This window comes from Lepisosteus oculatus, chromosome 14, assembly GCF_040954835.1.
Source record: "Lepisosteus oculatus isolate fLepOcu1 chromosome 14, fLepOcu1.hap2, whole genome shotgun sequence".
NCBI lineage: Eukaryota > Metazoa > Chordata > Actinopteri > Semionotiformes > Lepisosteidae > Lepisosteus > Lepisosteus oculatus.
This window is the reverse complement of record NC_090709.1, coordinates 27,491,472-27,562,105: the sequence shown is the minus strand read 5'-3', so window position 1 is coordinate 27,562,105 and position 70,634 is coordinate 27,491,472. Positions and strand designations below refer to the sequence as shown.

At 44.8% G+C, this 70,634-nt stretch overlaps 15 non-coding genes and 3 pseudogenes across 15 annotated transcripts; 5 read left to right on the top strand and 13 right to left on the bottom strand.

The window, feature by feature from the left end:
- Positions 1-9,787: 9,787 nt before the first annotated feature.
- trnae-uuc (transfer RNA glutamic acid (anticodon UUC)) lies at positions 9,788-9,859 on the bottom strand. The gene has a single exon. It is a non-coding gene; the product is annotated as a tRNA-Glu (tRNA).
- A 10,054-nt stretch (positions 9,860-19,913) lies between these two features.
- Positions 19,914-20,032, bottom strand: LOC138218802 (5S ribosomal RNA; annotated as a pseudogene).
- A 536-nt stretch (positions 20,033-20,568) lies between these two features.
- On the bottom strand, positions 20,569-20,687 carry LOC138218582 (5S ribosomal RNA; annotated as a pseudogene).
- Positions 20,688-21,223: 536 nt separating this feature from the next.
- On the bottom strand, positions 21,224-21,342 carry LOC138218876 (5S ribosomal RNA; annotated as a pseudogene).
- A 535-nt stretch (positions 21,343-21,877) lies between these two features.
- LOC138244303 (5S ribosomal RNA) lies at positions 21,878-21,996 on the bottom strand. The gene has a single exon (XR_011192916.1). It is a non-coding gene; the product is annotated as a 5S ribosomal RNA (ribosomal RNA).
- A 537-nt stretch (positions 21,997-22,533) lies between these two features.
- Positions 22,534-22,652, bottom strand: LOC138245240 (5S ribosomal RNA). The gene has a single exon (XR_011193852.1). It is a non-coding gene; the product is annotated as a 5S ribosomal RNA (ribosomal RNA).
- A 539-nt stretch (positions 22,653-23,191) lies between these two features.
- LOC138244828 (5S ribosomal RNA) lies at positions 23,192-23,310 on the bottom strand. Its single transcript, XR_011193443.1, has one exon. It is a non-coding gene; the product is annotated as a 5S ribosomal RNA (ribosomal RNA).
- A 536-nt stretch (positions 23,311-23,846) lies between these two features.
- LOC138216998 (5S ribosomal RNA) lies at positions 23,847-23,965 on the bottom strand. Its single transcript, XR_011180711.1, has one exon. It is a non-coding gene; the product is annotated as a 5S ribosomal RNA (ribosomal RNA).
- A 537-nt stretch (positions 23,966-24,502) lies between these two features.
- Positions 24,503-24,621, bottom strand: LOC138244974 (5S ribosomal RNA). The gene has a single exon (XR_011193591.1). It is a non-coding gene; the product is annotated as a 5S ribosomal RNA (ribosomal RNA).
- A 539-nt stretch (positions 24,622-25,160) lies between these two features.
- On the bottom strand, positions 25,161-25,279 carry LOC138244302 (5S ribosomal RNA). Its single transcript, XR_011192915.1, has one exon. It is a non-coding gene; the product is annotated as a 5S ribosomal RNA (ribosomal RNA).
- A 539-nt stretch (positions 25,280-25,818) lies between these two features.
- LOC138244301 (5S ribosomal RNA) lies at positions 25,819-25,937 on the bottom strand. Its single transcript, XR_011192914.1, has one exon. It is a non-coding gene; the product is annotated as a 5S ribosomal RNA (ribosomal RNA).
- Positions 25,938-27,443: 1,506 nt separating this feature from the next.
- LOC138243675 (U1 spliceosomal RNA) lies at positions 27,444-27,608 on the top strand. Its single transcript, XR_011192320.1, has one exon. It is a non-coding gene; the product is annotated as a U1 spliceosomal RNA (small nuclear RNA).
- A 624-nt stretch (positions 27,609-28,232) lies between these two features.
- On the bottom strand, positions 28,233-28,351 carry LOC138217906 (5S ribosomal RNA). The gene has a single exon (XR_011181452.1). It is a non-coding gene; the product is annotated as a 5S ribosomal RNA (ribosomal RNA).
- Positions 28,352-30,684: 2,333 nt separating this feature from the next.
- Positions 30,685-30,855, bottom strand: LOC138243550 (U1 spliceosomal RNA). Its single transcript, XR_011192205.1, has one exon. It is a non-coding gene; the product is annotated as a U1 spliceosomal RNA (small nuclear RNA).
- A 6,076-nt stretch (positions 30,856-36,931) lies between these two features.
- On the top strand, positions 36,932-37,003 carry trnaa-ugc (transfer RNA alanine (anticodon UGC)). Its single transcript has one exon. It is a non-coding gene; the product is annotated as a tRNA-Ala (tRNA).
- A 2,966-nt stretch (positions 37,004-39,969) lies between these two features.
- On the top strand, positions 39,970-40,041 carry trnat-cgu (transfer RNA threonine (anticodon CGU)). Its single transcript has one exon. It is a non-coding gene; the product is annotated as a tRNA-Thr (tRNA).
- A 17,248-nt stretch (positions 40,042-57,289) lies between these two features.
- trnat-cgu (transfer RNA threonine (anticodon CGU)) lies at positions 57,290-57,361 on the top strand. Its single transcript has one exon. It is a non-coding gene; the product is annotated as a tRNA-Thr (tRNA).
- Positions 57,362-61,509: 4,148 nt separating this feature from the next.
- Positions 61,510-61,603, top strand: trnai-uau (transfer RNA isoleucine (anticodon UAU)). The gene is made up of 2 exons: positions 61,510-61,547; positions 61,568-61,603. It is a non-coding gene; the product is annotated as a tRNA-Ile (tRNA).
- Positions 61,604-70,634: the final 9,031 nt, after the last annotated feature.

Here is a 70,634-nt window from a genome sequence, read left to right as displayed (position 1 = left end):
CGAAAGGCCAACCAATACTGAGCGAGGAGGTAGGGAAAGACTAGTGCTTAAATACATGATGAGACGGAGTTGTTACCAGGTGATTATTTCTTCACATAACCTTTGCAGAAAAAGAAAAATAAGGACCTCATCCTCCCAGTGAGTCTCTGCTGCTGCTACTCGAACGTCTATGGCATAATCCTGTGCAGACCCTGGCGGATAGATGAGAGGCGGTAGGCGGAGTCTTGTCCAGCTGAGGAACGACAAAAAAAACCCTTAAATTTCTCTAAAAAGAGATCATAGTCCTGTACCTCAGGAGCCCTGCGATCTAGTAGGGCAGTTGTCCAATCCAGAGCACGGCCAGTTAACAGAGAAACTACGAAGGCAATCTTGTCTTGAGGAGAAAAAAAAGTTTCCGGATGGAGCCTGAAAACCAGCGCACACTGTGCTAATAAGCCCCGACATCTCGTAGGGTTGCCGTCAAACCTGTCAGGTGGTGTAAGTGGAAGAGGTCGAGGAGCGGGTGTAGAAGCTGGCGGGGGCGGAGCCAAAGCGGCAGCTCCAGCGTTACTTTCACTATTACTGGTAGGCGGCATTGCCGACAGGTGCTGAAGTCTGTTGGACGGAAGCCTGTAACTGGAGTAAAGCTTGCCAGTGCTGATCCAAAACCGAGCAAAATTCCTCTTGCTCCGCTGGGTCCATGTTAAGTGGCTCAGTATTCTGTTAAGGATTCGGCCAGTGAAACCGAAACCAACTAATGAACCCACTTGCAGGAGCCGATAGAGACAAGTCGTGATCCAAATACCGTAGTCGAAGGAGAGAGCTGAGAGTCCAGGGGAAGCCAGTGATCCAAACAGGGAGAGAGAAGCGAAAGCCAGACTGTAATCCAAAAAACGTAGTAAAAGGGGAGAAAACAAAGTCGGAACCTGAACAGTACGAAGAGGTAGCGCAACTAAGTAGCTCGAAAGGAAAACCAATACTGAGCGAGGAGGTAGGGAAAGACTAGTGCTTAAATACAAGATGAGACATAGGTGTGGTGGTGAAAGCGTACAATGATAGGTAGACTAATGAACTAAGACTACGCCTTCGTTGCTGGGAGGCAGGGATCATAAGACAGGGCTGCACAGCTGTGACGCTGGCTGTGATCTGCTCCTGCTGCACCTACTGCCTCTCCCACCGACCAGGTCAGAGCACCTCTCGATCAGACCGGAGTACTGTGCCCACGTTCTGAAATAGATATTGTTCTTCATTCTTAAGGGAAAGAACTATACAGTACTGCCAGGCTGGAGGAACTGAGTCTCTTTAGTCTGAAGGGAGTGTCCTACACTGCCAGGCCGGAGGAACTGAGTCTCTTTAGTCTGAAGGGAGTGTCCCATACTGCCAGGCTGGAGGAACTGAGTCTCTTCAGTCCAAAGGGACTGTCCCACACTGACAGGCTGGAGGAACTGAGTCTCTTCAGTCTGAAGGGAGTGTCCTACACTGACAGGCTGGAGGAACTGAGTCTCTTTAGTCTGAAGGAACTGAACCTCTTTAGTCTGAATGCGATCCACCGATCGGGACAGGAGACCCTTCCCTTCCTCCACCTCCTGTCCCTGTAGGACACTCCCCAGAGCTCAGTCAGTGCACTGAAAGCAGGCTTCTCATCATGATGCTTCTTCATTTCTGTCCCTCCATCTGTCCTTGTGGCCGCCACCGAAGAGCCGCGGGAAACAGGCGGAGCAAAAGGGACAGGAACAGTCTCAACGATGACCCGGTAACCACACGCAAATAAAACAACCGCCGATATTTGGCCTGGCCAGGCCAGCAGTGAAATCCGAGACATACTGTAGGAGTCTGTAAGACAGTTTCACTCAAGATACACTTCCTTATGTAGAGTAAACTCACAGTATACAGACACACTAAAGACCACACACACACACAGACACACACACTGAGACTCAGCTGGAGTCAGATGAGCTGTTGACAAACATACTTTCACTCAGATACCCCTCCAGCTTCCTGTATACCAGCACCCACAGTCGTCTTGCAGTTTACAGACAGAGCCAAGCAAAATGAGATTCCACACAGACACAGAAAGACTCAGCTTGAGTGAGGCTGGAGTCAGATGAGCTGTTAATAAACTTGCTTTCATTTCAAAACACCTTCTTATGGACCAGCACACATACTTAACTCACATTATGCACACCTGGTAATCTAACAGTTTGCACACGGAACTAAGACCCGAGATTACACACAGACACACACACACACATACAGAGGATAGCACACTGTTATTCTACGCAGAGCTTGTCTTCTTTGTCAGTATGCAGACAGAACAAGACAGCAGATTCCACACACACACGCTGACCCACAACTTCAGCTCCGACCAGAACACAAGCTCAGACACGTGGGAGGAAACCGCGACTCATTCTGGCTCAGCAAAGACAAGCTCTGCGTAGAATAAGCCTGGGCGTGTTATCCTCTGTGAGTGTGTGAGTGTGTGTGTAATCTTGTGTCCTTGCTCCGCGTGCAAACTGTTAGATTACTATGTGTGCTGGTCCATAAGTAAGTGTATCTGCTGCGTCTGTACACAGTGAGATTCCTGTGGGTGCTGGTATACAGGAAGGTGGAGGGGTATCTGAGAAAAAGTATGTTTCTCAACAGCTCATCTGACTCCAGCCTCACAAAAGCTGAGTCTCAGTGTGTGTGTGTGTTGAATCTCTGGTCTTTAGTGTGTCTTTACACTGAGAGTTTACTCTATGTGCTGCTACATCAGAAGGTGTTTTTTAATTAAAGCAAGTTTATTAACAGCTCGTCTGACTCCAGCCTCACTCAAGCTGAGTCTCGCTGTGTCTGTGTGGAGTCTCATTTTGCTTGCCTCTGTCTGTACACTGCAAGACGACTGTGGGTGCTGGTATACAGGAAGCTGGAGGGGTATCTGAGTGAAAATGAGTTTGTTGACAGCTCATCTGACTCCAGCGTCACTCAAGCTGAGTCTCAGTGTGTGTGTGTGTAATCTCGGGTATTTGCTCCGCGTGCAAACTGTTAGATTATAAGTGTGCTGGTCCATAAGTAAGTGTATCTGAGAGAAAATGAGTTTGTCAACAGCTCATCTGACTCCAGCCTCACTCAAGCTGAAGTGTGTTGAATCTCTGGTCTTTAGTGTGTCTGTACACTGAAAGTTTACTCTATGTGCTGCTTCATAAGAAGGTGTTTTTAAATGAAAGTTGATTAACAGCTCATCTGACTCCAGCTGAGTCTCAGTGTGTCTGTGTGTGGAACCTCAGCTGTCCTTGCTCTGTGTGCGTACTGTGAGTTTCCTGGAGGCATGTACAAGAATAGACAAGATCAAGAGCTCTTGAGCTGAGCTCAGCACACCTCTGTGTGTGTGTGTCTGTCTCTCTGCGAGCAGGAAGAAGAGACCACAGTGCTCTACTCCTCCATTTACCTCAGCTCCCACCCCCAGCAGAGACTGCCCAGCAGCAGAGCAGAGGCCACCACCTATCCCCCGACAGCGCACCTTTGCTGACGGCGACAGACCCAGGGATCTGCGCTTGGCTTGCCTGCCCCGGGGGTAAGAGGTGAGCCGCAGACCGGGTGACCCACAACCCCTCAAAATAAAAAAAAATACAGCAGCAGCAGCTGCACGAAAACAAATAAAGTTATTTATTTGTTTTCGAATAAAGGGGAGTTTTGCATGTCAGATTATGCTCTTAATTTTATTTCCCATTTCTGGAGCAAAATAATCCTGCAGGCACCTACAGTGCCTTGCGAAAGTATTCGGCCCCCTTGAACTTTTCAACCTTTTGCCACATTTCAGGCTTCAAACATAAAGATATAAATTTTTTATTTTATGTGAAGAATCACCAACAAGTGGGACACAATTGTGAAGTTGAACGAAATCTATTGGATTTTTGAAACTTTTTTAACTAATAAAAAAATGAAAAGTGGGGCGTGCAAAATTATTCGGCCCCTTTACTTTCAGTGCAGCAAACTCACTCCAGAAGTTCAGCGAGGATCTCTGAATGATCCAATGTTGTCCTAAATGACTGATGGTGATAAATAGAATCCACCTGTGTGTAATCAAGTCTCTGTATAAATGCACCTGCTCTGTGATAGTCTCAAGGTTCTGTTGAAAGCGCAGAGAGCATCATGAAGACCAAGGAACACACCAGGCAGGTCCGTAATACTGTTGTGGAGAAGTTTAAAGCCGGATTTGGATACAAAAAGATTTCCCAAGCTTCAAACATCCCAAGGAGCACTGTGCAAGCGATCATCTTGAAATGGAAGGAGTATCAGACCACTGCAAATCTACCAAGACCTGGCCGTCCCTCTAAACTTTCAGCTCAGACAAGGAGAAGACTGATCAGAGATGCAGCCAAGAGGCCCATGATCACTCTGGATGAACTGCAGAGAACTACAGCTGAGGTGGGAGAGTCTGTCCATAGGACAACAATCAGTCTTACACTGCACAAATCTGGCCTTTATGGAAGAGTGGCAAGAAGAAAGCCATTTCTCAAAGATATCCATAAAAAGTCTCGTCTAAAGTTTGCCACAAGCCACCTGGGAGACACCCCAAACATGTGGAAGAAGGTGCTCTGGTCAGATGAAACCAAAATCGAACTTTTTGGCCACAATGCAAAACGATATGTTTGGCGTAAAAGCAACACAGCTCATCACCCTCAACACACCATCCCCACTGTCAAACATGGTGGTGGCAGCATCATGGTTTGGGCCTGCTTTTCTTCAGCAGGGACAGGGAAGATGGTTAAAATTGAGGGGAAAATGGATGCAGCCAAATACAGGACCATTCTGGATGAAAACCTGTTGGAGTCTGCAAAAGACCTGAAACTGGGACGGAGATTTATCTTCCAACAAGACAATGATCCCAAACATACAGCAAAATCTACAAAGGAATGGTTCACAAATAAACGTATCCAGGTGTTTGAATGGCCAAGTCAAAGTCCAGACCTGAATCCAATCGAGAATCTGTGGAAAGAGCTGAAAACTGCTGTTCACAAACGTTCTCCATCCAACCTCACTGAGCTCGAGCTGTTTTGCAAGGAAGAATGGGCAAGAATTTCAGTCTCTCGATGTGCAAAACTGATAGAGACATACCCCAAGCGACTTGCAGCTGTAATCGCAGCAAAAGGTGGCACTACAAAGTATTAACGCAAGGGGGCCGAATAATTTTGCACGCCCCACTTTTCATTTTTTTATTAGTTAAAAAAGTTTCAAAAATCCAATAGATTTCGTTCCACTTCACAATTGTGTCCCACTTGTTGGTGATTCTTCACATAAAATAAAAAAATTATATCTTTATGTTTGAAGCCTGAAATGTGGCAAAAGGTTGAAAAGTTCAAGGGGGCCGAATACTTTCGCAAGGCACTGTATGTGCCTGGCTTCTGGTGCCTGGAAAAGTAAGCGTGGACATAAGCGTGGGGACGTTTTCCGGGAGTGCGAAGCCACGTGTGGACAGCCAATGTGAAAATGTAGTCCTGTGGGGCGTTTCCCCAATTGGCAGGAACTACAACTCCCATAGTGCACTGCCCCCCACACTGTCCTGATTCAGGGTGTAGTTCCATTGCAAGAGCTGCAGATACACATCGCTCAGCCATTGGAGAGGGTTCAGGCCAGGCACAAGCTACACTCCACGTTTTCCAGCCTCATTCTGTAAAAAGCTCTTGGATACCAGAATTCATTCTCCTCCCACAGTGATGATCACAGTGCTGATAGTGCTTCCCTTAAGGTCCCTCACTGTGTAGCTCCCCTGATCAGCTGGAGTGAGGGAGCGGAGTATCAGAGAGCTGTTCTGCACTGACACTCACTGTTCGTACCTGGGGCCAGGGAGCCCTGCGCTGCTCAGTAAGACTATGTGAGACTGGACAGATCCTGCAGGATCAAACAGCACCTCCACTGGACCAGAGAGGCTGCAGGCTGTGGACTTCTGAGTGAGCTGAAAAGGGACAGGTAGAAACATGTTGAATATTTAGTTTTACAACAATACCTTGAGTTTGGACTGCGATCAGCTTCATTTTGTATTTCAGCTGTGAAAATGCAATTTCAAAAATGCACCACCCAGTCATGTTAGGTTCAAGTTACAGTTGCATCACAACTCAATATATTTGCAATTCACTTCAAATGTTGTTTTCGTTTGATCCAGTCTGTCCTCACCTAAAGGAGATACTTACTTTTAACACCTTTTATTTCTTCTGGGAGGTTAACTGGCTTCTGAGATAATTGTTCCTGGTGTTTGTGTTGTGTATGCCTTGCAATGGAGTGGACAATGGACTTACTACATTATAATTAATAATAATTGCTTACACTTATATAGTGCTTTTCTGGACACTCCACTCAAAGCGCTTTGCAGGACATGGGGACTCCCCTCCACCACCACCAATGTGCAGCCCCCACCTGGATGATGCGACGGCAGCCATAGTGCGCCAGAACGCTCCCAACACACCAGCTATCAGTGGGGAGGAGAGCAGAGTTATGAAGCCAATTCATAAATGGGGGTTACTAGGAGGCCATAATTGGTAAGGGTCAATGGGAAATTTGGCCAGGACACTGGGGTAAAACCCCTACTCTTTTCGAGAAACACCCTGGGATTTTTAATGACCACAGAGAGTCAGGACCTCGGTTTTACGTCTCATCCGAAGGACGGCGCCTGTTTACAGTCCAGTGTCCCCATCACTATACTGGGGCATTAGGACCCACACAGACCGCAGGGTGAGCACCCCCTGCTGGCCCCACTAACACCTCTTCCAGCAGCCACCTTAGTTCTTATGGTCAAGAAGGAAAGAATATTAGGAACATGAAAAGGCTGAATGTCTTAAATGCATTTTTTATACTGAAACAGAGAGGCACACACACCTCATTACAAATGCACACCCGCACAGAGACGTCCTCAAGCGCCTTGTTCACAATTATGGGCTCCAACAGGAACAAAAAATGCCAGCCTGACAACTCGAGCATTCAAACCAAGAACCCAACACGTACTCACGTTGGCAGCCTGTGCAGAAAAGCATAAAGAACCACAAGCCTTCTCTACTGGGAGGAAAAACACACAGTCCCTCTCTCACACTCCTGATTTCCTTAAATAGCTCATTCTTCATCTCTGGCTCCTACATACAGTATAGCAGCACTCAGTCTGCTTTGAATAAGCCATAAATCCAAGATTTGTTTTATCTGTTCCTCTTGTCTAGGCCTAGAGCTGCTTTTCATAAAAGAGCTGTTTGCATAAATAGCTAGGGTTACAGCTGAAGACACCAGCTTCATCCCCCAATGTGTAATACGTCGGGAGCAAGAGAAGAGGGCCAGGCCGTGCCTTTTCATAGATTTTTCTTCTGAAAAGTCGGGTTCTCGGAGGCAGATTTAGCCCCTCATGCATTGTAGAGAGATAGACACGCCCGCGCGCACACAGTTAGAGCTGCACCCTCACACAGAGTCAGACCCGCACAGACACGTCCTCTTGTTTAAACAAATACACAAACCTGACGGCGCTCACAATGATCCAGACACACACACACACACACACACACACACACACACACACACACACGACATCAGCAGTCACTCTCGCACCCTGGACCCCAGCTCAGTCCTCACCTCCAGCTCCTGCAAACCGCTTCGAACAAACTGTATTAAGAAAATTAGGTTGCGTTCCGGTAGCAGGCAATCCTGGGCACCAGTGTGAGTTACACACTCATTTGAAAAAGCCCTTCCGCATCGTCGGGCATGCTTCACAGTGCTGGACCTGGGGTGTGGGTGCTGTCTGTGTGGAGTTTGCATGTTCTCTCCCTTGTCTGTGGGGGTTTCCTCCAGGTGCTCCAGTTTCCACCCACAGTCCAGGGACAGGCTGCCACTTTCACTGGGCAGTGCACCGTCGCCATGGCAGCATGGTGGGTCGGCTCTGATTTCAGTCTTTATTTCCTTTTTTAGAGATCCTGTAACCAGGACCTGTTCACTGCCACGACGGACAGGGAAGCCCGTCATCACTGGACATCCTCTTACCTCCTGTGGCAAAGGGCAGCTGATGAAGCTTTGTGCTCGCCGGATCATGGCAATCGCCACTCCACCCTGATCCTGGCTCAGCACAGGGCACCTGGGTTCACTCCTTTCAGACTAAAGAGACTCAGTTTCTTCAATCTGTCAGTGTGAGACACTCCCTTCAGACTAAAGAGACTCAGTTCCTCCGGCCTGTCAGTGTGAGACACTCCCTTCAGACTAAAGAGACTCAGTTTCTTCAATCTGTCAGTGTGAGACACTCCCTTCAGACTAAAGAGACTCAGTTCCTCCGGCCTGTCAGTGTGAGACACTCCCTTCAGACTAAAGAGACTCAGTTTCTTCATCTGTCAGTGTGGGATGCCTACACCAGCTTCGAACGCCTGTACACAATACCGCGGACTGCCTGCCAGACCAAATTCTGGGCTTACAGCAAACCACCCATTACATACACCGGTGTCTTCCCCGGGCCAGAGGAATTCAGGAACTCACGTTTACTCCGTCATCTCAGGCGATTCTCGCAGGGAGCAGAGATTTCCCAATCGATCAGAGAGAGTCGGGACTTTTTTCCCGCAAGAAACAACAAAACCGAAGTATTCTTCGATGTGCCGGTACAAACTTTCAGGTTATATAGTCCTTCCTTGCTGCTTCAGACATCATTCGGTGTTATGGTAAGGGGGGGGTCATGGTATTTGGCCAGTTAAGAGACCCTGGCCAAATGGTCAGTTTAAGATTATGCCCCCTCGCATCTGGAATCCTTATCAGTTAACCCCCTTTCCTGCCATAAACCCCTGTTGCTTAGAAGTCTAATTTTCAGGCAGAATTGACTTAAGTTAACCCTTTTTACATCTTGTCTCTTACTTCAGCCCTCTTCCATTTGCTAGTTCAAAGTTGTACAACCCATTTGTATCTGCTAGGCGGCGCAGTCATCGTGCACAAAGAACGCTTTGAAAAGCGTCAAAGGCAAGTCATTCCGAGTTGGTCGTTTGTGTTTTCCGTTCAGACGCGAAATGCTGAAATGATCTCTCGGCTCCTCGGTTGTCATTTCTGCTCCGTAAAGGAATCACAGCACGCGTCGGCTTCCAGCACGGTGGGTTGGGACACGATGCTGGGGGTCGGAGAGAGCGATGTCTTCCTCGTTAGTATAGGACCTGTCACCTGTCCCCACCTGTCACGCGGGAGACCGGGGTACATCAGGACGCGCATTGAAGTGAAAGCAGGATGCGCTGCGACCTGCACTGTGCAGATCCCGCCACACTAAGAGGTGAGTGGGTCTGTTCGATCACAGCGTGGTGACAAAAGAAGTCTGTTTCCACCTGGTTTCGAACAGGGGACTTTTCGCGTGGGAGGCGAACATGATAACCACTAACCTACGGAAACGATGGTAAACTGTGCCCAGCGGCCCAGTGCTGAGCTTCGCCAATGCGATTCAGCTGGTTCCAGTGCCTTTATTGGAGTGCGCTGATGGACCGTGCTCTCTCTCCAGAGACCAGCACGCCTGTCATGGACGGAGCAGGAAAGGCGGCGCCACATTCTACAGCCCTCTCCACGCAATCGACGAAATCGGGCTACTGAAGTGGAGAAAATCGCCTCTCCAGAAAGTGCAAATATCATCTTGGAGAGTATAAATCCTATTGCCGAAGGTCAGCCCTGTCTACCAGAGTAACCCTCCCACAGCGATGATCAGCTCGTCTCACACGCGAGAAGTTTCGGTTGGAAACAAGCGCCCCCTCTTCTCGCACGTTTTGCACGTTCGAGTAGTTTTAATGCGGCTCTTTCGTACACGGTGCTGATCTTTTGGAAAGCAGGAGGCAAAATGGACACGTTCCCATACCGGGAGTCGAACCCGGGCCGCCTGGGTGAAAACCAGGAATCCTAACCGCTAGACCATATGGGAGCACACACAACCCACCCTGTTCCGGGCATCATGCAAGCAAACTACATAAATATGAGAAAACACGCAAGAGAGTTGTCACTCAGAGTGTCGAAGGGTCGATGTATACTGGGGCTCAGTTGAAATGCAACGTCAGGACTTTTCCGAATTATGTCACACGAAGAGAGCACAGCCTTTTCCTCCCTGCCACGTGTGTCTCGGTAACTCGCCGTGATCGTATAGTGGTCAGTACTTTGCGTTGTAGCCGCAACCGAGTCACGGCAGAATAGGGGCGTCTGCTTTTACTACTTGTACGAATGAAGGCAAAAAAAAGCCAATCGATGTGAACGAGCGGCGCTTTACAGAGGAGTACTGCCTGACTGGATTGTTGATGAACGACAGAGGCCACTCCGACCTCTTCTCGGTTTTCTTCAATGACTTACTAAGGATCTTCTACACATTCGCCCATGCAGGGGAAGCCAGTTACACCAAAGCAAACGCAGGAAAGTGCAATTCAAGCAGAGACCAGGAGGGACTTGTTTACACCGAGAGTGGTCGGAGAATGGAACAATGCGCCCAGCCCTGTTGCTGGAGCCGATTCTTGATGAGATCTTGGGCTCACTAAGAAGCCCCCGCTGGATGCTAATCTTTCTGTTGTTCTTGCAGGTCCTGCGCTGCTTTTGAGCCGACAGAGCTCGTCCTGGTCTGTCGGCACAGCCCAATTGCAAATGATCGGCTCCGCGTCCAGTGTGTGATCTCCTGTTCAAGCCCAAGCGAAGACACAGTGAGCCTATCTGTCAATAATAGTAATACAGTGTGGGATGTCCTGTCCCAGTCTGAGGAACAAACAGTGAGCATGTCTCTCAATAATAATAATAATAATAATAATAATATAGTGTGGGATCTCCTGTCCCAGCCTGGGGAACAGTGAGCCTGTTTCACAATAATAATAATACAGTGTGTGATCTCTTGTCCCAGCCTGAGGAACAGACAGAGAGCCTGTCTCTCAATACTAATAATACAGTGTGTGATCTCCTGTCCCAGCCTGAGGAACAGACAGTGAGCCTCTCTCTCAGTAATAATAATACAGTGTGTGATCTCCTGTCCCAGCCCAAACGACGACACAGTGTGCCTATCTGTCAATAATAATAATACAGGGTGCAATCTCCTGTCCCAGCCTGAGGAACAGTGTGCCTGTCAATCAATAATAATATTACAGTATGTGATCTCCTGCTCCAGCCTGAGGAACAGACAGTGAGACTGTCTCTCAATAATAATAATACAGTGTATGTCCTCCTGTCCCAGCCTGAGGAAAAGACAGTGAGCCTGTCTCTCAATAATAATAATCCAGTGTGTGATCTCCTGTTCAAGCCCAAGCGAAGACACAGTGAGCCTATCTGTCAATAATAGTAATACAATGTGTGATCTCCTGTCCCATTCTGAGGAACAGACAGTCAGCCTATCTGTCAATAATAATAATACAGTGTGTGATCTCCTGTCCCAGCCTGAAGAACAGAGAGTGAGCCTGTCTCTCAATAATAATACAGTGTGTGATCCTCTGTCCCAGCCTGATGAACAGACAGTGAGCCTGTCTCTCAATAAAAATAATACAGTGTGTGATCCCCTGTCCCAGCCAGAGGAACAGACAGTGAGCCCGTCTCTCAGTAATAATAATACAGTGTGTTATCTCCTGTCCCAGCCTGAGGAACAGTGAGCCTGTCAATCAATAATAATAATACAATATGTGATGTCCTGTCTCAGCCTGTGGAACAGAGAGTAAGCCTGTCTCTCAATAATAATAATACAGTGTGTGATCTCCTGTCCCAGCCAGGGGAACAGTGAGCCAGACTCTCAGTAATAATAATACAGTGTGATCTACTGTCCCAGCATGAGGAACAGTGAGACTGTCTCTCAATAATAATAATACAGTATGTGACCAACTGTCCCAGACTGAGGAAAAGATAGTGAGTCTGTCTCTCAATAATAATAATACAGTGTGAATTCCTGTCTCCCCCTGAGGAACAGAGAGTAAGCCTCTCTCTCAATAATAATAATACAGTGTGTGATCTCCTGTCCCAGCCTGAGGAACAGACAGTGAGCCTGTCTCAATAATAATACAGTGTGTGACCATCTGTCCCAGACCGAGGAAAAGACAGTGAGTCTGTCTCTAAATAATAATAATACAGTGTGGGATCTCCTGTCCCAGCCTGGGGAACAGTGAGCCAGACTCTCAATAATAATAATACATTGTGACCTACTGTCCCAGCCTGAGGAACAGACAGTGAGTTTGTCTCTCAATAATAATACAGTGTTATCTCCTGTCCCAGCCTGGGGAACAGACAGTGAGCCTGTCTCTCAATAATAATAATACAGTGTGTAATCTCCTGTCCCAGACTGAGGAACAGACAGTGAGACTGTCTCTCAATAATTATAATAATACTGTGTGATCTCCTGACCCAGCCTGGGGAACATACAGTGAGCCTGTCTCTCTATAATAATAATACAGTGTGTGATCCTCTGTCCCAGCCTGAGGAACAGACAGTGAGCCTGTCTCTCAATAATAATAATTCAGTGTGGGATCTCCTGTCCAACTCTGAGGAACAGTGAGCCTGTCTCTCTATAATAATAATACAGTGTGTGATCCTCTGTCTCAGCTTGAGGAACAGAGAGTAAGCCTGTCTCTCAATAATAATAATACAGTGTGGGATCCTCTGTCCCAGTGTGAGGAACAGACAGTGAGCCTGTCTCTCAATAATAATACAGTGTGTGATCTCCTGTCCCAGCGTGAGGAACAGTGAGCCTGTCAATCAATAATAATACAGTATGTGATCTCCTGTCCCAGCCTGGGGAACAGTGAGCCAGACTCTCAATAATATTAATAATAATAATACAGTGTGATTTACTGTCCCAGCCTGAGATACAGACAGTGAGCCTGTCTCTAAATAATAAGATAGTGTGTGACCACCTTCTGTGGTCTGTTTCAAATCCGCCCGCAATGAGACACAGAGGAGAAATGAAGAGCCCCAGTCGTGCTAGAAAATCACCCGGGAAAGTGACTTTCAATGTAGGAAAAAAAAGTCGTTAGTAACAGACATAATATGTTTGTTTTGTTTTTTTAATCGCTGCGATGTGTGACTAAGCTCATACGACTAAGAGTTGCTCCCTTTGTCTAGATCTGGTAACCTGCTCGTCGCTGGTGGGCCAGATTGTGTCCCCCGTCTCTACACTGGGGCATTAAGACCCACACAGACCGCAGGGTGAGTGCCCCCTGCTGGCCCCACTGAGAGGTCGTATCCCACCTCCTCCGCTCTCTGAGAAAAGCAGTATCTTCAGGCCCTGACATCCCACCCCTGCCACTCTCTGCGTAAATAAGTATCGTCAGGCCTGACATCCCACCCCTGCCACTCCCTGCGTAAAGAAGTGTCGTATGGCCCTGACATCACACCCCCACCACTCTCTGCCGAAAGCACTGTCATATAGCCCTGACATCCCACCCCTCCACTCTCTGCATAAAGCAGTGTTGTCAAGCCCTGACATCCCACCCCCACCACTCTCTGTGTAAAGCACTGTCATATGGCCCTGACATCCTAGCCCCATCACTCTCTGCGGAAAGCACTGTCGTATAGCCTTGACACCCACCTCTCCACTCTCTGTGTAAAGCAGTGTCATCTAGCCCTGACATCCCACCCCCTCCACTCTCTGAATAAAGAAGTGTCATATGGCCCTGACACCCACTCCTCCATTCTCTGCATAAAGCAGTGTCGTCAGGCCCTGACATCCCACCCCTCCACTCTCTGCGTAATGCGGTATCGTCAGGCCTTGACATCCAACCCCCGCCACTCTCTGCGTAAAGCAGACATGTTACAGACATTTACAACAAAGACGTATTATAAAATATTGACATATACTGTAGGCGGCTGGAGCATTATTGGGAGACAGACTCACTGTTCCTCAGGCTGTGACAGGAGATCACATACTGGGCTGCCAGATCAACTGAGTTCCCTCCTCCCTCTCCCAGTAGGATTGGGACCCGTTGTGATTCTGGCAGGTGTGGGAACTCTGGGATTAGATTTCTGAATTTCGGGAAGAATGTTTCTCTAATCCTAGAGTATCTGTCACAGTGCAGTAGGAAGTGCACCTCTGTCTCTATTTCTCCCCGCTGGCAGTGGGAGCACAGCCTGTCCTCTCTGGGCAGCCAGGTCTGCCTGTGTCGCCCAGTTTCTATGGCCAAGTTGTGGTCACTGAGCCTGTACTTCGTCAGGGTCTGTTTCTGTTTGTTATTTTTTATTTTGGTCAAATATTCAGCTAGTGTGTATTGTCTGTTTAAGGTTCTGTAGCATTCCAGTTTATGTTGTGTTTGTGTGTGTGTGTCCCAATGTGTGAGATATTGCTATTTGATCTGTGCTGTGATGTGGTTGAGTCTGGGTTGTGGTGCTCTAGCAGTGCTGTCCTGAGGCTGGTTAGTGTCGGTGTCACTCACTGCGAGTGTGATCTCAGCAGAGTCTCTGTACTCTTGGGACACTTGACTCACCTGTCTCTCTCTTTCTCTCCCTGTGCTGTCCCTCTCCTGCCCCCTCTCTCCCTCCTCGGACTCCAACTGGAGGAGGTCCAATCACCACCTCCTGTGAGACAGAAGAAAAAGAAGGTGGGTAATGCTCTGATCCTCTCTTTACTCCTGTCCAGTGTCCAGTCAGTGTGTCTGTATGAACCCCTCTCTCTCTCAGTGCAGTGTTCATGTACTGGAGTGTCCAGTCAGTGTGTGTGTATGAACCCCTCTCTCTCTCAGTGCAGTGTTCATGTCCTGGAGTGTCCAGTCAGTGTGTCTGTATCAACCCCTCTCTCCCAGTGCAGTGTTCATGTACTGGAGTGTCCAGTCCGACTCTTAACGTGACTCTCCTGTCTCTGCTTCAGAAGCGCTGGTGCGTCTTTTTAAACTCCCTGAGCTGCGTGTCGGTGGAGACAGATGATCAGGACGAGCCGATGGAGGCGGCGGAGACCGTGGGTCAGGAGAGGAAGAGCGAGGGAGAGGAGGAGCAGGCTGCCGGGAAGGACAAGAAGAGGAAGAGGAGGTGCAGGTGAGCAGACAGGGGGGCGCCGCCCGGTCGTGTCTGTGATTCAAGGAGAAGTCTCCTCTTGCTGTTTGATGTCATGGTGACGTCTGTGTCTGTGTCCCTCACACCTGCAATAACAATATTCTTTCCAGGTTCCTTTCCTGGTTCTGTGCCTGCTAAGATCTGGACTGGACTGGACTGGACTGAATTGGACTGGACCGAAGCTGAGGGACCCCAGACTGTGCTGGACCGAAGCTGAGGGACCCCAGTCTGGACTGAAGCTGAGGGACCCCAGACTGTGCTGGACCGAAACTGAGGGACCCCAGTCTATGCTGGACCGAAGCTGAGGGACCCCAGACTGTGCTGGACCGAAGCTGAGGGACCCCAGACTGTGCTGGTCTGAAGCTGAGGGACCCCAGACTGGACAGCACTGGAGCTGAGGGACACCAGACTGGACTGGACTGAAGCTTAGGGACCCCAGTCTGGACCGAAGCTGAGGGACCCCAGACTGGACCGAAGCTGAGGGACCCCAGTCTGTGCTGGACCGAAGCTGAGGGACTCCAGACTGGACCGAAGCTGAGGGACCCCAGACTGTGCTGGACCGATGCTGAGGGGCCCCAGACTGGACTGAAGCTGAGGGGCCCCAGACTGGTCTGGACTGAAGCTGAGGGGCCCCAGACTGGACTGATGACCTTTTGTTAAGCATCAATAAACATTTTTTTAAAAAAATCTGTTTAGCTTTTGGTTTTTTCCCTCCCCCCCCCCCAAGGCTGCTGCTGGGAGAGGTGTGAGTAGGGCCAGCAGGGGGCGCTCTCACCCTGCAGACTGTGTGGGTCCTGATGCCCCAGTATAGTGACGGGGGACACTGGACTGTAAACAGGCGCCGTCCTTCGGATGAGACGTAAAACCGAGGTCCTGACTCTCTGTGCTTGTTAACAATCCCGGGGTGTTTCTGGAGAAGAGTAGGGGTGTTATCCCAGTGTCCTGGCCTGATTCCCCCCCTAGTCTTGACCCATCATGGCCTCCGTATCACCCCCCTCTCTGAACTGGCTCCATTCCTCTGCTCTCCTCCCCACTGAGAGCTGCTGTGTGCTGAGCGGACTGGAGCATCATCCAGGTGGAGGCTGCACACTGGGGGGACTGGAGGGGATCTCCCTGACCTGGGAGGAGCTCTGAGTGGAGGGTCCAGACTTATTAATTATTATTATTATTCGTGCTGCACTGGGCTTCAGTCCTGGCAGTGAGAGGGGGACTCTGTGATCAGTACAGATACTTATGACTGTATAATAATACACGATAGAAATGGAAAACAGGGTAGCGCTGTAGTCCCTTCGAAACGTTTTGAACTGCCAGAAGAAGTTTTCACAACCTGGACTCGTGAAGGTACAGGTCTTCTCCCATCGTCCGGAGTAAGGTGAGAGGTCACCCCCTCGGGGCGCAGTATCCCCGATGCACCCCCCCACCACCACCCAAAACGACACACACTTCTGTGACGATTGGGAGACCAGCCCCTGCGGTGGAGGAAACGACCCGCTGGAGAGAACACGCAGACTCCACACAGAAGGGTCACCTCGGCATTTATTCCAACAGCACAACAACACCAGAGAGAAACGGTCTCCGAAAGATAAGCGTACACCGGGAAAAACACGACGGGGTCATTACAAACGGGAATAGGAGTTCTTTTTTTCTTTTTTTTCTGGACGTCAGTTGTATAGTGTCCTGGTGATTTCTCCCGTTTCGAACAGAGTTTAATGTCGCGTTTCTACTTTATTAGAGAGAGGCACTGAACTTTGGGGAACGTGACATCCACCCAGTATTACTAGTAGGTTGATAAATATAAATGTTCTTTTCCCCCCCGTATGATACCTCGCGAAATATAACGATGGCCAACTCCTTAAGTCGAAATTTAAACCCTTCTCACGCTACAAGACAGTCCGTCAACATCGCCGCGGCCCGAAGCGCGACCTTCGGTATGACGTTGGCGGAAAATGGGGTAGGGTAAGTACGTCACAGCCGGGGGAAGCCCCTATCACGTGAGAGGGGTGCGGCGGGCGACGAGCCCCCAGGGGCGAAGAGAAGTTGATTTGCGTGGGGTGTGGAAACACTACACGACCGGGCAAGCGAGCCGTTTTTTTTTGTTTTGTTTTTTCCAGAACATCAGAACAACCGCAGAGATGACCATCGATCCACCTCCAGACGTTTCCTTTTTTGTCGTCTTTGGCCCCCAAAATAAAAAGAAAAACTGGGATCCATCGTGGCATTGCCAAATTAAAACGTCAACCACTTTTCGGGCTTTCGTGCTGTCCATGATGAAACCGTCATGGTTGTGTAAGCATACGTTACGTCACAGACCGGCGGCGCTCGGACGTGAGGAGTGTCGTTACGTTTTTGAAATGGCACGTCAGACAAGATCTCTGACAAGATCTCCGAAAAACCCAAACCTGTAAGATTCAATTTCAATTCAGTTTTTTTTATATAGCGCCTTTCACAACACGAATGCCCCAAGGCCCCGAACAAAGGAGTTGTTCCACACCCCTGCCACCCTCTGTGTACAGTAGAGCCCCCTGTACTGACTGGAGGAGCTCACCCAGGCTTTTGGGCTAATTGGCTTCTGGGAAAACTGGCCCTGGTGTGTGTGTGTCCTGTGATGGAGTGCTGTCCTGTCCAGGGTGTGTGAGTGAGTGTGTGTTTGTCATGTGATGGACTGGTTCCTGTCCAGGGTGTGTGAGTGTGTGTCTGAGTGTCCTGTGAGGGACTGGTGTCCTATCCAGGTTGTGTGTGTGTGTCCTGTGAGGGACTGGTGTCCTGTTCAGGGTGTGTGAGTGTGTGTGTGTGTGTGTGTGTGTGAGTGTGTGTGTGTGTGAGTGTGAGTGTGAGTGTGTGTGTGTGTATGTGTGTGTGTGTGTGTCCTGTGAGTGACTGGTTCCTGTCCAGGGTGTGTGAGTGTGTGTCTGAGTGTCCTGTGAGGGACTGGTGTCCTATCCAGGTTGTGTGTGTGTGTCCTGTGAGGGACTGGTGTCCTGTTCAGGGTGTGTGTGTGTGAGTGTGTGTGAGTGTGAGTGTGTGTGTGTGTCCTGTGAGTGACTGGTGTCCTGTCCAGGGTGTGTGAGTGAGTGTGTGTGTGTCCTGTGATGGACAGATGGTACCAAGCCTGGACACCCATGAGACACTGGCTTCCTCAGAAGACTCTCACGGAGGGCACACTGTCCCTAACCCGGGTCCAGAAGAAACTACAGTGATCTATAATTCCTGCGCCTCGGAAGGGTTTATGACGTCTATGTCCGGCGCCCGCGCCCGTGGACCGGCGGTTTGGCGTCGCGCTCCGCAGCTCGAGCTTCGGTGCGAGGCAGGGCGCGAGGGAGTCGATGTGGCCTCGGTGCCATCTTTGCTGGTGAGTCAATTGTGACCGTTGCGGTACAATAAACCATCAATAAACCTTTTCCCACCCCGTCCAGTATTTCTGTCGCGGCCCACGTCCCTTACAATCGACAAACTATTAAAAAAAAACAGTAGCCCTTCGCAACATTACACGCCATTTTTTTATTTTAAACGTCCGCTAGATACGCAGGTGGCTCGATACCTGTCTTATCCTCGCCGGCGTCTTTATACCGGCAAGTGAATTTTATATGGGGTCCCTCAGAATTGTGACAGAAATGTCAGTGAACCACAATAAAAAACGAAACTTTTTTTTTAAAGGCGGTGAATGGATTTTCTGAGTAACCGTGTAGCGACTAACGTAAGGAAAAAAAAGTTGTCTTTCCCTACGAAGACGTTTTGGTACAGGACTTTCTTTAAATATCAGTTGTGCATAGCGTTTTACAAAAAGTTGATGATGATCTTGGAGATAATTGCAAAGGAAAATTGAGATAACTACCAAAACATTACGTGTGAAACGACAGGACAGAACATTGAACCCACAAAGAAACAAAGGTATGAAATATTGCCTCGTCATGGGGGGTTGATAATTGTAGTAAGTGTTCCTAATTTTCGTAAAGAAATGTATATTATGGGAGTCACACGTGAGATTTAGTGTATATACGTTTCATATTGTGCATATATACGGGGTTAAAAAGTGGAATGAGTATGATTATAAACTCGTGTGTCCTATAATCAGATAATTTTTGAACAAGCTTTGATTAGACAGGTGAAAAACAACATCAGATCCTTTTTTTAATATATTCTCACGTCTGAATATCAGCTTCTCCCCTCTGGCCAACATTTCAGGGCTCCCAGGTGTAGATCCCAAATTGAAACAAATATTAATTTGTTACCCAGTTAAACAGTTAATAGAAGTGAGTGACCAGGGTAAATAAAGGTGGGTCAGTGTAAACTGTTTATTCTGGACCAGACTTCGTCATGTGTGATATGTCATGACTTCTTATATGAAGTTTTATCTTTATATTTAGTTCTACATGTGTAATAGATGCGATGTGTGTCCATAAAAAGGTTTCTCCAGGGGAAAATCAAGTTCATTTTAAAACCGTGTTTCCTTTTTAGGGTACGTTTGCATTCCAAGTGTGGGGTTTTTGCCTTTTTATCATATTTTGGATGTGAATCCGTGGTATTTTTGCTGAGACAAATTGCCTTTCTTATACGCGGAGGGATCTGCTCGTGAGATGTCCGCTTGGTCCATTTCTGAGCTCAGTATAAGGTGTAGAAAGCATGACTGTCATCATAACCCGCATCTCACCCAGGTGTGGAATAATGTTGTGACTATTGCTTCAGCAATAACATGCTGATTGCATGTTTCTAGATGGGTATAACAGAGATCTCAACTACTGAGGGGCCTTATTAATAAAGTCTCCACAGCCGAAGCGCTGTGTCTCTTTTCAGCTGGCGATAAACCTTTCCTCGATCCTTTGCGGACTTGTAAAACTGTTCCTGATCAGAATAAAAAACGCTCACGCTAATACACAAGCACCCGTGTCTCGCCAAAGCTGACAAATAAACAGACGGACAAGCCGCACTGCACGTGTGAACAGGGGAATGAGCGAGCGAGCGGGGATAGGGCGTCTCCTGCGCTTAAAAGCTTACAGCACCTGGTATTCCCAGGCGGTCTCCCATCCAAGTACTAACTAGGCCCATCCCTGTTTAGCTTCCGAGATAAGACAAAATCAGGCGTGCTCAAGGGGGTGTGGCCGTAAGCAAGAGCAGGGCTCGCTGGCACCCTTCTTATTGAGAGGACAGCTCCGTCACCTCTTTTACGACGCTGCTTTTTTTCCCTTGCGTTTTTCTCTTCTTCCCACGTTCTCTCTCTTCACTGCCTTCGTCCCGCTCTATTTCACTTCAGCCTTTCACTCTTGCTTCCTTCCAATGAGGACAGAGCTGCGGGAGAAAGGGCGCTATAGAGGATCGCTGTGGAGAACTGCTGCTGTGCTTTGACATCTGAGCTCTGTGGAAAACGATCTCAATACAATTCTGAAAAACGCGACTCTCCGAACGCCAGCCGAACAAGTCTCCGCAGCCGAAGCGCTGTGTCTCTTTTCAGCTGGCGATAAACCTTTCCTCGATCCTTTGCGGACTTGTAAAACTCTTCCTGATCAGAATAAAAAACGCTCACGCTAATACACAAGCACCCGTGTCTCGCCAAAGCTGACAAATAAACAGACGGACAAGCCGCACTGCACGTGTGAACAGGGGAATGAGCGAGCGAGCGGGGATAGGGCGCCTCCTGCGCTTAAAAGCTTACAGCACCTGGTATTGCCAGGCGGTCTCCCATCCAAGTACTAACCAGGCCCATCCCTGTTTAGCTTCCGAGATCAAACGAGATAAGGCGTGTTCAAGGGGGTGTGGCCGTAAGCGAGAGCAAGGCTCGCTGGCACCCTTCTTATTGAGAGGACAGCTCCGTCACCTCTTTTACGACGCTGCTTTTTTTCCCTTGCGTTTTTCTCTTCTTTCCACGTTCTCTCTCTTCACTGCCTTCGTCCCGCTCTATTTCACTTCAGCCTTTCACTCTTGCTTCCTTCCAATGAGGACGGAGCTGCGGGAGAAAGGGCGCTATAGAGGATCGCTGTGGAGAGCTGCTGCTGTGCTTTGACATCTGAGCTCTGTGGAAAACGATCTCAATACAATTCTGAAAAACGCGACTCTCCGAACGCCAGTCGAACAAGTCTCCACAGCCGAAGCGCTGTGTCTCTTTTCAGCTGGCGATAAACCTTTCCTCGATCCTTTGCGGGCTTGTAAAACTGTTCCTGATCAGAATAAAAAACGCTCACGCTAATACACAAGTACCCGTGTCTCGCCAAAGCTGACAAATAAACAGACGGACAAGCCGCACTGCACGTGTGAACAGGGGAATGAGCGAGCGAGCGGGGATAGGGCGCCTCCTGCGCTTAAAAGCTTACAGCACCTGGTATTCCCAGGCGGTCTCCCATCCAAGTACTAACCACACCCATCCCTGTTTAGCTTCCGAGACCAGACGAGATCAGCCGTGCTCAAGGGGGTGTGGCCGTAAGCGAGAGCAAGGCTCGCTGGCACCCTTCTTATTTAGAGGACAGCTCCGTCACCTCTTTTACGACGCTGCTTTTTTTCCCTTGCGTTTTTCTCTTCTTCCCACATTCTCTCTCTCTTCACTGCCTTCGTCCCCGCTCTATTTCACTTCAGCCTTTCACTCTTGCTTCCTTCCAATGAGGACGGAGCTGCGGGAGAAAGGGCGCTATAGAGGATCGCTGTGGAGAGCTGCTGCTGTGCTTTGACATCTGAGCTCTGTGGAAAACGATCTCAATACAATTCTGAAAAACGCGACTCTCCGAACGCCAGCCGAACAAGTCTCCACAGCCGAAGCGCTGTGTCTCTTTTCAGCTGGCGATAAACCTTTCCTCGATCCTTTGCGGACTTGTAAAACTGTTCCTGGTCAGAATAAAAAACGCTCACGCTAATACACAAGCACCCGTGTCTCGCCAAAGCTGACAAATAGACGGACAAGCCGCACTGCACGTGTGAACAGGGGAATGAGCGAGCGAGCGGGGATAGGGCGCCTCCTGCGCTTAAAAGCTTACAGCACCTGGTATTCCCAGGCGGTCTCCCATCCAAGTACTAACCAGGCCCATCCCTGTTTAGCTTCCGAGATCAGACGAGATCAGGCGTGCTCAAGGGGGTGTGGCCGTAAGCGAGATCAAGGCTCGCTGGCACCCTTCTTATTGAGAGGACAGCTCCGTCACCTCTTTTACGACGCTGCTTTTTTTCCCTTGCGTTTTTCTCTTCTTCCCACGTTCTCTCTCTTCACTGCCTTCGTCCCTGCTCTATTTCACTTCAGCCTTTCACTCTTGCTTCCTTCCAATGAGGACGGAGCTGCGGGAGAAAGGGCGCTATAGAGGATCGCTGTGGAGAGCTGCTGCTGTGCTTTGACATCTGAGCTCTTTGGAAAACGATCTCAATACAATTCTGAAAAACGCGACTCTCCGAATGCCAGCCGAACAAGTCTCCACAGCCGAAGCGCTCTGTCTCCTTTCAGCTGGCGATAAACCTTTCCTCGATCCTTTGCGGACTTGTAAAACTGTTCCTGATCAGAATAAAAAACGCTCACGCTAATACACAAGCACCCGTGTCTCGCCAAAGCTGACAAATAAACAGACGGACAAGCCGAACTGCACGTGTGAACAGGGGAATGAGCGAGCGAGCGGGGATAGGGCGCCTCCTGCGCTTAAAAGCTTACAGCACCTGGTATTCCCAGGCGGTCTCCCATCCAAGTACTAACCAGGCCCATCCCTGTTTAGCTTCCGAGATCAGACGAGATCAGGCGTGCTCAAGGGGGTGTGGCCATAAGCAAGAGCAAGGCTCGCTGGCACCCTTCTTATTGAGAGGACAGCTCCGTCACCTCTTTTACGACGCTGCTTTTTTTCCCTTGCGTTTTTCTCTTCTTCCCACGTTCTCTCTCTCTTCACTGCCTTTGTCCCCGCTCTATTTCACTTCAGCCTTTCACTCTTGCTTCCTTCCAATGAGGACGGAGCTGCGGGAGAAAGGGCGCTATAGAGGATCGCTGTGGAGAGCTGCTGCTGTGCTTTGACATCTGAGCTCTGTGGAAAACGATCTCAATACAATTCTGAAAAACGCGACTCTCCGAACGCCAGCCGAACAAGTCTCCACAGCCGAAGCGCTGTGTCTCTTTTCAGCTGGCGATACACCTTTCCTCGATCCTTTGCGGACTTGTAAAACTGTTCCTGATCAGAATAAAAAACGCTCACGCTAATACACAAGCACCCGCGTCTCGCCAAAGCTGACAAACAAACAGACGGACAAGCCGCACTGCACGTGTGAACAGGGGAATGAGCGAGCGAGCGGGGATAGGGCGCCTCCTGCGCTTAAAAGCTTACAGCACCTGGTATTCCCAGGCGGTCTCCCATCCAAGTACTAAACAGGCCCATCCCTGTTTAGCTTCCGAGATCAGACGAGATCAGGTGTGCTCAAGGGGGTGTGGCCGTAAGCGAGAGCAAGGCTCGCTGGCACCCTTCTTAATGAGAGGACAGCTCCGTCACCTCTTTTACGACGGTGCTTTTTTTCCCTTGCGTTTTTCTCTTCTTTCCACGTTCTCTCTCTTCACTGCCTTTGTCCCGCTCTATTTCACTTCAGCCTTTCACTCTTGCTTCCTTCCAATGAGGACGGAGCTGCGGGAGAAAGGGCGCTATAGAGGATCCCTGTGGAGAGCTGCTGCTGTGCTTTGACATCTGAGCTCTGTGGAAAACGATCTCAATACAATTCTGAAAAACGCGACTCTCCGAACGCCAGCCGAACAAGTCTCCACAGCCGAAGCGCTGTGTCTCCTTTCAGCTGGCGATAAACCTTTCCTCGATCCTTTGCGGACTTGTAAAACTGTTCCTGATCAGAATCAAAAACGCTCACGCTAATACACAAGCACCCGTGTCTCGCCAAAGCTGACAAATAAACAGACGGACAAGCCGAACTGCACGTGTGAACAGGGGAATGAGCGAGCGAGCGGGGATAGGGCGCCTCCTGCGCTTAAAAGCTTACAGCACCTGGTATTCCCAGGCGGTCTCCCATCCAAGTACTAACCAGGCCCATCCCTGTTTAGCTTCCGAGATCAGACGAGATCAGGCGTGCTCAAAGGGGAGTGGCCGTAAGCGAGAGCAGGGTTCGCTGGCACCCTTCTTATTGAGAGGACAGCTCCGTCACCTCTTTTACGACGCTGCTTTTTTTCCCTTGCGTTTTTCTCTTCTTCCCACGTTCTCTCTCTTCACTGCCTTCGTCCCCGCTCTATTTCACTTCAGCCTTTCACTCTTGCTTCCTTCCAATGAGGAAGGAGCTGCGGGAGAAAGGGCGCTATAGAGGATCGCTGTGGAGAGCTGCTGCTGTGCTTTGACATCTGAGCTCTGTGGAAAACGATCTCAATACAATTCTGAAAAACGCGACTCTCCGAACGCCAGCCGAACAAGTCTCCACAGCCGAAGCGCTGTGTCTCTTTTCAGCTGGCGATAAACCTTTCCTCGATCCTTTGCGGACTTGTAAAACTGTTCCTGATCAGAATAAAAAACGCTCACGCTAATACACAAGCACCCGTGTCTCGCCAAAGCTGACAAATAAACAGACGGACAAGCCGCACTGCACGTGTGAACAGGGGAATGAGCGAGCGAGCGGGGATAGGGCGCCTCCTGCGCTTAAAAGCTTACAGCACCTGGTATTCCCAGGCGGTCTCCCATCCCAGTACTAACCAGGCCCATCCCTGTTTAGCTTCCGAGATCAGACGAGATCAGGCGTGCTCAAGGGGGTGTGGCCATAAGCAAGAGCAAGGCTCGCTGGCACCCTTCTTATTGAGAGGACAGCTCCGTCACCTCTTTTACGATGCTGCTTTTTTTCCCTTGCGTTTTTCTCTTCTTCCCACGTTCTCTCTCTCTTCACTGCCTTTGTCCCCGCTCTATTTCACTTCAGCCTTTCACTCTTGCTTCCTTCCAATGAGGACGGAGCTGCGGGAGAAAGGGCGCTATAGAGGATCGCTGTGGAGAGCTGCTGCTCTGCTTTGACATCTGAGCTCTGTGGAAAACGATCTCAATACAATTCTGAAAAACGCGACTCTCCGAACGCCAGCCGAACAAGTCTCCGCAGCCGAAGCGCTGTGTCTCTTTTCAGCTAGCGATAAACCTTTCCTCGATCCTTTGCGGACTTGTAAAACTGTTCCTGATCAGAATAAAAAACGCTCACGCTAATACACAAGCACCCGTGTCTCGCCAAAGCTGACAAATAAACAGACGGACAAGCCGCACTGCACGTGTGAACAGGGGAATGAGCGAACGAGCGGGGATAGGGCGCCTCCTGCGCTTAAAAGCTTACAGCACCTGGTATTCCCAGGCGGTCTCCCATCCAAGTACTAACCAGGCCCATCCCTGTTTAGCTTCCGAGATCAGACGAGATCAGGCGTGCTCAAGGGGGTGTGGCCGTAAGCGAGAGCAAGGCTCGCTGGCACCCTTCTTATTGAGAGGACAGCTCCGTCACCTCTTTTACGACGCTGCTTTTTTTCCCTTGCGTTTTTCTCTTCTTCCCACGTTCTCTCTCTCTTCACTGCCTTCGTCCCCGCTCTATTTCACTTCAGCCTTTCACTCTTGCTTCCTTCCAATGAGGACGGAGCTGCGGGAGAAAGGGCGCTATAGAGGATCGCTGTGGAGAGCTGCTGCTGTGCTTTGACATCTGAGCTCTGTGGAAAACGATCTCAACACAATCCTGAAAAACGCGACTCTCCGAACGCCAGCCGAACAAGTCTCCACAGCCGAAGCGCTGTGTCTCTTTTCAGCTGGCGATACACCTTTCCTCGATCCTTTGCGGACTTGTAAAACTGTTCCTGATCAGAATTAAAAACGCTCACGCTAATACACAAGCACCCGTGTCTCGCCAAAGCTGACAAATAAACAGACGGACAAGCCGCACTGCACGTGTGAACAGGGGAATGAGCGAGCGAGCGGGGATAGGGCGCCTCCTGCGCTTAAAAGCTTACAGCACCTGGTATTCCCAGGCGGTCTCCCATCCAAGTACTAACCAGGCCCATCCCTGTTTAGCTTCCGAGATCAGACGAGATCAGGCGTGCTCAAGGGGGTGTGGCCGTAAGCGAGAGCAAGGCTCGCTGGCACCCTTCTTATTGAGAGGACAGCTCCGTCACCTCTTTTACGACGCTGCTTTTTTCCCTTGCGTTTTTCTCTTCTTCCCACGTTCTCTCTCTCTTCACTGCCTTCGTCCCCGCTCTATTTCACTTCAGCCTTTCACTCTTGCTTCCTTCCAATGAGGACGGAGCAGCGGGAGAAAGGGCGCTATAGAGGATCGCTGTGGAGAGCTGCTGCTGTGCTTTGACATCTGAGCTCTGTGGAAAACGATCTCAATACAATTCTGAAAAACGCGACTCTCCGAACGCCAGCCGAACAAGTCTCCACAGCCGAAGCGCTGTGTCTCTTTTCAGCTGGTGATAAACCTTTCCTCGATGCTTTGCGGACTTGTAAAACTGTTCATGATCAGAATAAAAAACGCTCACGCTAATACACAAGCACCCGTGTTTCGCCAAAGCTGACAAATAAACAGAAGGACAAGCTGCACTGCACGTGTGAACAAGGGAATGAGCGAGCGAGCGGGGATAGGGCGCCTCCTGCGCTTAAAACCTTTCTGAATTCTGAGTACGTACGGGATCCTCGGCCTTGCGCTTATAACAAACTCCAAGTCCCTTTGCAGACAACAGCAGTTGTCACATTATTGTCTCTGAGGATGTGCGACAATGGCCAAGGAGAGCCCCGATCTGAGCTTGCGCTCACTTTTTGACCAAGACACAGATGTGTGCTGATTGGTTGAGAGGTTGGCGGGCATTGGAGACCCACGTGGTATTACCACGCCCTGCCAGTCCCTGATTGGTTGATCAAGGTGAGATATGAGTCACTTACTCTTGACACTTAGGAATGCAGTCCAGATGTCCATTTGGCACTCCCTAGACAGATAGGCGCCAATGGATGACCATTGATCATGATAGCCAGGCTTAGCTAAGTGCATCCCCATCTGGGAGCTGTCCCTTACCAAAAGAAAACATCTTAAATCAGCCTGCATGAATACTTTCTCTGTGGCTGCACCACAGAGATGGAAGGTGAGATGGGGCCTCATTTAGGACAGCATACCACCACTTAATTCTGTCTTATTAACAAGCATTGCCACTACAACGGCATCTCTCCTGTCAAACTTCCTCCTGACTTGTTTGACAGGATCTGGGCCGTGGTGAACAGTGGGAAAGACGCCCTGTGGAGAGTGAGGAACATGGGGCTGTTCAAAGGCATCGAGGTCCCAGTCAAGGCAGCAGGTAGCCTGGCCCTGTTCATCACCCGAGAGAACTATTACCTCAGAGATCTGTGGAGAGAAAGGAGGGAGGAAGCAGAAAATCTGTGGGAAATAGAGAGCATAGGTCAATATCTCAAGAAACTGTGAAAAACATCATCATGTTTAAGTAAAGAATGTGATTTACACCAGAAAAAAAGAAATTGTTGCTATGTAACTGGTACCGTGTTAAAATGTAATGAGATGTGATCATATATACTGTTTTAAGTATGTATATTAATGTAAAGCTTTCTAATTTGTGATGTCCTGTATTTTTTTGTGAAAAGAAAATAAAGTTCTTAAAAAATCGATTCACCCAGGGCGAGGCTTGGCCATTGCACTCCGGCTGTGCTGACCCCTGCGGATTCCCCAAATGTGGGAATCTTGACTGCATTATTTCTGGTAGTGGGGGACTGCGTTCGCGCTCTCCCCTGATGTGCTTGGTCCAATATCGGATACGGAAGAGTTACGACACCACGTGCTGCGATAGGATCCCAGTTCGAAAGGAGTCGATGCCACTGCTGGTTCCCGGTTTCTTTTAGTTAGAGGTCCGGAGAAACATTTCAAGCTGGTTACACTACTCCTTCCGGACATTCATTCCCTTTTCAAAGTCAGTCGTTTTGCTGTAGTCTGCATTATTTAGGCTGATTATTGAGGTTAGCCTTTATTTGGTCATGGGGGCCTCGGTACTGTATGCTAATTCTCAAGACAGTTTCACCCGTTTTCTGATTGCTAGGTTCTGTACCAGTGCAGACATGTCAAACAGTGAATGGCTGTACCTCTATTGTATCCATGTTCAATGAATGAAATCAGTAATAAATGAATATATGTATAGTTATACGATAAACAAGTGGTTTATCGACTCATCTTCATTTGCAGATTTAGAGGCAGCTTCGATGTTCGTTTTACAAACGTTTTTTTTTTTTATATGGGTCACACACATGCCATAGCAACAAAACATCTCTAGAGATGAGGCTATAGATCACCTTTCCATCCTCCAGGTTTTCCTCCCAAAGCCTACGGCACCAACGGCGACCCCTGCTGGCCGAGAGAGCAAAAGCTTGCAGCACCAGGTATTCCCAGGAAGTCTCCCATCCAAGTATTAACCAGGCCCAACCCTGCTTAGCTTCCAAGATCAGACGAGATTGGGCACATTCAGGGTGGTGTGGCCGCAAGCAAAAGTCATGGCGCCTAACTTGCTACTTGAAGCTGTGTGTGGCTGGGGCTCTGTGCCCCCCGAGTTGGACTGAAGGATCGTTCGTGTGCAACTCTTTGGAAAGGAGCCTCTTTCCAAATTGCATTGCGTACCTGGATGTTGGCGAATGTGTTCCCTTGTGTTGGCTTGTCCTGCACTGGAGGAGAACAAACAAACTGCACGGAGGAGCACAAGGCAAGTCTTCACAAGACAAAAACCTCCAGTGCACAGCACTCTGAAAACATTTCTGGGCTGTCGCGTGTTTATTTCAGCACATAAAGCACACCAGTCCAACACGTCGGCCGGGCGCGCGGCGCCTCCGCCCTCTTGTGGCTTGCGGCGTCAGAGCAAGAGGCTCCTTCTCGCTGCCTTTCCGCTGTGTTGCAGAGCCCCGAGAGGGAACCTGGAGCGCACACTTTGTGGGGGGCGCTCTGCCCCCGGTCTCTTGCGCGAGTACTAAATCTCACGGCGCCAGCCAGCGGCCAGGAGACAAATACAATATCGCGGGACAGGGGGGCCTCGTCATTGATTGTTACATATGAGACGGGGATTAGGAGGAGACCCCGACTGATTGGTAAAGGGGAACACTAAAAGACCGACAAATGACTCGTTCCCACCGGAGCTGAATGTACCTGCATGTGTCGTGTCGTCTACTTCCCCCGCCCCGCTGTGTTTGCTGTATTGTCTTTGAAGCCGGCCCCCGAGACGAGACGGGCTGTTCCTGTGCCCCAATTAACACTTTACAGGTGCCATTCCCCGGCATTGTGGCCATTGTCGGTGGTCACACGCGATAAGATGAGGTGGAGAAGAGCGGGGCATGCCCAGCGCGAGACATTCAAGGAGGGGGCTGTGCGAGGTGAGGTGCGACACGCCGGAGCCCCGACGCTGCTAATGCGGAACACTTGTTGAACTGGCATTGAAAGGACGTGTGCGCACGGAGCGAGCCTTCCCTGCGGCGGAGCGTGGAAACTTTCTCCCCGCGCTACAGGAGTTGTGTGCGCTGCAGCGGTGCCGAGAGAACAGCACAGAAGACAGCAGGCTCTGGAGAGCGGGTAAGAGATGGAGCCTTGTGGGCAGGCGAGCAGGCCCGTTTTTTGGAAATTGCTGAAAAGGCTCCGGTGTTTGTTCGGTGTATGGCAGGTGCACGACGCGAGCTTGCGTAGCGATCTGCCGGTCTGGTGTTATGCAAATGAGGCCAAATTGCGTCCCGGGAAATGCTGCGAATGTGCATTGGTGACTGCAGATGTGTAGGAAACGGCGCGCTCGTTTTCTCGTTTTGCCCACCCAAATTGAGCACGGATACAATAGAGGTACAGCCATTCACTGTTTGACATGTGTGCACTGGAGGTTTTTGTCTTGTGAAGACTTGCCTTGTGCTCCTCCGAGCAGTTTGTTTGTTCTCCTCCAGTGCGGGACAAGCCAACACAAGGGAGCACATTCGCCAACATCCAGGTACGCAATGCAATTTGGAAAGCAGCTCCTTTCCAAAGAGTTGCACACGAACGATACTTCAGTCAAGCTCGGGGGGCACGGAACCCCAGCCACACACAGCTTCAAGTAGCGAGTCAGGTGCTATTACTTTCGCCTGCGGCCACACCACCCTGAACGCGTCTGATCTCTGAAGCTAAGTAGGGTCAGGCCTGGTTAGTGCTTGCATGGGAGACTGCCTGGGAATACCAGGTGCTGCAAGCTTTTGCTCTCTCGGCCAGCAGGGGTCACCGTTGGTGCCTTAGGCTTTGGGAAGAAAACCTGGAGGATGGAAAGGTGATCTATAGCCTCATTTCTAGAGATGTTTTGTTGCTATGGCATGAGTGTGACCCATATAAAAAAAAACCCATTTGTAAAACGAATATCGAATCTGCCTCTAAATCTGCAAATGAAGATGAGTCGATAAACCACTTGTTTTTCGTATAACTATTCATATATTCATTTATTACTGATTTCATTAATTGAGCAGGGATACAATAGAGGTACAGCCATTCACTGTTTGACATGTCTGCTCTGGTACAGAACCTAGCAATCAGAAAACGGGTGAAACTGTCTTGAGAATTAGCATACAGTACCGAGGCCCCCATGACCAAATAAAGGCTAACCTCGATAATCAGCCTAAATAATGCAGACTACAGCAAAACGACTGACTTTGAAAAGGGAATGAATGTCCGGAAGGAGTAGTGCAACGAGCTTGAAATGCTTCTCCGGACCTCTAACTAAAAGAAACCGAGAACCAGCAGTGGAATCGACTCCCTTCGAACTGGGATCGTATCGCAGCTCATGGTGTCGTAACTCTTCCGTATCCGATATTGGACCAAGCACATCAGGGGAGAGCGCGAACGCAGTCCCCCACTACCAGAAATTATGCAGTCGAGATTCCCACATTTGGGGAATTCGCAGGGGTCAGCACAGCCGGAGTGCAATGGCCGAGCCTCGCCCTGGGTGAACCGATTTAGATTTTTATGAACTTTATTTTCTTTTCACAAAAAAAATACAGGACATCACAAATTAGAAAGCTTTACATTAATATACATACTTAAAACAGTATATATGATCACATCTCATTACATTTTGACACGGTACCAGTTAAATAGCAACAATTTCTTTTTTTCTGGTTCAAATCACATTCTTTACTTAAACATGATAATGTTTTTCACAGTTTCTTGAGATATTGACCTATGCTCTCTATTTCCCACAGATTTTCTGCTTCGTAGCTTCGTAGCAATATCTGGGACAGACTTCCCCCCTGAGGGTAGCGGCCTGTACATTATTTCCCTTCTGAGTCTTTCCTGCTTCCCACCCCATAGAAATTGAAACATCAATCTCCTCAGCGCCGCCGCAACACGGTGTTGGATTGGGAAGGTAGAAGCCAGAAAATTCAAGACAGGCAAGAGGTCGGCTTTGATGACCAGCACCTTCCCTGTCATGGTGAGGTCTCGGTCCTTCCATTGCATCAGTTTTTTGTTTAAGATTGGCAAATTGTTCTGCCAATTTACTGTTCCTATCTCTTCTCCAAAATACACCCCCAGGACCTTAATTCTCTTCTCTTGCAGCCTGAGATCATGTCCTTCTTTTGGCTCCCTCCAGTTCTGATAAAAAATCTCACTCTTAGATTTGTTAATTTTTGCAGAGGAAGCCAAAGAGAACTGATCACAACACTGCAGTGCTCTGCTAATTGAGGCATTGTCAGAGAGGAGGATGGTGACGTCATCCATGTATAGAGACGTCTTTACCTCCGTTTCTTTCACAGCGCCGTGCACCTTTTCATTGCTCTCGCTTTCAGAGCCTCCGCGCGGCACACGAAAAAAAATCAATATCAGGACGCGCATTGAAGTGAAAGCAGGAAGCGCTGCGACATGCACTGTGCACACTAAGAGGTGAGTGGGTCTGTTCATTGGTGTATTGGAGTAATTTTTTTTACAGCAGCTGCATCCGGAAAATTGTGCTTTTTACTTTTTATTTGTACAACAAAAATACATACAATACAAACAAGAGCACATATAACGTATCAAGAAAATCGCCAGGGGTTCATGCTATAATACAATTACATTTTATGAAACACGATTGCACAAGGTAAATAAGAAAAGGTCCGCACACCCAGTGGGCAGTGATTCGTCGAATATACTATATATCACATCTTTGAAAAAATAAAACATTTCCCTGGGTCAGAGATTAAATAAAACTTCACTCGCACCAAACAAATTTATATTTCTAAATATCACAACATGATCGAATTTAAGTCATTTTAATAACAATGAATAGTCACCTATGCATTGCAATATAAACATTTATATTGATTTAAATCGCGTTTAAATCGCCTTTATTTAAAACCCATAAATAAAGCTGATAGTGTTTAGACTTTTAATTATTTAAAACTGTATTATAGCAGCACAATGCACAATGCAACGTAAATCGCTATCTTTGTCTTCTGCGTAATAATGTTCACCTCTCTGTCCAGCAAATTAACAATAGTAATAATAATGAACTTTATTGTATATGGCGCCTTTAAAGGTGGCTCCTCAAAGCGCTTTACAGGATAAAAACAATAACAACATTACTGTTAGGCTGGGCAAACGATTTTTTTTTTAAAGAAATACAAAATGAGATATAATGATGTGTTCCGGCTTAGACATTAACGAAGAGCATAACAAAGGTCATAAAGGTCATAAATTATATTAATTTTGGAACATCAACATATTATGTAAACTGTATGTTGCTGTTATTGGTATTTTAAAGAAAAAAATACTGTAAAATCCTGGGTTCGGTACAATGATTCAGGCATTCATGTGAAGGACAACAGAGCTTTCACTGGCTCAAAAAGACAAAAAGAATAACGGACACAGCGCGAGCCTGCATTCTCTCCTCAGCCGTCCACACCACACTTTTCCCTGGGTCAGATTTTAAATAAAACTTCACTTGCACCAAACAAATTACCACACACTGAACACTGAACATGTTAACCCAAATATGTCTCACAATACTTTTATGGTACATTACTTTGCTAAAATGTATTTAAAAATAAAAACGATTACAAACGCCAGCAGAGAGAGAGACACACACACAGTTCTTCATTGTCAAAAAGTAATTGTTTTTTACTTTTTCAGCACCCAGACAAACGCAAACGCGTTATTAATGAAATGTTTTTATTCATTCTTAATCAAACTCACAAGTTGTCATCTGCTGTTGAAGCTCTGTGAGACTAGACTCACACATGGCTAGACTTGACTCGGCTCTGGCTTTCCCATCTATACCGATGCACTGCAAGTACAACCCCCCTCTCTGCGGGAGTGCTGGCTGTGACGAATTAAACCTGTTTCACAGGTATTTTCAAAGTAGAAGGGGGCGAGATTTCCAGCAAAAGACACCTCCCCCCCTTCAAAACCCAGTAAGTACAGTACTTACTAGTTAAGAAAGCTAGGCTCCTCAATGAAATCGCTTTAACATGCTAATGCATTGGTGTATTGGAGTAAGTAAAAAGACAAGGGACATTCTTCCTCCCCCTACATTCTCAGAGTAGAATAGAATTTTCCTTTGACAAAACAAGGCTCGCCAGATAATGTGAATCGAAACCTGTTTTTCTAGCTTTTAAAGTCGTGCAATGTGTAAGCAGGAACACATCATTATTTCTTACATATGAAAAATACATAATATAGCTCCCAAACAAACACAAACGTGTTTTTAATAAAATGCTTTTGTTCACTCATAATCTGACAATTTCAGGAAGACTAAGGAAGGACTAAGGAAATTGTCATCTGTTGTTGTGGCTGTCAATGTTGGATTAAAAAAAACACGTTGCCCGATGTTAGTTGCATTGATTGAAAAATAATTTTAGTTCGAGAGACTGGATAAGTAATTCAAGTGTTTTTTTTTAACTTCCTGAAAAACAAGTAATAAAACTAAATTCAATTTAAAGGTCTTTATTAACATGACAGATGGGTGCAATCAGTGTTGGGTATTTACTTTGTAATCTGTATTGCTTGGTGATGCCACTTTTAAAGGTGATATATAAAATCAAGGCTTTAAGTTGCTTTAACTCTGCAAGTCTGAGTTCTTGTGTCCGTCCTATCTGAGACCGAAAGTATTACAATATGTATCTTTATAGCAGGTGGTGTACAGCTTTTTAGTATAGATTACACTTTTCTAAAATGTATTTAAAAAATAAAAACGATTACAATCTAATCTTTCCACGTTTGATCCCAAGATCCCAAGAAAAATAAATCTAAACGGGGAGAAAGCTATGCTGAAAGTTTATTAAGATACTTAGAAGACTACACAGCCCAATTTATGTTGCATTTGTCTGATTGTGAGGCGAAACAGCCCTACACAGCCCTGTCGCAGTACACAAATATAATCATATCGTTATTAATTTCTTTAGATACGCAATTCCATATTATATTAGCAGAAAAGCTTAAAACTGCCACTATTTCACATGTTAGTTAAAGACTTCGATGCGTAAAATGTTTAGGGAGAAATCGAATTTTCTTTAAAGTACTGATTCCTGGAATCTGACTGGCTGACAGCCTTCTGAAGTAGTTCCATAATATCTGGTATACGGAAAAGAAAGTGTTGAGAAAAAAAGCCTGGATTCTCATGTATCTGATACAAGTATCTTTTAATACAGTCTTTGATGTGCTCTTGAGGATCCTTGTGATATTTTGAGCCCTGGTTGAATGATAAGTGTTGCAGTTTAAATAATTTTCGTAGTTAGAAATTATGAAACGCTCTGTTAAAAGCAAGGGAGTTTTTATGTCCATTGCAGTAAAAGAAAATGCCTGACAAAGTAGGGCTTGGACAGATTCCAAGTGCTTGTACAAATGTGCTTAAGAAATTATCCACGAAATGCTGTGGTGTTTGTCAAAGAAAAAACTAAAAGTATTTTCGTTTAAAATGACGGTTAGAAAGAATGTGGACCAGCATAATACTTTGAGTTTACAGCTTGTCCAAAGTCATTCATTATTAATACTATTAGTAATATCTTCGGTAAAGGCTTTGATGCATAAATATTTCTGATAAAGGTAGGTTGTGTACTTTTGTCCAACTTTTGTCCAAGCTCAAATGCTGTACATGAGAGGTTCCAGCATGACCTCAAATGACGCGATACACTGCGTGATACTGCATGATACTGCGTTTTAATGTGACACGCCCACCGGGGTATACCACGAAATACCCCACCCATTTTGAATGGCTGCATCTGTGTATACGTCGCTGCGACGTATTATCAACATCTAATTGCAACCGTAAAATCGACAACATTAATAAACGCATATATAACGTCGAAAACACATCTAACACAGTGCCTGAGGCTTTTTACTGTATATATCGTGGGTGCTGCAACTAGGAGTATACAGCCATCTGCACAGTGTACGAAGTAAATTATTTACGTAGTAATTAATTAATTTACTATATTTATTACTGTATTTTCTGTATTTATTACTATATGTACTATATTTATTTTACACGTGTAAATAAATTAATGTTTGGCCATTGACAAAGTACAACTATTTTTTTATTACAAGTTAAGTAAATCCTTTTGCCCAAAACTGAAGGGGCGACACTCCTCCCTCCCCCCGTGACACCAGGCCTGTCCCCATCCTATTCCATAATGTCATTATATATAATACCTTACAACAGTGACCGTTTCCTTACTAACTGCATGCGTTAAAATTGCACATCAGCTCATAGTAGGGGGCACATAGCTGCGATGTATTATCAATGTTAAATTTCAACCATAATATCGACAACATTAATAAACGCATACGTTGTGGTATATTTTCCGGTTATATACCACAATGCATTGCTAGTATTCGTTGGTCACCATTTTGGACACGTTTTTCAATCGTAGAAGAAATCCGCAAATATCTCAGCAATCCTCTTTTGACGAGTAGGTATAAATAATAATAATAATACTATCTGAATACATATAGATCTTACTTAATATTATTTTGATTAAAATAGTACGTTAATAAGCAAAAATAGGCACATAAAAATAGTGTGAGGGGGAAGATGACACAAAATCGTTTTGCCGTTTCTCTAATTATTCTTATTCTATGTTGTACTTTCAAACTTTGGGTACTCTTTAATTAGGACAGACTTTATTGCTCAACTGCTATGATGCAAGCCAAATTTTATACGTTTATTATAGCTTTGAGCTTAGTTAACCTTAATGGTTCATTTTTGAGATTATACTAAAGAAGATATTAATCATCATTTATTTGGGTAGTAATATTATATAATTTTCTCCTAGCTGCGGTGCTGAAGTCCCACCCTACCTTTAAAGAAATAAAGGAACACACAATGTGTTACTTGAAGAATGCATATGCAAGGCAGGGGGCCAGGAGATCTGGACACTGAAAATAATAGGTTTCTGGTTCTAACTGTTAGGACAATTAGACAGGGTTTGCAAATGGTGGACAAAAATCGTCTTAACTTTCATTGTAATATTTTTTTTCTTGGAAATATAGAAGTTGTACATTTTAAAATCTGTATTGTAATGTATAATAGGCCTCTACCCATATACGTATAATAGTCCTCTAAAATTATCCGTATAATAGACTTCTAACCATATACGTATAATTGACCTCTAAAGTTATCCGTATAATAGACCTCTAACCATATACGTATAATAGTCCTCTAAAGTTATCCTGAACTCCAATCATATATGTATAATAGTGCTCTAAATTTATCCGTATAATAGAACTCCAACCATTTATGTATAATGAACACCTTATCATAGACGTATAACAATAGACATATATTAGAATTTCATTCTAGACGAATTGCGGACCACATTTAGACGTCTAAGGTATGCGTTTAATAGACGTATATTATACGTCTTTTGCCCACTGGGCCGTCGTCCATGTGACTGGATATAAAAATAACTGATTCATTTTTAACCGGTCTCTGGAAGCTTAGATGTGACTATTTTTCCTTCCTTATTTCTTCATTCCCATGAATTTACTCTGTATTAGAGGAAACGCGAAAGTGGGAAACTGCAGACATTCTTCGTGAGTGGTGGATTGTGGTCAGTGAGCATCTGCACATCTCTAAGTCAGTTCCACAAGCTGTTCTGTTGGGGATGTAGCTCAATGGTAGAGTGCATGCTTTGCATGTATGAGGTCCTGTGTTCAATCCCTGGCATCTCCAAGTGTTTCATATTACTGTGCTCACATCGCAATCTTCTGTTGTGTGAGAACTCCTTGTCTGTGTTTATAGACAGCTAGGTTTACACAATTAAATTTAGACACACTCGAAGTGCTACAGTGTTCTCAGTGTTGTTTTAAATGTAACTCCAAAACATTTCGTTCTGTTCTTCACACTTGTCATGGCTTTTGCAGAAAACACCCTTTGAATTTCTTGAGAGATCATTCAGCGAGTGAGTCCTTCCTCTGGACTCCGCACTAAGCTGAAAGCTGCACAAACTCCTCATTGCATGTCCTGTACTCTTACAAGCGCTCTCGTGTAGATGTGGAGCACAGTTATAAGGACACTTTGAACTTTTTCCGTTTGAAACGGAAAATGCAAATGATCATGAAAAGTATTGATCGTATAAAATATCCATGGTACAACTCGAGAAAGAACTGAAGGACTACACAACAACTTTTGATGATTACAAGTTACTTTAAGAAATACAACCATCCGCACATGGGCTTGGATCCTGAACGCTTAAGTTGAAAGAGCAAAAGCGAAGGATGACCTGTAAACTCTCTTCATTGTCTTAAAGTTTATAAAATAAAACAATATCTTACTTTCTTAATAATTTCTTACTGTTTATAGACGATTTATTGAATTTTTGCAAAATCTCATTTACAAACTTTTTTCTGTTAAATTGTTATTCACATACTCGAATGTAGATAAACGTTATTGTCTTCCGGGTGTGTGCCCATTTCTCAAAAAAAATATTTGTTAGTCTGTTGGGAGGCTGCACAAGGTGTTTAGAGATAGAACATCTAAAAGACAGGCTTTCTAAGCTTAACATCAAGGCAGTTTTCTCAACAGAAATGCTCTTTGGCACTTTCAGCTTTACTTTGGGAACATTGCCGAGATCACTTCTGAACCAATGCACGTGATAGTGTGCCGGCAAGTACATTTAATATTGGCTGTGTTAGCGAGCTGCTTTTCCCTTTGAAACTTTTACTTCTTCATGCTGAATCATTGGCAGGGGTAAAGCTAATTAAATCTTTTCGCATAGGGCTCCATCAGAAAATACTTTCTCCTTGGTCAAAACGGGCACAGAAAGTTTTATAAGGGCAGCCTGTTTTGCACCGTCTAAATAACCGACAGTATGCGAATAAGCTTTTTAATAACAGTATTTACAATATAACCCATGTTCAAAAATGCTTTTAGCTTCTTTTAGTCTAAGAAACAGGGGTGTTTTAGCGGATTGTGGTCTTCAATTAGTAAACGCTGAAGTGTTTCCCCGCTTGTGAACAGATCTGGCTCCATTTAAACAGAATCTTGCTCAGCTCCTGCTTTCACTGCAACTTTTGAATTGAGCCCAAAGCAATAAGCAAGCTGAATTATCAAAGCTCATTAGGTACTAGAGATCATGGTATGTTATCAGGTAAATGCAGTCCCATGTATCCTCCGTAATTTCGAGTAAATACCAAAACACACCATCCATGACCCACAGCGGGAATAAGCAGGACTTGGTTGTTCAGAGCGTGAGGCAACTATCGCCAAGAGGGGGGTTTGATCCTCGCTCTCGCTACTATTTGAAATGCCAAAGACGCGTAATAGAGATTTTTGCAGATGTTTTTTTATGCTCCACTATACATTACAATAATGAAAACAAATCAATTAGAAATATGCAATACAATGTCGGTTCCCGAAAATAAAATCTGTTTTACACAGACATCATTGCTTTTGAGATAATCCAGATTGTGAAGACAACTGCGCCCTAGCTCTGGAAAATATTACTGAAAGGTTGGAAAGTACAACACGTTTGTACGTTTGACGTTTACAACATGTAACATGGCACTTCTCCAGCAAAGCAACTCAGGTTGGTGAACTACTGGTGTATTCAATACACCTCCATTCATCCATCACTTGTCAGGATGGTTGAGTGTTCTAAAGCACCATTCAAAGCGCTTTACAGGTAATGGGGACTCCCCTCCACCATGATCAAAGACTTGTGTTTTTCTAGCTCTCACGGGTATTCTTGTCTCCAGATCGAGGTGTGGGTTCAAATCCCACTCCTACCAGTTGCTTGTCAGGATGGTTGAGTGTTCTAACGCACCCTGATTAAGGACTTCTGTTTTTCTAGCTCTCATGGGTATTCTTGTCTCTAGATCGAGGTTTTGGTTCAAATCCCACTCCTACCAGCTACTCTTTTTCCCTGTTACATTTTCCCATCTTGATGTGCTTGCTGACAATGACAGGAGGAGGAAAATGGAGAAACTGCTTAGCAGACACATGATGGGCAGGAAGATTCATGAACTATTAGATGTGATTAGCAGAAAGTCAACTATAAATAGACTTTGTGCATTAAGAACTGTTTGTGTTGCCTGTAATCTAGGTAAGATTTTCGGTAAGGTATGCATTCAAATGTGAAAGACTATAATAATATAAAACCAGGAGAAGACTTATTAAAACATACTGTTTTCCTTGCGGTTTCTAATGTATTTTATTAAATGGGGGCTTTGTGAAATCAACTTTTAGCCTCTTGGAATGCAGTCACTCTCCCCGGCCTAAATACCATTATGTAAAATTAGGAAGCAGCAGTATTTTGATAAAGTGCGGTGTTCCTTTATCACAGTAACACAACAGTAAACAGTAAACGCTCAGGTGTTTATAATTACTCGGGAGCAGATCACCCTCAATCTAGAAAAAACCTTTCACAGCGATATTTGAATCGAGCCCCATAGCGTTAAGAAAGCTAAATTACACAAAGCTCATATGACATTGGGAGTCACTGTACCCTATCACGTCCTGCTTGCACTGTCCTACTAAAAGATTAGAGGGATCAGAAAGGACACAAACAACCCATGAATCAACGATTTTGAACTTAAGGGTCGCAAGCTCTACCGACTGCGCCTCTTGTTCCTCTATTACAACAGTAAAATTACTAGCGTTGATTCAACATATAGTAAGCTGACCCCGCTCACAGCGACGGCACGGTGGCCAAGTGGTAAGGCGTCGGTCTCGTAAACCGAAGATCGCGGGTCCGAATCCCGTCTGTGCCTCTTTCATTCACCGCCACGTTCCTTTATCTAAGTCTACAAGTAACATGGACACGTCTCCTCTTGTTACTCTTTCTGTGGAAGCGCACAGTTTCCTGTTAAAGCCAGAACGTATTGCGGAAGTCTAATATATGAAATTTGTTAAGAACTTGATTGTCTTTTCACAGAGAAAAACGAGAAAACCTTTTTTTCAGAAGTGGGATTCGAACAAAAAACCCGAGGGGAAACTGTGACCTGAACGCAACGCCTTAGACCCCCAGCCAACTCGCCTGTGGCTTTTATATTGAATTATATGTAATTTATTTATTTCTACTCGTTGATAAGAAAAAAAGTGAAATCATGTAATTAGGGAAATCTCTTTTTTTTCATGTGGAAAACTAGCACAAGCAAATGTAAAGTTCAGAGCAGCGCTCAATAAAAACGATCAGAAACCGAAAGCGCGACTTATGCAGATCAGTACATTCCCATACCAGTTGTTCTGCAGAAGAAATAAAAATAGCCGAACTCAAAGACGTTGTATTGCATATTTCTAATTGGTTTATTTTCCTGATTGCAATGTATTGTGAAGCATAAAAGCCAGCTGCATCAATCTCTATTACGCGTCATTTCTAAAGGCGTTTCAAATAGCAGCCAGTGCAGTATTAACGCTTTTGGAGCATGTATTACATTGTAAATAATCTTATTTAAATAAGTTTAAATTCGCACACTGTTATTTAGACAGCGCAAACCTGTCTGACCTCATACAACTTTCTGTGCCCGCTGAGTAGATCTTAAAGCAGCTGCAGCCAAAGTACCCGTAATGGCAACACAGTGCTTTGAGTTCGGCTTTTCTTATTTCTTCTGCAGAACCACCGGCATCGGAATATACTGATCCGCATAAGAAGCGCTTTCGGCTTTGATGGTTTTTATTGAGCGCTGCTCTTAACTTTACATTTGCTCAGGCTAGTTTTCCCCATGAAAAAAATACATTTCCCAAATTACACGATTTCACTTTTTTTCCTATCAACAAGTAGAAATAAATAAAACATATAATGCAATACAAGAGCCACAGACAGGATGCCTGGTGGTCTAAGGCGTTGCATTGAGGTCGCAGTTTCCCCTGGAGACGTTTGTTCAAATCGTACTTCCGACAAAGAGCCTCTCTCGTTAGAGTAGAAACGACAGAATCTCTAAGTAGAAAACATTTCCACAACATCTCGCATTTCACGTGTTTAATGTTATTTGTCTTAGTGGCTGTTTCGGTGAATGATGGCTCTCTTTTCTTGCAGGGTGACGGCAAACTTCTTCAGAGAGGGAGTCTCCCACGCACGGCTTTTCTTTATCAGGACCGAAGGTAACAGAGACAGACTTCAAACTCAAATGAATTACTTCTTGAACATTTATGACCGGTAAAAAGCTGAGAGCAGAAGAAAACGTCATTGGAAATGAAGAAATGTCTGCTGACAGTAATCAGAGCTCACGCTCAACTGCGGACAACCGCTCCTTGTTAGTACAGTGTTGAGTTCCCCCGCTTGTCGCGCGGAAGACCGGGGTAAGTTTCGGTGACAGGGTGCTGGTTTAATTTTTTAACAACCTGACTTCAGTTAAAAACTGTGTACTATTTACTAAGTTTCAGACTACTTATTGCGGTAGAATATGGAGATCATATCTAGCTCTGAGCTCAACTGCAACAAGAAGTCGTGCTTAACAAAGTCAGAGCCCAGCTGAACGTGTGCTCAGTGTAGTGCCCAGGACTCAGGAGCATTGTTGTGGTTCTAATTAGCATGAACTGCAGGGGCTCTGAATCAGAGCATTTCAATTTATCTGTTCAGTAAATTAAAATGCAAGACACCTTAAAATGGGATTATTACTTTGTCTCTGTCCCGTTTGTATATAATCGAATGTTTAAAAGATACCAGTAAGGACACACAACTACTAATGGGATATTTTTTGGAAATAATCCCAAAACAAGCACGTGCGGCAGCTGGTAAACCCCTGTAATAATATTTGCAGTGACAAAACACTTTGAAGATTTGCAATCTATTTAAATATGGATTTACTAAATTTCAGTTCTCCGGCATAACTGAACTCTCACTGTCGCATACTAAAGGCTTTACATGCATTAGCTGTGATACAGATTCTAATAAACACAGAATGAAACTTAGTTTTGTTCCTCATGGTGATCCTCTTGTAGATCCAAATGAAATGTTTAATATGATCCCCCAAGAAAAAAAAGGAGTCAATTTCTGAATAATTGATACCCCATCAAACATTTTTTAATATCCCTGCAAGTTTATACAGAGAATGCTGGTTCGCGGCTTAAATTCAAATTAAAAAAAAGGAAACGAGTTGGAAACTATGTCAATTTGGGATTTAAATCACCCAGAACATTTCACTACATTGGGCAGTATGTGACAGAGAGCAGCTCCTGACATCCTGACATCCCTTTGATAGATCAGTTAGTAAAGTGGAGGACTGTAGTGGGTAATAGCAGGGAATCCTTAGGTTGCTGGTTCAATTCCGGCTCAAAGGATGGCACCTTTTGTGTACTTTGTTTAATCAAAGAGTTAAAATAGTGAATCTGTTTCATTCATGCGTTGAACAAAAGCTCAATAAACGACGAAGCAGAGGCTCCTGTTCTGAATTCACCTCACGTCTGATTGTCTTGTTTTGGTCAAGATCTGATCTTTGAATTAAGGGACTACACTGTCTGCTTTTTAATTAAAAAATACATACAAATGTCAAGTTTTTTGTAGATATAAAGGTGTTCTCTGTTTTCAAAGGATAGCTACTTAATTGGCTTTATGATTTGGTATTGATTTTGTATTGTTGTATTATTAAGTTTGTACTTTATGTGTTTTTATCGTATTGTGAACTACTTTTTTAAACAAATGCTTACAAAGGCAGACACGGCACACATCTGTTTATACCAGCGGTGAATTGTACATTTTTATTAAGTACAATCTACTGTGCACTTTTGGGAGTATAACAGGTTCGATATAAAGTGGCAAAAATATAAAAGGGAAAAATACCCCAGACTGCGTGTAAAGGCTTCGTTGTGACTGTTGTTTTATTTTTAGATAAAGATGGCGTACTGTGCACAAAATGTTGCAGAAACACAATCTGATATTTTAATAACTATTATTTTAATAATTTGATAAGTATGAGGTCCCGGATCCAAATCTTCAGTCCTGATATTTTTAAAAATGATATCTTCCCTTCCTCTCGTTGAAGTCACACGATGTGAACAATTGTTTTTTTTTTCACGTTGCGATCCAAAGAGCCTCAGATGCACAGTCTAACAGTAACCAAACCAGGATGGATTCTGCTGGGAGCCGGACTGAGCTCATTCTCACTCCCTGTGCTGAAAACAGAATTATCTCTTCTCCGAACATCGTCTACAGCTGCTAGATACTGTTCTGTGTCCTACTGCTCCAGCAATTCCTTTGACCAAAGACAAATCACTTGTGCGCTTTTAACCTTCTTGCAGCTACAGGCGAGACTGAAGCTGGAGATGTGAAGGCACCCGCTGGTGCATGTTCTCCAAATTTCACAATCGCGACAGACTTCCCTTTTTTTAAAAAGTAGATATAGCCCTGAAAAAAGCATTAGCTTTATCAGTTTTTACATTATTCAAACATGATATTTTTATTGCATTTTACATAATAATAATAATAATTATAATTATTATTGTTTAAACTTATATAGCGCTTTTCTGGACACTCCACTCAAAGCCCTTTACAGGTAATGGGGACTCCCGTCCACCACCACCAATGTGTAGCCCCACCTGGATGATGCAACTGCAGCCATAGTGCGCCAGAACGCTCACCACACATCAGCTATTAGTGGGGAGGAGAGCAGAGGGATGAAGTCAGTTCAGAGATGGGGATTATTAGGAGGCCATGACTGGTAAGGGTCAATGGGAAATTTGGCCAGGATGCCGGGGTTACACCCCTACTCTTTCAAGAGACGACCTGGGATTTTTAATGACCACAGAGTCAGGACCTCGGTTTTACGTCTCAGCCGAAGGACGGCACCTGTTTACAGTTTAGTGTCCCCGTCATAATACTGGGGCATTAGAACCAACACAGACCCGCCCAGTGACAGAAACCAGACAGTATCGTGTGTCGGGCTCGGCTGCGAGCAGGACAATGACGTCACGGGGACAAAGTAGAGAAAATCAAAACTGTTCTATAAAAGACCTGTGTCAGCTGTCGGTTCGCAGTCTGGACTCTAAATCCACCGATCCGATTTCAAATCTCTCTAACACCTGAGCTACGGCTTCTTTCGAGTAGTTATTCAGGAGAACATTATGTTAATCATATAGATGAAGCGTTTAATATATTCAGGTGGGTAGCTACGTCAGCATTCGTATCTGCAAAGGAACAAGTAATACTGTAGGTTTATTCCACGCTGAAAAGAGAAGAGAGAAAACAAACCTGAAGAAGGTTTCACAGCTATGTTTTCTCTCTTCTCTTTTCAGCATGGAATAAACCTATTCCCAGTGGGCAGTGATTCGTCGAATATACGTATATATATATATCGTCGAATATACGTATATTCATGGCGAAATACGGCTATACGTATATATACGTCGCCGCGACATATAATCAATGTCGAATTGCAACTGTAAAATCGACGACATTAATAAACGCATATATAATGTTGAAAACACATCTAACACAGTGCCTGAGGCTTTTTACTGTATATATCGTGTGTGCCGAAACTAGGAGTATACGGCACTCTGCACAGTGTACGAAGTAAATTATTTTCGCAGTAATTAATTAATTTATTATATTTATTACTATATTTAGTATACACGTGTAAATAAATTAATTACTGCGAAAATAATTTACTTTGTACACTGTGCAGAGTGCCGTATACTCCTAGTTTTAAAACTGACAAAAATGTAGAAAACACGTTTCTCACTTAGAAATTTAAGATGGGGGTGGGGTATTACTAGTAGCGGCACTGAACTCACCATGGTGCAATTCATTTACGTGACGGGCTAGTGGTTTAATGGATAACGCGTCTTATTTCGGTTTACAAGATTATCGATTCGACTTCTTCCGGGGTTGTGTGATTTAAATCAGGCTCCTCAGAAATAGATGTCCGGTATGTAAATGAACTGCACCTGAAAGCAAACGTTGGGTCTGGGTTCCTTTCTTTCCTGCATGAAATAGCAAATCATTACAAAAAAAGACACCAAGTAATGTCCAATAGCGTTAGTCATTTAAGTAAACATGAATATACTGTAAGGTCTTGGTACATAGGAGTGGATTTCAACCACAATTAAAAAAGGGCGAATTATAATTACAGGCTTCAGACACGTTTTCATACAAAAGTGACCAAACACTCCCTAACTTTCAGGTTTGCTTGAACCTGTAACAAAAACATGGTCTGAAACTTCCATTCTCTGATGTTACTGTCTCTAAAGTCGGACATGATGTTACGCAGATGGGCAGTTTTCTCTCATCGTGTTCAAGATTATTCGCTGCATAAGCTCCTTATTGCGTGTTCTGTACTGCTCTGTTATTTTGTTCAGATTACCTAAGTGGTGTACAGATAAAACCCAACCGCGTGGTGTAATTTCCAGGTTCGGCACCAGCAGCACCTGCAAACACATCAGCTGACCTCAACATGACTTGAACTCACAACTTTCTGATCTGAAGTTAGACATGCTACCATTGCGCCACGAGGTCACACATTAATTCCCCCAAAGAGAAAAATCAGCGTCCCTGAAAAATATTTTTTTCATTCTCTTCCGTGAGGAGCGCCGCTCTTCAAAAGAGGGTCTCTTCTTCCCAGACCACAGATTATTCTTTCCGCCCGTCTCTCTCACAGAGAGCAGACACACCGTCTCCACTGATGTGTTTACTACATCTATAGATCTGACCCCCTACAGCCCCTTTATACAGCCCCGATATTCGATATTCCCCGATAAAGAACAAAAAATATTCCTGGATAGGATATTTACCACCAGCCTCGTGAACATCTCATCTTGACCTCTTCCAGGAGGAGCACAATTAACACAGAATCCTCTCTCCATTTAGCAAATAACACAAAACACTGTTTACCTGTCAAGACAGAAAACCAGGCTGCTCCAGGTGAGGCTTAAACTCACAACCTCGGCATGACTCCACTGATGATGTCATTTTACATGGCCTGAACCAGGAAAGAGTTTGGAAGTCAAGAAGTTATGGTGTTGTTTTAATACTTGCCTACTCATTTAATTTTTCGGTCAAATCTTTTATTTGCGAGTTCTTTCAATTGATGTTAATCCTTGTCCCAATGCACGATTCTGGGCCATGGTGCATCTTGAATAATGTTCTTATAGGCTTCAGTTTGGAAAAGTGCGCTCTTCAGAAGCTACCGAAACCGGTAATTGTTATGTAACACTTAATGCAAAAGCAACGTTCGGGTTTGAAAAAGAATATTACTTGCTATGAATACAAACACTGTTACAGGAGGCGTGATAGGGCTATTTTAACTTAGATCATCAATTCATCTTACATTTCTTCTCCATCTATATCAACAGTGTAATCGCTACTGAGCGCTAAAGGCAGGTCCTGGCAATACAATCTTCTTTAGAAAACATTTTAAAAACTATTTCCACTACCATCTGTAAAGTAAAAGATACCGATTGCACACAACTAATAAAATATTTTTTCCAGGGACGTTGTAGCTAGATGCAAATTACAATCGAAAATGCATCAGCTTTAAAATTTTCTTTTGGATCCAGAGGACGATCAGCATGAGCCATCAAAGAGCCTGTAGCTACAAGAAGGTTAAAAGCACACAAGTGATCTGTCTTTGGTCAAAGGAATTGCTGGAGCAGTAGGACGCAGAGCAATATCTAGCAGCTGTAGACGATGTTCGGAGAAGAGATAATTCTGTTTTCAGCACAGGGAGTGAGAATGAGCTCAGTCCGGCCTCCAGCAGAATCCATTCTGGTTTGGTTTCTGTCAGACTGTGTGTCTGAGGCTCTTTGGATCGCAACGTGAAAAAAAAAGAACAAAAAACATTTGCTCACATCTTGTGATTTCCAAGAGAGGAAGAGAAGATATCACTTTAAAAAAAATCAGAACTGAAGATTTGGATCCTGGACCTCATACTTGTCAAATGATTAAAATAATAATTATGAAAATATCAGGTTGTGTTTCTGCAACATATCGTGCACAGTACGCCATTTTTTTCTAAAAATACAGTAGATTGTACTTAATAAAAATGTACAATTCACCGCTGGTATAAACAGATGTGTGCTGTGTTTGCCTTTGTAAGCATTTGTTTAAAAAAGTAGTTCACAATACGATGGAAAACACAGAAAGCACAAACTTAATAATATAACGATACAAAATCAATACCAAATCATAAAGCCAATTAAGTACCTATCCTTTGAAAACAGTGACATTTGTATCTACTTTTGAATTACAAATCAGACAGAGTAGTCCCTTAATTCAAAGATCAGATCTTGGCCTAAACAAGACAATCAGATGTTAGCTGAATTCGGAACAAGAGCCTCTGCTTCATCGTTTATTGAGCTTTTGATCAACGTCTGAGTGAAAAAGATTCGCTATTTTAACTCTTTGATTAAAGTTCACAAAAAGCACCTTCCTTCCAGCTGGAGTCAAAACAGCGACTTAAGGATTCCTTACTGTTCCCACTACAGTTTTCCGCTCTACCAACTGTAGTGGAAATCTAATGAGTTAATTGATTCTTAAAAATGTAGAGAGCTTTACAAAAAATATATTGGTGCTTTTAGATAATATTTCAAGGATATAACTGCTATGCTACAGTACGTGCAGAATTTTAGAAAACAGTTCGTCAACAAAGTACACTGTTTAGGTTAGTTTAGAAGACAATGTACCAAAATAATATATGCTGTCTGGGTCATTAGAATTAGCTGAAAGTAACTGATAAGCTTTGAATAACAAATCTAGTTTTTCTTCTCTCGCTCTATGATGTAATCTGTTTTCTCTTAGAGAAAGGGGAAGTTTTAGAAAGGGACCAAGTGCTGAACTTTTTTACAGCGCAACGTCTTATAAAAACCCTGTACTGCTTGTAACAAATTGAGTCTCTGGTTGCACTTGGCGAAGTGGCAGCAGGGCTCCCAATATTGCAATATTGAAATAAAGACCTTACTCAGGTGAGAACTCTCTCTTGTGGCTTCCTTGATAGTTATATTTCCATGACAGTTTGGGGGCTCGTCCGGGATCACAAACCTGAACGCGAACGGCTGCTGAAACTCCATCCGGACCCGGACAATTTTAGCAAATTGGACGAACCTCGGAGGATAAACTGTTTATCCTTCCAGAGACGCGTCTGGAGAATTGGCAGCTGTCTGACGTCAGTAAGTGATCCTTAAAAATTAATAGTTTGAGAAGCGAGCCACAGGGGTGTTCTCACGCGGGTTTGATGAGTCTGGGACTCATATAAAGAACTTATCTTAACACAGACGTGTGGTTTTTGCTCTGCGGAGTAGTTAATGTGATAAGGTTCTAAGTAAGGCACCGATCGGTAAAAATGGGAAATTAAAATTCAAAGACGAAAATGGGACCGAGCAGTCCAGCAAAAGTACATGTACGACAAATTCGGAGAAACAATTATAGCCTGGGTTAGGGAAAAAAATTATGTTCATGAACTGTAAAGCTAGGGTAATAGGTGTAAGGGAACTTGCACATAATTTATATATGATAATTAGGGGACCATAACTATGAAGGATCTTTGTAAGTGAATCAGAATGGACAGAGGAAAGTTGAATTAGGAAAAAGACGTTTCCTGAAGAAGGGGAAACTTAGAAGAGAAGGAGAAGAAATGAAAGAAAATGAATTGGAAAACTTATTTAATGGAAAGAGGAATCACAGAAATAATGGGAAGCTTAAAGAAAGACTAGTCTTGAAACTAAAGAACAGCAAACTGCAGCTAAAGTCATGGCCATGCGTACTAAAAAGAAAAAGTCTCCACCGAAATTAGAAAGCGGTCCGGAGCCACTTGTTTGTGAAATACCAATGTGCACTTTTTCAGGTCCAGAAGGAACTCCAGCATATGTACAGTACATTGACATTGGTCTCCTAGTGAATTATTTGCATTAGTTAAGTCTTTTCCTTAATTGCCTGATGATCGTAAAGAATTTAGAAGAAAGGCAAGCGCCTTGTTCTTGATTGTCTTAAGCCTAATTACAGTGACATAACCTTGTTGCTAGATCATATTGTTCCTAAAGGTTTATAACGTCCTCTAAAAAGGAGGAGGCAGATTGGCGGATACGTGACCCAAATGATGAAGAAGTATCCATCTAAATTAAACCACACGGACATGGAGAGGAAAAGTTAGGCGGCCGCTTCTAAAAAGAGGTAAGGACTCCTCTTTTCTAAAAAGTCCCTTGTCCTCTCCATGTTGCTGTGGTGGGTTCAGGGTTTTCCTGAAGCTGAAGCGAGTACAACAGAAAAATGAGTTAATGGTGTATGTGTTTTAGATGCCTGTTTTGTGAAGGTGGGGTAGAAAAGGAGGGATTGCTGAAGGAATAGCATCTCGCCCTGCCCGTGCGAAAAAATCCAGGTGTTACATCCTGGTACACGACTGCAGTACGGCTAAAGGTGGTAACTAGAACTGTACTCGCAGAAGAGCCGAAAATGGTAACTCGATTCAACTGTGTGTTTAAAGCCAGGATTTGGAACCTGGTCCGTGTTCCCGTATTGTGATAGTTTGTCAGTTTGTCTCGACTGGGGGATTCCGCGGGGCGCGTGGGAGACGTGAAAATGGTTTGGTGTGAAGGGAAAAAAAAAAAGTTTGATTAATCCAAAGTGAAATTTAAAAGAAATATTGACTGTCAGACGGAATTTAGGCTGAACAGGAATGTAGAAAAGTGTATGAACCTTTGGATAAAAATATTTACAGGAATATTTGAGAATTCAACAGAATATCATAGATGAGACGGAAAAAATCCCTGATGGAAAAGCTAAAAGCAATGGCTGAACGAAACGAAGTTGTATATGTAGAAAAAGAAAAAGCAAAAGAAGAAATAGAATGCCTTAAGAGAGAATCTGGGAGAAGGGTGGGAATTAGTGTGGAGATTTTTGAAAGAGCATTTCCCACCGAAAACTGATTAGAGAAAAGTAACAGCATGTCAGCAGAAGGAAGTGAGGATGTTTTCAGATTTTACAGAAAGGTTTATAGCTTTATGGATAGTATACTCGGGGTTAGCCGATGAGAAGGAAGTGAATGAAGATACTTCCACAGTAATAAAACAAATTTACTTGAGTGGGTTAAAACCTGATGTTGCCAACTATAGTGCAACTATGCTTTCCTGATATTACGAACAGTGACAGATGTGATTTAATAACTCGCGAAGTATGCATGCAGAAGTGCGAGCGCTGCAAATGGGTGGTAAAAAGACTCCCAAGGAGGAGAAAAGGGAGCCGCCAGTTTGTCGAAATTATTGTGCGACTTTAATGTTATACCGAGATATAAAACCTCAAAGACAAAACTACTAATAAGCTGGTGTGCAGTTACTAAAAAAAAATGTGTTTTTTGGAGAAATTGTAAGAAAGACGCTTGATTTCACAATTAAAGAACTTGTCAGAAGCTGAAACGAGAGCCGTGTGTGAACTAACAGTTTTAATCTAGTAAACTTCTCTGTAGCCTTCCTAAATTTATCTCAGGATTTAAATAAAAGTGAAATAATCTTACAGTGTGCAGTAACTGTGGGGCACAGGAGCACAGCTGTCCTGTTTTTAGACTAAAACAGCATAAAGATGTGATATAACGTTTTCTAACGGGTAACAGGAGGCTACAGGAGAAGGAGTGCAAGGGTTGTGTTTAAAGCAAATATAAGCTGTCACAGTCTGCTTGGGTAAAGATGTACAGTTTCAACTACTGATGTGGGTGGGGGACACCCCAGACCTATTTTAGGCCCAGACTGCAGCATTTTATAAGGAATTACTGCATGAAATAGGATTTATGTAAACTAACTCAATAGAGTTATGTGATATTGTGATTGTTTTACCTAATGAGGGAATCCATAAGGCCGGGCTACTCCAAGTATTGGATCTTGAGAGGAAAAAAAAGGAGTATAAAACCAATTACATGATAAAGCCAGGGTGAATGCCTTCTCAGAACGAGCTTGTCTAGTGACGTATTGGTTTAAGGGGGGTAGTGCAGTCTAAAGACAAAATTGCCTTGACCCCTGCAGCAGAAACCGTTTTTGATGTTTTGAAACAAGCTTTCTTGCAGGCACTGGCCCTGGACAGGATTCCCTCAGACGGATCATCTGTATGTAATCTGTGTGTAAGTGAAAGAAATGGATCGTGAGCTGTTGTGCTGGTGCAGGAGGCATGGAGATAGGCATCGTCTGGTGGGTTATTATTATTCAGGACCCCTTGATGCGGTGGCCAAGGGGCCGTGTTTATGTGTTGTGCAGGCTACCTGCCTGGCTGTATAAACTGTGAATAATCTGGTGTAGAACTAGCAGACCGAATGAAAAGATTTAATTGAAACTTGTAAATATGCTAAATGGAAAATTGTAGCAATTTATATAGACTGTATATATACATTTGGTGTATGCCACAATTTTGGATGGCAGTGAAGGAATAGGAATTTCCCCAACATGGCAGGGACTCCAGTTAAGAATGTTGGGTTTGTCTCTGAACTGTTAGAAGCTTTGCAGCTGCTGACTGAAGTAGCTGTGGTAAAGTGTAAATCACATAATAAAGAAATGTTTCCAGTAACTCGAGGGAACAACTTTGCAGATGTAGCTGTCAGGTGAGCAGTACTTGTAGAACAGGAGTCTGAGACCCCTGTGAGACCTCTATTGGTAAAAAGGGGACAGCTGCAGGATATTCAGGCTGAGGCCTCTAAGGCAGAGAAAAGGACATGGTTAGAAAAGAGTGTGGTGCTGCCAACATACTGGACACTCTGCAGGCCCTTACAGCCTAATGCTCTTTATAGCTCGACAAATGCACTCTGTCGGACACCTGGGTGGGGACCGTGTTTGAAGAAGTAGCCACTTATGTGGTATCTCAATGTGATGCTTATCAAAGGAACTCAACTACAGTTCAGGTGCAGGTGCTACAGCTCAAAAGGCCTGGTCCTGAGAAACCTTTCATGCAGTAGCAAATGTTTACAATTTACATTTGTAAAGGGAAACCTTGGCTCTTATAATCTGTTTTCCCAGTGGGTTGCTGTCACTGCCTCTGTGTCTACCAAACACTTGATGATGGAGATAAGCCCTCGGTGGGCACTGACCTACCGCTTGTATTATGATCAAGGGACAGGCTGTGGCTGGATTATTCGGGGTGAGATGGACTGAGATCACCCTCAGTCTGCTGGAACAGTGGAATGAAGGAACAGAACTCTAAAAGATCGACTAGACATCAGACTGAAGGAACGCCATGGAATGCGGGCTGGATCAAACAGAACTGTGTAATAGAGCCTGTTTGATATTATCACAAGCCAATCAACAAACCTTCCTAGAGGGATGAATTTGGCTAATGGATTGTTGAATTTGCTAATTCTCTATTGTAGTATTGTAGGTTGTTAATTGAAGTGGTGCATGGGACTGGTGAATAGGTGCTGGACGCTTGGAGACCTCCAGTAGAGGGAAGACACGACCTGATACCTGGCGAGTGGGTGTGGTGAGGAAGATATACCCTGCCAGATGTTGCAACCCTGCTGGGAAGGACCATATCAAGTGCAACTGACTATCGACTCTGAGTGATAGGACGAGATCGCTGGATCTACGCATTGCGCCGACACCGAACCACTGCACCAGAGACTGAGTGAACATTAATTATTATATTGTCAGTGTTTCTGTGTTTGTTGAGCTTCCTGAGGGGGGGCGACAGTGTACCTTTTAAGTGTAATGAGTTTTACTTTGATAAAATGGGGATATGGAATCAATACTTTATCAGTCAGCCACAAAAAATAATCAGAGCTCATGTTGGGATTGTATTGCTATAAAAGATGCTCATGGGAGTAATCCCCTTTGATAGAGGTGATTATTTAGGTTTATTGGCATGGGTAAATAGCCCTGCTTTTAGTCTGAGTGTAACTCAGATCTATTAAAATGGAAATAACTGTATGCTCCTCGCTATAATCACAGTTTTAGGCCATTCTCTATTAGGGTGATAGACAGCTGTTTAGGTGAGCAAAGACTAAACAGTACTTGTATTCTAGACAATTATTAGCAAATGAATGACTTAGCAAAGCACATCTATGATGAAGAAAAATATATATCACAATTATAATCCAGATGATTGGGGCATTGGTGCATGGCTACAGTCTGTGCTAGGAACCTGGAGAGGGTCTCTGGTTCAATACATATTTGTGTGTCTGGTATTATTCGTTATGATCATACTGTTAATATCCTGCTTGAAAAACATGTGGACTAAAGCTGCTGCTTCTGTGCTAATTGTACGCCCTGAAGGGATCATGAAGGTAAAAAAAAATGTAGAGAAAGGTTCTCCTATCTAGTGGCAGAACCTGATGGGTAGAACAATATAGTTTTAAGGGGAGTTACCCTTGGGAGTGATTCCCATAGATGCACATTATTATTATGGTTTGTTTGTTTATAATAAGATGTTTTGCAGGAACGGACCAAAGAGAAATTTTACAACTTCAGCTAGAATTGTTCTGCAAAACGGCACAGCTGAGGCAGTGGAACAATGTGTAGATTTTTCTAAGAGTTATTACCCAGCTGTTGACCAATCTTGTAAAAAACCCCTAAGAAAAATGCTGGGCTCCAGCCCACAGGGATTTACCTGTGCTGTAAGAACTAATGCGTGAATAAGTAGACTGGATTCTGGTGAAAGACAGGAAAAAGAGGTGGTGTTCGCTCAGGTGGAGGGGGCCGTGCCAGGTGCCCTGAATTCATGCTTCCCACTGTAAAAAGGTCACAAACGAACTGAGCAAAGAGCAGGAGTGATGTCTCCACAGGGATAGATGGGGATCACATGCTTGGGACTGATGTGCCCAGCCTTTTTCCTTTTTATGTGGAAGCCTGTCACCCAGAAGCCCAGAAAGAGGAAGAATCTAAACGCGAAGCCTCTTTGTATACAAACTGGCTGAATGAAACTGATAATGAGGGGGATATGAGTAATTTGTGGTACAAATTTATAAATCATACTGTAAAGTTAAAGAAATTTAATGCATCTTGTTATGTATATGCTTTAATGCCTCATTCTACAGCCTCACCCATTTCTCTCCTGGTTAGAATCACATCACTGTTTGGGCCAGGGGGAATGTTTTTCTTTAAGTAACTAACACCGATTATAGTAGCTGTGATACTTGTCTTCCTGTTTTTGTGTTGCTGTTCGACTTGTATTATTCCAATGCTTCAAAATATGGTAATGAATATGTTTGCGCATCAGTATGTTCTGGTAAGAACGCAAGAACCCGAAGTATGGGAGCCTCCTGGGAGTCCATATGAAGAATCAAACTTTTAATCATTTTCAAGAATAAAAAGGAGGGAATTGTAGTGGAAATCTAATGAGTTAATTGATTCTTAAAAATGTAGAGAGCTTTACAAAAAATATATTGGTGCTTTTAGATAATATTTCAAGGATATAACTGCTATGCTACAGTACGTGCAGAATTTTAGAAAACAGTTCGTCAACAAAGTACACTGTTTAGGTTAGTTTAGAAGACAATGTACCAAAATAATATATGCTGTCTGGGTCATTAGAATTAGCTGAAAGTAACTGATAAGCTTTGAATAACAAATCTAGTTTTTCTTCTCTCGCTCTATGATGTAATCTGTTTTCTCTTAGAGAAAGGGGAAGTTTTAGAAAGGGACCAAGTGCTGAACTTTTTTACAGCGCAACGTCTTATAAAAACCCTGTACTGCTTGTAACAAATTGAGTCTCTGGTTGCACTTGGCGAAGTGGCAGCAGGGCTCCCAATATTGCAATATTGAAATAAAGACCTTACTCAGGTGAGAACTCTCTCTTGTGGCTTCCTTGATAGTTATATTTCCATGACACAACTGAGCTGTCAAACGGATCTAAAGAACTCCACTCTGGCACATACTACCCAAAGTAGTGAAATATTCTGGGTGATTAAATTCCAGTTCGACATCAAGTTTCCAACTTGTTTCCTTAGTCTTGGTTACCTTGAATTTAAGCCACAAACCAGGATTCTACTTTATAAACTTCCGGGGATGTTACAAAATGTTTGATGGGGCATCAATCATTACAGGCGGAAATTCACTCCTTTTTTTTTCTTGAGGCATCATATTAAACATTTCATTTGGATCGAGAAGAGGATCACCATGAGAAACAGAACAAACTGTTTGATTCCGTCTTTATTGGGGAGCTGTATCACAGCTAATGCATGTAAAGCCTTCAGTATGCGATAGTGAGAGTTCAGTTATGCCAGGGAGTGGGAGTGAAGAGAACTGAACTGAAATTTAGTAAATTCATATTTAAATAGAGTGCAAATCATCAAAGTGTTCTGTCACTTAAAACTTATTACAACACTACCAAGAGTGGGGATTGAACCCACGTGGACACTGTGCCCTGTCACAGAAACATACCCTGGTCTCCCACGCAACAAACAGGGGTACTCAGCACTATACTAACGAGGAGCGCTTGTCCGGTGCTCTGTTTACGGTCAGCAGTCATTTCCTCTTTTCCAAAGACATTTTCGCCTGCTCTCAGTAATTAATGTCGGTTTGAAGTCTGTTCCTTTTGTCTCCGCTCTTGACGAAGAGCAGCCTTACGTAGGAGACTCCCTTTCTCAAGAAGTTTGCCATCACCCTGCAAGAGAGAAGAGCCATCAACCACCGAGGCAACCACTAAGACACTTAACATTAAACACATGAAATGTGAGATGTTTTCTACTTAGGGATGTTATCGTTTCTACTCTAACTTCTTTGTCAGAAGTGGGATTTGAACAAACATCTCTAGGGGAAACTACAACCTGAACGCAACGCCTTGGACCACCAGCCATCCTGCATGTGGCTCTTAAATGGAACGATATGTTTTATTTATTTCTACTTGATGATAAGGGAAAAAAAAGTTAAATGTAATTAAGGAAATCTCTTTTTTCATGGGGAAAACAAGCCTGAGCAAATGTAAAGTTTAGAGCAGCGCTCAATAAAAACTATCTGAAACAGGTAGCGCTTCTTATGCGGATCAGTATATTCCGATACCAGTGGTTCTGCAGAAGAAATAAGAAAAGCTGAACTCCAAGCACTGTGTTGCCATTACTGCTACTCTGGCTGAAGCTGCTTTAAGATCTACTCAGCGGGCACAGAATGTTGTATGAGGTCAGACTGGTTTGCAATGTCTAAATAACAGTATGCGAATTTAAGCTTATTTAAATAAGAGTATTTAGAACATAATACATGCTCCAAAAGCGTTAATCCTTCACTGGCTGCTATTTGAAACGCATTCATAAATGACACGTAATAGAGACTTATGCAGCTAGATTTTATGCTTCACCATACATTGCAGTCAGGAAAATAAATCAATTTTCTTTAACACCTCTGGATAAAGTTCTTCTGTGGAGCAGGTTTCAGACCTCTGCATACAGCGCCCTTCTTCTACAATATTTGCAGACAGGGCTTTATCACTCGAGTTGTACAGAACAAGTGTGCATCGGTCCATGAAAATAATCAGTAGTGCTGTTTTTCTATGCATAGTTTAATCAAGAGCACTTAAAAGATGCGGTTTTGGAACGGCATAAATTTAGGCAGAGAACTTAGTCTCAGGACGAATCTGTTGATGCTTTTGTGACTGCACTAAGAGAAGTGGCTAAATCTTTTGACTTTGGAGTATTGAAAACTGACATGTTAAGAGATCAACTTGTGGAAAAATGTGCACATAAGAGACTATAAATTGCTGCAGGAGGAAGGCCTGACTTTAAGAAGAGCTCTTACAGTCGCTAGAATTCATGAAGCAGCTCAAGCAGAATCAAGAATGCTTTCTGACCACAGTGACAAAGTGACACTGAACGGGGCGCTCGCTCAAACTTTACAAACAAAAGCCGAGCAGCAGGACACAGTCATGCTAGAGAAATAGAAGAACAGGGGACGGCTGACATTACATGTTACAGGTGCGGACTAACAACGCACAAAGCAGATGAATGCGGAGCGTGAACAGCAAAATGTCTACACTGCAAGAAAACAGGACATTGTGCACGTCTGCAGAACATCACGTCCGAGTTTAAGGACAAGTATCCCTTTTATTGTTGTTGCTGCCTCCGGTTTACATTTGGCGATGTAAACCAGATTCAGAAAAAAATAATTTGAACAACCTTATTCCCATGCTTACTCGAAGGCGCGGTGGCCAAGTGGTAAGGCGTCGGTCTCGTAAACCGAAGAGCGTGGGTTCAAACCCCACCCGTGCCTGTTTCATTTGTCACCGCTTTCCTTTAGTTTCAAAGTCTTAAAAAAACTCGCAATGCAGGGATCTCAATAGTAAGAGAACATAACTTTCGCCAGTGATTAGTATTCTTCCATATCCTGCCTTGTTTTTAAGTCGACAAAGCTTATCTCTCTTCACACCCACCTTCCGAATGATCGCTTCAGTATTGGGAAGGAACGTGCGCTTAGTACAGCCCCCGACTCCATGGTCTGATCACAAACAGATCTGGTGAGCTGTCAGTCCAGGTTGGAAGTAACGTTTGAAAGCACTAAAAATCTGACTTAGGAATGAGAAGACCATGTTTTTTTATACGAGTAAACGATAAAATAATATACTGCCTGCAAGACTATGTCAAGTTCAAGTTCAAGTCCAAGTTTATTGTCATTATACTCATACACAGGTATATGGTATAACGAAATGCTATTTAGCTAGCTCTCGGACATAAGTAGTACAAAGAAAAAAACACAACATCAATACAATTGTATAACAAAAGAAAGACAACAGCCGATGTGCAAAAAACAACAACAGGCAGTGTGCAAAACAACAAAAAGGTAACAGGTTATGTGCAAAAACATGCATCAAAAGAATGAAATAAAGGGATAGAAATGAGGGGATTGAGCTTTTGACATGTATGGTAGAAGTAGATTTTCAATGTGTGTTTGGGTTTTTGGTAAGAAAGAAGGCACTGTGAGGTTCAGATCATAGGTGAGAGGTGAGGAGAGAGTGAGAGAGGCTGGGAGTTTAATAGTTTGATAGTGCGGGGGTAAAAACTGTTTCTGAGTCTGGTAGTCCGGACCCGAATGCTCCGGTACCGTTTTCCATGTCATGCTAAACGCCACAAATTGTGTTCGTCCAGTCGTATCAATCGTTCTAAAGTTACGGAAAATCGGATGCGACTGGTGCAATCAGTACCCATTTTTTCAGGATAGTCAAGCGGTTTAAAACAGTAAATTCACAGCTTCGTGTCTTTTAAGCTTTGTGTTTCGATCTCCAAATAGAGGCACGGGTTCAAATCCCACTCCCGACAATCAGGCGTTTTACCCTGTCTTTTTTACCTGCCTTTACACTGGGAGTACGAGGAAAACGGAGAAACTGCTTAGCAAAAACATAACGGACAGAAAAAAGCTTTGTAAACACGTGAATATGATTAGCAGCAGTAAGGCATGCATTCAAATGTTTAAGGCTTATTTATAACAGCAGCAGAAGAAAGGTGCAGCCTTTGTGAGAATTCACGGGTTTTTATGCTGCTTGGACTTCTTTCAAGCCTATGAAGTGACCCCCGTTTTATTTTCATTTTCAAACTTCAGAACCGAATAACAAAAAGGTTTCATGTGTGACAGCATTCCGTTGCAAATACCGTTTCCACGATGTATTCAGCGACGGGAATGAAATGTTTTAGTGCTGGCTCAAATGCGAGGAATTTCAGAAAAACCTGGAAAAGCAACGCCGCTTTAAAAAAATCTAAAGCGTGTAGTCAGCTCTTTTATCTCGGGCAGTTCATTCCAATACGATGTTTCCGCAGAATAAATGAAATGCCGAACTCCAAACATGTTGTTGCCATTATTGTTACTCCTGCTGCTGTAGTTTTAAGCTTTAATCAGTGGGTATGTAATGTTGTAAAAGGGCTGGACTACTTTGTTCAGTCCAAATTCCACTATGTGAATTTATGCTTTTTTAATATAAGCATTAACAATACAATGCGTGCTCAAAAACCGTTACTTATTAGCTTAAGAAGCGGCAGTGTTTTGACAAATTGTGGTATTCGAACAGAAAATGCTGAAGTGTTTAATACTTGCTTGTGAGCAGATCTCCCTCGATTTAGACAAACTCTTGTTCGGCCGATGATTTCAGATCAAAATCTGAATCAAGTGGAAAGAAAGCTGAATTACGCTGGGTACTGGGTATCACTGTTACGCCATCAGGTCATGCTAGGAGGATTGGGGGGATCAAATTGACACAGAGGGACCCAATGTGGGGGCTGAACCCACAGTTCTGAGATTAAGAGATTCTTGCTCTATGGACTGCGCCTATATAACTCTTGTGCTCCAGCAGTAATGTTTCTGGGTGTAGATGAACATGACATTATAGACTGACAGCAGGAACACGTGGCCCACAGGCAGTGACAGTATCGCTATATTTGGCTGCAGTATATTGTGTTGAGAGCAGCATTAACTTTCCTGCAGAGATGGGAGTGCCTTTAATACAGCTCTTTCAATCAGACAGAGTAACAGGAACTGACCTGAAGTTTCGGCTGTGGATCCATCTCCACATGGGGGACAGTAAAATAGCGATGAAGTAATGTTTCTGGGTGTGGATGAACATGACATAATAGACTGCCAGCAGGAACACGTGGCCCACAGGCAGTGACAGTATCGCTATATTTGGCTGTAGTATATTGTGTTGAGAGCAGCAATATCTTTCCTGCAGAGATGGGAGTGCCTTTAATACAGCTCTTTCAATCGGACAGAGTAACAGGAAGTGACCTAAAGTTTCAGCTGTGGATCTATCTCCACATGGGGGAAAGAGACAGTAAAATTGCGATGAAGAAACAGAAAGATTTGTGCTCGCTGCAAAGTAGGAAAGAGGTGGTCACATAAAACAGCTTGGTGATAATTTGCAGCGACAATTTTATGTTATTTAGTACACGGATTTCTCTTCATGTTCCTTAAGATGTGTAATTTGTATGTTGGTTGTATGAGAACAGTTTCTCCTAAAGTCCTGTCAATTGACAGTGGAGAGCTAGCTGGTGCACATCTTCAAGAAGACTCTCTTTAAGGCGATTACAAGTTTCTCGAACAAATCTGTGTCATATTTTTAAAATAGTTTAGCTAATGAGCAACGAGAGTACAAATAAATTCTCCCACCCTCCATTTGAAGATGAAACTCCATGTGCGAGTCAAAGTTTCCTTGAAGCTACTGATGTTCGTCATTATTGGACATTCCCGGTGATATTGACTAAGAAGCTCAATTTTTACGTGTTGTAGTTCAACATGTGCAAAACATTCGTATCCCCTGCAAATATCGGCAAGGTCAGTGATATTCTCAACAACTTGTGCCATTGCAATTCGTGCGATTGGTGCCATACTTTTTCGAAATGTATACTGACATGCCAGGATCAGAGGGTCATATTTAAAAAACTGGTGCATTAAAATTTCTTGTACTTCAGGATTTTGATAGTCTGTTACATTGTCTTTCACACGTCGGTGTTAGAACTGTGAGACATTTTCATAATCGGGGGGAAGGCCGTAGCAATAAGCAGAAAGTACAGTCACCTTTTCCCAGTGTAAGTCCGTGTTGTGGTGAGTTTTTAAAATTGGTTTGCGATTTTCTGAAATATATTCCATACAAAAATATAATTTGGACAGTCGCTATTTATTTGGATATTCCTTTTCAGTGAAGATGTCTACAGTATTCCAGCCGGATTAGTACTGATCGAAGAGAGCCATCTACAGGCGAAAGGCGACATAACATCACAGCAGCACCATTTAAGGTGGAACGAAAAACACGCATAAGAAGCTGGCGAATAAGAAGCTAACTTAAGCCTCGTAGCAGACCCTTGGAGGCACGCTCAAAATAATCATCTTTCCAAGTACTTAAGAGTCATATTTAGATCGCTTTACTGCAATTTTATTTGATTGATGGGAGATGTGAAGCCATCGAGCCTGTACTGCACTTTCACATTGAAATTGAAGCCATTTCTCATGCTTTCTCTCAGTTTCGGGGCTGCAATTGAGTGTAAAGGAGGCGACTTGAAATTGAAACGTGTAATCACCTTACAGAGGGTCTTCACGACGGGGTGCGTCAGCTAGTTCTCCATTATTGTCAGTTTACTGGACTTCTGAAGAAACCTATCTACAGCGAAGATACAAACTGCACAGTTTAAGGCACATGAAGAGAAATCTGTTTGCTGATTGACTCAAAAAATGTCGATACAAATAATCTGCCAGGCTGATTTACTTGTCTGACCACCTCCCTCAGTTCCCCTTTGCTGTTAGCACAATTCTTTCAGTTTCTTTTCTTGTATTTTCCTTGCTATTTTAGTGTTCCCCATGTATAGATGGATCCACAACCGAAACCGTTTTCACCCTGTGTTTCTGCAGCGTCAGTCTGTATGAGGAGCACGACTTGCACAGCTCCAGTGGCGCAATCGGTCAGCGCGTGGTACTTATACAGCAGTGCACAGCGGAGTCATGCCGAGGTTGTGAGTTCAAGCCTCACCTGGAGCAGCGTCTTTAGCTACTGAAAGCAACTGTCAAGTTTAGATATTATTAGGTATTTGATGGAGATAAATTAACATCAAACGAACAAGTAAAGATTTATTTCGAGTCACAATCAAAGAAGGCTCCACAGCTGAAACGTTGTGTTTACTTCTATTTTCAGCATGGAATAAACCTATACTTTTCCATTTGCAGCCCACGCATGCTGTGATGCAGCTCCCTACTTAAATTACTATCAGCTGTGTACCTGTACACAAATATATGAGAGAGGTCTACTGAGACAAGAGGAGCACTGAAGACTTGATAAAGCTCTCGCATTAGATTCTGTGTTTATGTTGTTCCCCAGATTTGTTTTTAATGTTCTTTCTCTTTTGAAGTTGTTGCGTTTGTTTTTTTTTTCTGATTGGTAGCTACAACGGGTCAGTTGCAACAAACTGGCTGCTGAAATTTGTCAGCAGCTCTGTAGCAAACCTGTTCTCAATTGCAACAAACCTAAAATAACAGCTGCTCCCCATTAGATGTTACTAAAGTAGGAGACTAAGCAGACGAAGTGGAACAATAGATTACATTGGAACTGTCCTGAATGTAGTGGAAATAATATCGTCATTAAGTAATGAACAATTGCTTTCCAGACACTACAATTATTCACAAGGAATTTTATCAATACATATTTTATTAATAAAAGTGTAATATCTTAATAATGAAGTTTAATGTTATCTATATCAGTAGCTGTATTACAGGTAATGCATGCACAGACTTTATTATACTATAATGAATTTTCAGGTATCCCGGGGAGAGAACTGAAGGAAATACATATTTAAAAGGGGTGTAAGTCTTAAATGTGTTCTGTCACATAGGGGTGTTAATTGAATAGATTTGTTGTAATAATATTTGACTCTACACTTGTGTTTCTCAGGAGACAGCATTAATATTGGGGATTTGCGGATACAGATACTAAGTTGTACTATACAGGCAAATGTATGGTTACCTTAATGAAAAAAACTCTTATCATTACCCTTTTCAACATTATTATTTAAGACAGTCTTTCAGAACAGTATTCTCGTATTAGTGGCTATAGTCTAATGATAATGGTGGTGAAACAGGTGAAATGTGCGGAAAGAATTGGAGATGGAACAGGAGACTCATCCAGTTGATAGAAAGCTTGGGTAGGACTGCACAAACACCGTGCCAGTGCTTAGTAGCGTCATTTAAAAATAATACGTGGTTTAACAATATCAACTGCTCTTCTGTGAGCTCAGCTCCACTACTAGTAATACATTGCCCAAATTTTCAAATTAGATACATGTGTTTTCTACGTGTATGTAATTGGTACTTTTTTGTTTTAACTGATTTAAAATATAATCTTTATAAAACAGACAAAGGGTTTATGTGTCGCGCTGAAATTCACACACAAGTAAGGAAAGATATCGCGCTTAGGAAGAAATCCAGAGTGGAGACGCCGGCGATTGAAAACAACCACATACAGCCTGTATGTGCTCTACCACTGAACTTAACTTCTGACAACTACTGTATCTTTATCTCCAGCACTTTCTTTTAGGAAGAGTGAGGAGTCTACAAGCCTAGAAAATAAGACAACTAAGTGAAAGATAAATTTTCACTTTTTGATTAAAGAACATAAAAAACACCTTTCTTCCAGCCAGATTAAAACCAGAGAACAAAGAGTTCCCAGCTGTTTCCACTATATTCCTCCGCTCTTATAACTGAGTTATCGAAAACACAGGAAGCCCACCTTTTGTCTTACATAAAGCACAATGTAGTGCAGCGGTCCTATTTATTTAAAACCCAGTTCGAAATCAAATCTCATTCCCATAGTCCTGTTTAGTTTGAATTTAAGCAGTTGTAGCAGCAATGCTTGGTAATAAGACAGAATTAAGCGTTGCTGTGCTTTCCTTAATGAGGCCCCATCTCACTCTCCATCTCTGTGGTGCAGCCACAGAGAAAGTATTCATGCAGGCTGATTTAAGATGTTTTCTTTTGATGAGGGACAGCTCCCAAACGGGGATGCACTTAGATAAGCCTGGCTATCATGATCAATGGTCATCCATTGGCGCCTATCTGTCTAGGGTGCGCCAAATGGACATCTGGACTGCATTCCTAAGTGTCAGGAGTAAGTGACTCGTATCTCACCTTGATCAACCAATCAGAGACTGGCAGGGTGTGGTAACACCATGTGGGTCTCCAATGCCCGCCAAACTCTCAACCAATCAGAACACATCTGTGTCTTGGTCAAAAAGGGAGCGCAAGCTCAGATCAGGGCTCTCCTTGGCAATTTTCGCACATCCTCAGAGACAATCACGTGACAAAGGCTGTTGTCTACAAAGGGACTTGGACTTTGTTCTAAGCGCGGGGCCGAGGATCCCGTACGTACTCAGAATTCTACCAACGTGAACGCTCCGCTTAATCAACGGCAGCCCACAGTTGGACCCTCGTCGATAACCTGAATAGCTTATTCAGAAGCAGCGCTGGACCGGGAACGAACCAGATTCTTCCTGGGCAAAAGAGTGACTTGTGAGGACTAGCCGTCACACTGCATAGAGTGCATAGTGCATAGAGACTTTCTACTAGCCAGCCAGACTGCTGGTAGATCCCCTCGGAGCAACGACTGCCCTGCGCGCCGCAGTCAGATTCCTCCGCCCGTCCTACTCCGAGCTGCACCTCGACTGGTTGGCCGGTAGCCAGAGGACGCCGGGACAATGCCCATTGGACAACCGCTGGGACCGAGGCTGCAACAGAGCTTGTCAGCTAGTTTGGTGTTCGTGCCGGGAAATTCCAAATCCATACACAGTGGATAAGTAAACCCCATGTTCTACATTGCGTCTCGAGAATTCAATTGTACCTCAACACAAGTTGTTATCAATTTAATTCATGAGTAATGTATTTACTTCCGAGTTTAGAGTAACAGTGGGTAATAACACTGATTAGCGATTTGGTAACCGAACGATATATATTGACATATATTCTCTGTTGTCTATCTCTTTGTATTTGCATCTCTTCGAGATTATATACTTTGTTTATTGATAACCCTCACAGTAAGGTCTGCTGCTCGTATCCAGGCAGACTAGTATATGTTTGGTGCACAATTTATATGAATAAATGTATCTCGTGTATTGAACCCGTGTGTGTGCGTTGTTAGTTGTTCTGACAATTGATTTTCTAAAAACCACAACGAACAACCTCGTGATTACTGCTTCAATTAATAATTGTCTCAGTTAACCCATCAAACCTCTACACTTGTATAGTATAATTTATTATCTGTACCCGCAAATCCCCAATATTACTGCTGTCTCCTGAGAAACACAAGTGTAGAGTCAAATCATATGAAATAATACAACAAATCTATTCAATTAACACCCAGATGTGACAGAACACTTTTAAGACTTTAAGACCCCTTTAAATAAGTATTTCCTTAATTTCAGTTCTCTTCCCGCCATGGGATACCTGAAAATTCACTATAGCATAATAAAGGCTGTGCATGCATTACCTGTAATACAGCTACTAATAAAGATAACATTAAAGTTGATTATTAAGAAATCACGCTTTTATTAATAAAATATGTTTTGATAAAAGAAGTCTTAATAGAACCTAGGTAAATCCCTGTAGTAGTCTAACACCTACAAAAAAGAAAAAAAAAAACAGAACAACTTCAAAACAAAGAGAAAAAGAACATTAAAAACAAATCTGGGTAACAACAAAAACACAGAAAAGTGAGTGCTTTTTCAAGTCTTCGGTACTCCATCGTGCTCCTCTCGTTTCAGTAGACCTCTCTCATATATTTGTGTATAGGTCTGCTGGAGGTCCATTGCTGATGGTAATTTAAGTAGGGAGCTGTGTCAGCATGTGTGGACTGCATAGGAACAAGTAAAATTTTATTCCATGCTGAAAAGAGAAGCAAACAACGTTTGAGCTTTGGAGCCTTCTTCAGGTCTGACAAGGAACAAACCTTTACTTGTTCCTTTCATGTTAATTTAGACCTGATCTCCAGCAAATACTTAACAGGACCTAAACTGGTCAGTTAGTTTAAATATTTGAAGATATAGGCCACACTGCTCCAGGTGAGGCTTGAACTCAATCTCAGCATGAGTTCGATCGCACCACTGGAGCTGCAGAAGTCTTTTTTTACACAGACTAATGCAATTGCAAGTAGTCACGAAACAAACGAGAACTGTAGCTGTACACTTGAGACAGGACGCTACTGTATTAATTTTGTTTAACACTCCAGTCGAACAAGCCGACATGTCACTATTGCTAAATCGTTACAAAAGACGCCAACTAATGACCAGTTTTATTTTTAACAGAACTTTACTAGAGTTAAACTTATAAAACTACCTGAGCAAATAAATACAACAATTATTGTTCCTCTGACCTTCTCAGTATTTCTTTTTTTAAATTAATACATTTATTTATCCACAGTGTGCCTTGTGCTTACTTTTCAGAACTCTCTCTCCTGTGTCAGTAGGAGCTTACATTTCAAGTTAAGTTCTTTAATCAGTTCCAATATCTTCCTTTCAAAGTAGGGAAGAGCAAGCTGGCATGTTGTTTTGCCTGTGGTTATTCTTTATGACTATATCTTCTGACACCTGTGCACAATCCTACATCATTACAAGAGAAGCACTATAACAGGAGTCATAAAAATGCAAGAAGCCACTTTGAACAATCTTTCGGAATTGTAAAACAACTAATGCTTTGCTTGGCTGTCATTTGGTTTGTATACCAGTCCATCAAGAGCCAGCACCATCATCATCAGGTCATGTGCAGTCCTACACAACCTTGCGATTGACTGGGATGAGCTACCTTTTCCATCTCCATGGCATGCAGCACACTCTGGCTGTTTCAACACAGTCATTATTGGACCACAGTGCACTGTCTCTTCTGTCATAATCACTTTTAAGAAGCCAAGTTTTTTTCTTTAACATGCCACCCATTTCCTTATTATCCCTGCTTTCCACTGATAACCACAAATACAGAGACCCATCACAATAAAATACTTAGCAAATCTATTCAGTTGACTCCCAAATTTTATAGAACATATTAAAAGCTCCCACTCTATTTATATAACCATTTGCTCTGTTCTGTTCTCTTCACTTCCTAGCATATCTTAAAGCTCACAGCTACTAGTAATGATTGACATTAAACATAAATAGTAAATGAAACTTCTGTAAATACACACATTAATAAACTTCATTATTAATAAATATGGTATGAGTGTAAAGCAATTTTAATTAATATTCCAATACATTTCCAAGCAACGGATTATTTCCACTATATTTGGGAGCCTTCTAATGCAATCCTGCGTTACACCGAGTATGGTGCTAAGCCATATGAAGACAGTTTAAATTAGTCCGCTACTTTAGTTACTCTGGAGTGCTGCAGTTGTTACTTTGTGTTCATTGCAATTGAGAACAGGTAAAGTTCGGCACTGCGGACTAAGCACAGCAGCAAAGTTTGTTGCAATTGGACTTAAGGTGGAGCACAAGTTTAGACGGCATCTGCGTTCTAAGCACGGGTTGAACTCCTGTTAGTATGCTACTTTCAGTTCGATGCAATTGACCCATAGAGTTTGCCCTAATAAGGTCTGAATAAAGCTTAAGCAGAGCCAACCCATTGCCTTTATAACTTCCATTAATCTCTACCCATCTTCCCTCGCTCACTTTTGATCTTTCTAAGACAAGCATTTAACTGGAGTTCAGCCCAATGATACTGCTGAGAACCAGAGAAAAAATATATATATATTGTAATGCCCTCGCCTGGTGGTGAGGAGGAAGCGCCCCTAGGCGTGCATAGTACCGCTGGGCATGCTGGGAGTTGTAGCCGGGGAGAGTCTGAGGGTCAGCACGGTGACCAGCGGCTGACCCTACCTGTGTAAATAATGTCCTAGTAGTTCTAGTGCCCTGTGTAGTCTTATAAGTGTATAGCGTGTTGTTAAGTAATTACCACCCTAAAGATGTGTACGTGTTCTGTCAGTCTCCTCATATGCATGTATATCCTGTGTTTGGTTTTGTGGTTGTTAAAGAATAAAGCTATTGCTTGGTTTGTTAATCGCGTCTCCACTGGTCCTTTGTTCTGAGAAAAACCTGTAAACGCTACATTGGTGTCAGAAGTGGGCAGGATGGACAAATCTTGGCAGACATTAGCCAATTCTGTCAAGTGCTGTCTGACTCTAAAAGAGACAGAACCCATCGGCAGCGCACATAGGGAGCCTGAGCCTGAGCAACTCCTGGGTGCGACAGGTGGCCACTATCCAGTAGTGGTCCTGCCGGTAGAATTGGGGCGACTGCCTGCCTGCTACTCCTACTGCTACTCCCGCCCAGTGGATGCCCCAAAGAGAAGATACCCTCCCTGCCAGAGCTGACCAGCGATTCCCACACCCATCAGTGCGAGTGCAACCCGGTCGCTACGACGGGGCAGCGCCTTGGGAAACCTACGAGGCGCAGTTCCAGCTCGTGGCCCGGACGAATGGCTGGTGCCGGGCGGAGATGGCCGGCCACCTGGTGGTGGCGCTGGAAGGAGCGGCCTGCCAGGTGCTCCTGGATGTCCCGGAGGAGGACTGAGGCAAATACGCGGCGCTGGCAGCAGCTCTCCAGCTGCGCTTCGGTGTGGAGGAGGCGCCGGACCTGATGCGGGAAAGGCTGGCCCTGCGGCGCCGCTAACCAGGAGAGCGACTGGGCCCGGTCGCCGCGGATGTCTTGTTCCTCGCCCGCCGAGGATACCCAACTTTTCCCCGGGAGGCGCAGCGGGAGTTGGCTCTCCAGGCCTTTCTCAAGGCCCTCTCACACGAGGAGCTGCAGCGCCATGTGCAGCTGGCCGCGCCGGCATTGCTGGAGCAGGCCTTGGCCCTTGCTACACGGGCTGAGGCCGTGTTCGGGGTGGCTGGAAGCACCAGCAGACGCAGGGCGCCCTGCCAGCAGACCGAGGCAGCGACGGAGGAGTCCAGCAAGGGGGAAGAGAAGCCAGCCCGTGCAGCAACCCCTGCGGAACAGCCCCGCACGCTGTTTTGCGACCGCAGCGGGAAGAGGCGACCCCGAGCCCGGTTCTGCTGGGCACCCAAACCTCGCACTCCTCGATCAGTGTCGGGAAACAGGAAACGGGAACGGGTCGGCTCAGTGTGGGGACGGCCGCCCTTGAACACCTCAACCCCCTCTCCGGAGAGCGCTGTGAAGACCAGCACCCCTCACACCACTGTGGGGTGAGTCGGCTATAGCCTGTATCTCCAGTGCTGAATCGAATCGAGGAACAACCCTGCCTGGCCCTGCTCGACACGGGTTCATCGGTAACCCTACTCTGGCCGGGCATCCTCCCCGACACCGAGGGCACCAACCCCCCAGGATGAGAGGCCTCCAGCCTGCGGCTAAGGACTGTGATGGGACAGCTCGCCGCAGTGCGGGGGAAACAGGTGCTTGCCTTTCGTCTAGGTGCAGCGATGGTGCGCCACCCCTGCTACCTCGTACCCATCCAGGAGGACTGGATTCTGGGGCTGGACCTACTGCAGCGAGTGGGGGCCAGTTTGGACTTGGGCCTGCAGGAGTTGGTGTGGCAGTGGGAGCAACTTCACCTGGTGGAGGGCAGGCCCGGCGAAGGCCGAGGGACGCGGGCTTGCCGGAGCCGGGGGAAAAAGAGTCAGTGGCGGCGGCGGCAGACCGGGCCTGTGAGCCGGGGAGCGAGCGTGCCGGATCCTGCCCCCGAGTCGGCCGGAGGGCCAGACAAGGCAGCGGCGGTTGCGTGGAAGCGAGGCGCGGTGTTGAGGACCTCTACCAACACGACATCGAGACTGGTGACCCTCTGCCATCCGCATCCCACCTGGACGCATGGCTCACGCCAAGCGGACCGCCGCCGAGGAAAAGATCAGGGAGATGGCCGCAGCAGGAGTGATTAAGCCCTCCGCGAGCCCTCGGAGCCAGCTGTACTGGTCCAAAGAAAAGAAGGTTCGTGGAGGTTCTGTGTAAACAACCGCAAGCTGAACGAGGTCACCTGGAAGGATTCCTACCCCCTGACGAGGATAGACGATGCCAAGGACTACATCACCGGGTCGACCTGGTTCAGCTCCCTTGACCTCCGCTGTGGCTACTGGCAGGTACCACTCGCTCGAAGCCTCTGGCAGTTTACTGCCTTTGGGCTGTGCAATGCCCCGGCGACTTTCAAGAGGCTGATGGAGAGGGTGCTAGCATCGGTCTCGTGGAACCAGTGTGTGCTATATCTGGACGATCTGCTGGTTCATGCCCAGGGTTTCGACCAGGCCTTGACGAACCTCCAGGCGGTGCTGGCCTGCATCCGCCGTGCTGGCCTGAGGCTCAATCCCCGCAAGTGTGAGCTCCTGAGGCAGGAGGTGAACTTCCTGGGACATGTTGTTGGACTGTGAGGGGTGGCTACAGACCCAGGTAAGGTCGCCTAAATGAGGGGTTGGCCGATCCCCCGCACTGTCGCGGAGCTGCGCAGCTTTCTGGGGTTGGCTTCGTATTACCGGAGGTTTGTCCGGGACTTTGCCAGCATCGCTCCCCCGCTGCACCGCCTCACCGATAAGGGCCGCCGTTTCGACTTGAACTCGGGCTGCAAGACGGTTTTCAGCCGGTTACGTGAAGCTCTGGTGGGGGTCCCCGTGCTGGCCTACCCCGATCCGTGGTAACCGTATATCCTGGATACCGACGCGAGTGTCTCAGAGTTGGACGCGTTGTTGGTGCAGGAGGGGCCAGATGGGGAGCGGGTAGTTGCCTATTACAGTCGGGTTTTGAATAAGGCTGAACGGAACTACTGCGTGACCCGTCGTGAGCTGCTGGCGGTGATGGTGGCGGTCCGCCACTTCAGGCCGTACCTGTTCAGGACCCGATTCCGGTTGAGGACCAACCATGTGTCCCTCACCTGGCTGCTCCACTTTAAGGAGCCAGAGGGGCAGATGGTGTGATAGATGGAGGTCCTGCACGAGTGGTGCACGGCCAGCTGGTCGTGGGGCATTTCGGCTGTAAAAAAAACTTCTTATTGGGGTCTTTGCCACTGGGACATGGAGCGGTATTGCCGAACGTGTGTGGTG